General features: G+C 47.6%; 1 protein-coding gene across 1 annotated transcript; it reads left to right on the top strand.

Annotated features, from left to right (window-relative positions):
- The first annotated feature begins 22,976 nt into the window (after positions 1-22,976).
- Positions 22,977-53,008, top strand: RIMKLB (ribosomal modification protein rimK like family member B). Its single transcript, XM_066601225.1, has 7 exons — positions 22,977-23,237; positions 28,251-28,319; positions 40,445-40,667; positions 48,728-48,958; positions 49,041-49,127; positions 49,251-49,454; positions 52,497-53,008. The coding sequence occupies exons 3-7, from the start codon at positions 40,496-40,498 to the stop codon at positions 52,994-52,996; spliced, it is 1,194 nt and encodes a 397-aa protein (XP_066457322.1). The 5' UTR covers positions 22,977-23,237; positions 28,251-28,319; positions 40,445-40,495; the 3' UTR covers positions 52,997-53,008.
- Positions 53,009-72,089: the final 19,081 nt, after the last annotated feature.

Here is a 72,089-nt window from a genome sequence, read left to right as displayed (position 1 = left end):
CACCATTACTTGATGGGGCGGAGGGCGCAGAAGGACCACCATTACTTGATGGGGCGGGGGGCGCACCACCACTGGCATAGCTATAAAGGGATGCAGGGGATGTGGTTGCACCCGGGCACAGGAGCCTTAGGGGGCCCATAAAGCGTTTCTTCTCCATATAGGGAGCCCAGTACTATGAATAAAGCATTATGGTGGGGGCCCTGTTAGAGGTTTTGCATTGGGGCCCAGGAGCTTCAAGTTACGCCTCTGGGGACCACTACTACTGGAGGAGGTGGGAGCGTGCAGAGAGACCCCTATCATTGAAGGGCAGGGAGCACAGAAAGATCAAATTTTACTTGGGAGGGCAGTGGAGAAGGACCCCTATTGCTGGAAGGATAGGGAGCAGAGAGGGGGAACAGTATTACTTTGAGTCAGGGAATGCAAAGAGCAACTGGTATTTTGTGAGTCACTGTTAAGGCCCATTTACATGGAACGATGATCGCTCAAACGACAGTGTGGGTGGCAGCTTTGAGCGATCATTTTGCATAAACTATTAAGTAGCTACTCAGCTACTTAATAGCTTATTAGCGTGCAAATGAAGCCTTTAGCTGAATGCAGTGGGCTCTTATCTGTATTCAGCTCCTTTGTTCTCCGACGGGTTAAATAGCTGAAACAATGCTATCAGCACTACCCGCAGAGAACTCAGCATGTGGTCCTGATAAGACTGCAGTCTGATTTTTAGGCTGGCTTGAATTTAACGATCAACTAGCAATAGACAAAAAGTGCACGATGGCCGTGTGTTTAGACACAACGATCATCGCTCAAACGATCGCTTTTGAGCGATCATCGCTTCGCGTAAATCGGCCTTTACTTTGTTAGAAGCATAAGGGGTTAATTACTTTCATGATAGGCCCAAGCTAAATGTTTTTCAGCAGAGGCCATGAGTCGTTGGATATGCCCCTGGAGGCTGCCTTTATGAGACAATCTCTAACATATTGAAAGGTTAAACCTGGGCTTCCTTTGTGCCTACTGCTCCCTCTGCGCCTCAGTTTTCAATGTAGCTCTGCACTTCTATTGACCAACATGGTGGCTCAGGCTGAGCCGTACTATAGATCATTCCAGATAGGCGAGCACTGCGGTGCAGGAGGATTGAGTGTAATTGATAAAATGATGATCATCAGCCAGCGCTACTGCATCTGTCCCTACAGTCTATTGGGCTTTACGGCTTCAGCTTCGGTCACGCCATCTTCAGTTCACATTTCAAGCCTGTAATTGCAGACTCCGTTTGTTTCTGCATCAGAATATTCCCATCTTGCAATGTCAGCGGCCTGCCCCATGTGTGGCGGTGAATCCACCGTGAACCTTGCAAAGTCACCGTCTACATACATATAGCAGGAATACCCCCCCCCCCCCCATCATGTGACAGGTTACAAGAAATGCTGCAGTCTGTCCTCCGCTTCACTGGGTTGTGGTTTTGCAGATCCTCCTTTTAAAGTGAAATCACCGTGCGTCAGATAACCTGAATGGATTTATGTGGTTCAGAATTCTCCTAATTGCGGATGAGCATCTTGAACGTGTCCTTGTCTACATCTCCCAGCCATCGGCACTACGACGCTGTCCCAGCCCAGCCCGGACGTGTCATCTAGCGCAGCCCACGTCTACGTCGTGTTTTACTGAGCTCCGCGCTCTGCACCCAGGCAATTAAAGGATTACTGCAGCATCCAGCCTCGTAAAAGAAATTAAACGGGAGAATTATTATAATAAGGTCTGACCTCCATAGCGGCAGAGAAAGCATTAGGAGGGGAGAAAGCGAAGGAGGATGATAAGCAACGCGCTGATGCAATGTCTTACTGAACAGGGAGCTCTGGAGATATGATGGAGGATAGGACAAGGCTGGGGCTGGACATGGGCTGCTCCTCTCAGCCTTCATACCTAATGACCTAAATCTCCGTCTTCTCTGATCTTCACCCCCTCAGGCTGCGTGGTCTTTCCTCCCCAGCTGAAATTCATTAGCTCCCTCCTCCTCCTCCTCCGTGCAGCCTTTACTAATGCCTATAGAAGTTGCCAGACCCTCCGATATAAGAGCGGTTAGGTGTATTCGGAAGACGGGGAGGTTGAGCTGCTGCAAGAACTGTATTGAAAATCCGCTAGCAGCTTTACCACCATTGTCAGAGTTTTTGATCTTTTTTTTTTAGCAACCATATGGAGAACTGCAGCAAACTGCACATTTCAGTAGACTGAGGCTGTACGGACCCGGGCGACCTTACCGTGCGAGTCTTGTGAATTAGGAGATGCACACAAATAGGAGCCATTATTTGCAACGGGTCTATTTCCATTTTTCTCTCGCAGCGATGCTGCCGGATAGAACGGTTGCAGCATGTTTTATTTTTATGCAATTCCGAAGCAAACGGGCCCATTATTTCCATGGGGTAAAAAAAAAATAAATAAAAAATTTTATTTTTACCATTGAACTAATATGCAATGCTTTTTTTTCCCACAAATTTGCACGTTGGCAAACACGGGATCGGGCAAAGTTTGTCGGACCGATATTGTGCTTGGCCGTGTGAACACAACCTCAGGCCAAGTGCATCCGGCCATAACTGCAAGTAGCACCTGAGGAACGCGTGTGCGGCTCGCATCAGACAGCGTAGGGACACCAGTCCGATAGACACAGACGATGCACAGTCATGTCCTGCCACCGGCTCATGAAATGGACAGGAATAGGACATGCCATGAATTTTTTCACAAAGACCGTGGTTTGAAAAAACCATCCATATACAGAGCCTCACAGGCTGTAATGTGGCCGTGAGCACTCAAGTAAAGCTTACAGGCGGTCATTTACCTTTAAGCATGCTGCGCTATTTTGTCTGGGTAAATGCTAGTTGGAATACCGGAAGCTGGAAAGACCACATTTGGCACCAGTTGGGTCCATCATGTGCTGGATCCGGCGGTTCCGGTCATGTCCTGGGACCATCCACAACTACCGCTGCAGTAGCGGCTGCTACAGGCACCCCCCCCCAAGCCTCCAGTCTGTGAGGTGGCAGGGTGAAGCAGTCATGTGACCGCTGTGTCCGGAGGGCACCAGTTTAGACAACAAAGGAGGTGAATTATTATATATAATTATACAGCATAGCTGGGACCAGGGAAGTACTATTGCTGATGGGGACAACAAGGGGTAACAGCATTACTGGCAGAGGCAACAAGGGGGATATTATTAATGACGGTGCATTTTAGAAGGGGGAGCATTATTCCTGATGCATAAAAGGCGGTATTATCACTACTGGGACCACTGCGAGGGTGTGCTGTTACTGTGGGGCCCGTCTGGTAGGGAGCACTATTACTGTAGGGGCCACTGGAATAATGAAGGTAAAATCATAGGCTGTGATGAGCTACACCCTCTGACCACACACCTTTTTTGGGTAGGGGTGCACCAAGGCTAAAAAAGTTGTCAAACACTGCCTTAGGGCGAACCTCACTTGACACAACTGTTGACTAAACTTCACTTCATAGGAAAGAGCGATCCCCTCCCCCTCCGTTCCCCCTTACTCTCCCCCGCCCATAGCAGCCAATCAGAGCTTAGCTTTCATTGTACCAGATATCTAAAAAGCCGAGCTCGGATTGACTGCTACAGGCAACAAAGGACATTCTTACTAGAACACAGCTCCATAAATCTGCTCCAATATCACAGAGCAAGAAGGGGGACATAATCTACACTTGATCCTAAAAATACAGTCTTCTGAAAAGGACCTTTGGCTATATTCACACGGGGGAGGTTTGGGTGCAGTAAAAACTGCATCAGCAAAACCTCATATTTTGAGACCCCCAACTTTCTTACATCGTGACGCACCAGGTAGCATTGAGTCTTCTGTTCAAATACAGTCTGAGGCTTCTTTCCCACAAGTGTATATTGGCCGCTGTTTTCACGGTCGGACGACATACGTTGCTATCTGGCTGCCATGTCGTTGCCCCTTTCCCCTCCCTCCCCCTCGCAGGCTCACCTCTGCTCCCTTACAGCTCACTCTTTGCAATGGCTCGAGAGGGCGGGATGGGGAGGAGCTAAGTGTCGCCCCCATCTTCTCCCAGTGCTAGCTGCAGACAAGGGCCACCCCTTGTCCACAGCCAGCAATGGGAGGAGGCCAGGCGGGAAAGGACGGGGCGGCACTTAGCTTCGCCTCCACCCTGTCCCCTCCCATTGTGATCAGCCGGAGGGGAGGAGAGAAGAGGGAGGGAGTTTAACAGTCACACTGCTAAACTCCCCCCCCACCTCCCTTCTCCAGCTGCCGTCATTGGCTCCCATAGGAGCCCATTCAGCGGCCGACGTATTCCGTACCGAAAGATAGTTCCAGGACTATCTTTTGGGCCTGACTTAAAAACGCCTGGCGCTATATTGGCCTGGTCGGGTGCTTTTACGTCATGGGAATATGGCCATGTGATCTGATGCATTAGAATCCAATGTATCAGATAGTAGCATATATCGGCCGACCGTGAAAACGGCGGGCCAATATACGCTCGTGGAAAAGAAGACTGAATCATCTGTACTGTGGCAAATGTCACGTGCAAACACAATGACTAGATGAGCTTGTGAGATGTTCATCAAGACGGAGGAATCCTAAATTGCCAGAGGGGTGTTTTTTAAATTTTTTTTTTTTTAAGTTAAAGGGGTTGTCCCGCAGCAGCAAGTGGGTCTATACACTTCTGTATGGTCATAATAATGCACTTTGTAATGTACATTGTGCATTAATTATGAGCCATACAGAAGTTATAAAAAGTTTTTCCACTTACCTGCTCCGTTGCTAGCGTCCTCGTCTCCATGGTTGCCGACTAATTTTCGCCGTCTAATGGCCAAATTAGACGCGCTTGCGCAGTCCGGGTCTTCTTATCTTCTCAATGGGGCTCCGTGTAGCTCCGTGTAGCTCCGCCCTGTCACCCCTGTCACGTGCCGATTCCAGCCAATCAGGAGGCTGGAATCGGCAATGGACCGCACAGAAGAGCTGCGGTCCACGGAGGGAGAAGACCCCGGCGGCCATCTTCAACCGGTAAGTAAGAGGTCACCGGAGTGCGGGGATTCAGGTAAGCGCTGTGCTGTTTTTTTTAAAGTCCCTGCATCGGGGTTGTCTCGCGCCGAACGGGGGGGGGGGGGGGGGGGGGGGGGGGGGGAGGGGTTGAAAAAAAAAAAAAACCCATTTCGGCGCGGGACAACCCCTTTAAAAGGGATTTTCACCAAGGGAGAGGGTTTTTTTTGGAACAGAAAGATTCTTGGGGTATTTAATTTTTTTTTAATAGTTTTCAATAAAGTTTAAAGAGCTTTATGACGTTCCCCAATTATTTGTCCCAGTTCCGTCAGTTACAACATGCATTTGATGCTCAGGCTGGTTAGTATCAGAGCTTACAATCCAACACCCTTTGGTGAATTTCCCTATAACGGATGTAATATCTAATTTATATAGACAGATGCTTCCTTAAAATTTACAGCAATTCCCAATAAAGGTAAAAGAAAAAGATTTTGGCCATATTAGTGCAGATAACCGGGCCGCAGTGATGTGTAGGATTCCAGGGATATCTGTATCTGAAAGTCAGCGAGTATCACAATTGTATTTAGTGCACAGAGTTTATCGTACTCCATTCAAGTTGTTTAACACGTGTATTAGATTAAATCCAGGCTGTCTGAAATGTTACATTGATGGTGCAGATTTATTGCATCTAGAGATTTTTTATAACTATATATCTTCATCCAAGACCTTGTATGTTGGCATCGCTCACAGTGCTGCCAGCATGGAGACGGAGCGCCCGGGGAGCGTTCTTCACCTGCCCGCCTCCATTCACTGTAAGCATGCAGTCATTTAGTCACTGTATGAGTTTACAGGGGACGGTTATTGTTCAGATTTCCCGTGGGAGCGAAGGAATCTGAATGGTAATCATCCCGTGTAAAAGGGAAATTGGGAGACAATGATGTGATATAGGTATAGATACTTCATTTCGAGTGCTGGATGCATTGAGGTATTGTAGAAAAGTTTATGGGATTTAAAAAGGATGAAGGGGAGAGGGGAGAAGGTGGAGAACAGTGAGACAAAGGAAAATGACCAAACGTGATTTTTTTTTGTATGGAATAGGTAGATTATGATTAATTACACTGTTTGAGTGGCATAATGATTAGAGATGAGCGAGCATACTCGCTAAGGCAAACTACTCGAGCGAGTAGTGCCTTATTTGAGTACCTGCCCGCTCGTCTCTAAAGATTCGGCTGGCGGCGGGGAGGAGCAGGGAGGAACAGAGGGGAGATCTCACTCTCACCCCCCATTCCTCCCTGCTCACTCCCGCAACTCACCTGCGCCGGCAGCCGAATCTTTAGAGACGAGCGGGCAGGTACTCGAATAAGGCACTACTCGCTCGAGTAGTTTGCCTTAGCGAGTATGCTCGCTCTTCTCTAATAATGATGTGTTTTATGTATATTTTGCTTATGCGTGTATAAAAGAATACAATTACCCCTTAATTGCTCCACAAAGAGATAACTTCAATAAAAATGATCAGATTACAAAAAAAAAAAAGAAGATGGAACGAGACAAAGTAGCAAAAGAGAAATGACAGTAAGGCGGTTTGTCTTAAAGTTCAACTTCCCCCATTAGTTATTTTATTAGGGGACAATCACAGCGGTTCATTTATCATTTAGGTCAGGTAAAGACGGATTAAGAACTCTCATACATGCGCTCAAACATGCCGCTCGAAACCGGCGACGTCCCAAGCGCCCCGCTAGACACCGGCGACGTCCCAAGCGCCCCGCTAGACACCGGCGACGTCCCAAGCGCCCCGCTAGACACCGGCGACGTCCCAAGCGCCCCGCTAGACACCGGCGACGTCCCAAGCGCCCCGCTAGACACCGGCGACGTCCCAAGCGCCCCGCTAGACACCGGCGACGTCCCAAGCGCCCCGCTAGACACCGGCGACGTCCCAAGCGCCCCGCTAGACACCGGCGACGTCCCAAGCGCCCCGCTAGACACCGGCGACGTCCCAAGCGCCCCGCTAGACACCGGCGACGTCCCAAGCGCCCCGCTAGACACCGGCGACGTCCCAAGCGCCCCGCTAGACACCGGCGACGTCCCAAGCGCCCCGCTAGACACCGGCGACGTCCCAAGCGCCCCGCTAGACACCGGCGACGTCCCAAGCGCCCCGCTAGACACCGGCGACGTCCCAAGCGCCCCGCTAGACACCGGCGACGTCCCAAGCGCCCCGCTAGACACCGGCGACGTCCCAAGCGCCCCGCTAGACACCGGCGACGTCCCAAGCGCCCCGCTAGACACTGGCGACGTCCCAAGCGCCCCGCTAGACACTGGCGACGTCCCAAGCGCCCCGCTAGACACTGGCGACGTCCCAAGCGCCCCGCTAGACACTGGCGACGTCCCAAGCGCCCCGCTAGACACTGGCGACGTCCCAAGCGCCCCGCTAGACACTGGCGACGTCCCAAGCGCCCCGCTAGACACTGGCGATATTATAAGTATTCCATTAGATGTTATACATAATTTGCTAGACACAATGAATATTATAAGCATCACTAGATGAAGGGGGTAATACAAATAATTTACTAGAGACAAGTGATATTATAAGTACCCCACTAGACACGATTAGATGCAAGGAATTTCTTTAATTGTCCATGAGCCCAATTTGGCAATTTGTTATCTTATCTATAAATGACTACAACAGACTCTCAGCTGTGAGAAGTATTAAGTTTGATGCCAGGGTCCAAGTGGCCCCAAATGTGTAGCAGATGACAACACCATTTTAAGTTGTTTTGGGGCCAATTACCTGCTACAAGCAGAGATCTTAGTAATGGTAAGGAATTAAGTGTAAAGTATATTAGTAAGTTTTAGAACTTTTCATTATACTATTATTCTAATTTATTTGCCCAAGTCCGATACAAGACCTTACCCAACCAACAGCAGTAATATTGTTATTAAGCCAGGGATTTTACTACTTTCTCTCATTTGAATTACATTCTGGACACTCAACAGTTACAAAGTGGGACGCTGTTAAATGGAGTAATTGTGGCTGCATACAAAGTGATAATTATATTGCAATAAAACTGCAAAAACAACTACTGGTACCATTCAGGAAAAACCCGAATAAACAGCCAGCCAACCAATGAAAAAAGCATAACTAGGGCATTCAGAAAACCAGTAATATTGAACACTGGAAAAGGAGAAATTGTAGAAAAGGTAGACGTACAAATAGTGTAGGCAAGCAGAAGGGCAAAAGTATAATGGATGGGTTGTTTGTGGCGAGAAGTGTGAGGGGGGGGGGGATATTGTGAGGAACATGGGTGGGATAAACCAACCCTAATATCTGTGCGTGAGTATTTAAAAGGGTTGTTATTGATAGGTCATCAGTAGTTGATGGATGAGGGTTCGCCGCTGGGGATCTCAGCTGATCTATGCGCCTTCTGTCAGTGGGGACAGAGCTTTAAGAAGATCACACCATGAACACTACAACAGAGCAGGTTTGTAGCACAGCCACGGCTCCTATTGAATCCAGCTGATCAGCATGGACCCCGAGCTGCAGACCCCCACTCAGCTATTCATGACCTATCCTGAGGATAGATCATCAATAGTGAAAGTCCTCCCTCACATGGGCCACAAAGTTGGGGGATTTTAACGTGTTGCGACAATGCTGCAAGTCGTATGTATATGAAGCCCATGCTTTCCTTTGGGTTCCATTATGATGTTTTGCTGTGTGTGACTCTGCGAGTCAAAAACCTTGCAGGTTTCGCGATATGCATGCGACTCGCGAGGTTTTGTAGCCCATGTTTCCCTAGGAAGCCTTCCTCTGTTGCGTCGCATGAAAACACGATGAAGCTTTGACAATAGGAAATACTACTGTCAAAGCCCTAAACTAAGCCCTGGCTGAAGGGGAAAAAAAAGGAAGAATAGATTACCTTAGAAGCGCCTGAGTCTTCTTTCCACTCCCCGGTGCTGGTCATCATCTCTTCTGGACGGGGATTGAAAAATCCCTGCCTCCTGGAAGCGCTGCCTCTGATTGGGTGAGTTCTGTGATGCTTAGCCAATTAGAGCCAGTGCTCGATAATCCAATAACAGCCATTCATCGCATCACAGCACTCAGCCAATCAGAGGCAGCGCTTCCAGGAGGAGGGGATTTTCCAATCCCCAGCCAGAATAGATGCTGAATACCAGTGGCGGGGATTGGGAGGAAGATGCAACTGAGCCCGACAGCGCTTCTAAAGTGATGTATTCTTTTTTTCCTGCAGCTAGGGCTTATTTTCAGGGTAGGTCTTATATTTTTAAGCCCTTCTTCCCCCTCCCCAAATCCTCGCAACTGAGGCTTCAAAGTTGCGTGACTTTGTAGCGCCACAAAATCCTGGTATTTCTGCGAGAAAATGCAGCAATATGGCACGGACTACTAATGCGATATTGCGGCGATTTTCTCACTGTGATATCCTGTTGCCCGGGCTGAACTCTCTAGAAGACCAGCATCAAAGTATGCAAGGCAACATCCCCAAAGCCTCGGGCCCCCAGGGCGAGGCACCATCCCTAAAGCCTCAGGGCCCCCGGGCGAGGCCCCATCCTCAACCTGGTAAACACCATGCACATTATGCTAAACTCTCTAGAAGACCAGCATCGAAGTATGCGAGGCACCATCCCCAAAGCCTCGGACCGTCCCCGAAGCCTCAGGGCCCCCCGGGGCGAGGCACCGTCCCCGAAGCCTCAGGGCCCCCCGGGGCGAGGCACCGTCCCCGAAGCCTCAGGGCCCCCCGGGGCGAGGCACCGTCCCCGAAGCCTCAGGGCCCCCCGGGGCGAGGCACCGTCCCAAAAGCCTCAGGGCCCCCCGGGGCGAGGCACCGTCCCAAAAGCCTCAGGGCCCCCCGGGGCGAGGCACCGTCCCAAAAGCCTCAGGGCCCCCCGGGGCGAGGCACCGTCCCAAAAGCCTCAGGGCCCCCAGGGCGAGGCACCGTCCCAAAAGCCTCAGGGCCCCCTGGGCGAGGCCCCATCCTCAACCTGGTAAACACCATGAACATTATGCTAAACTCTCTAGAAGACCAGCATCAAAGTATGCGAGGCACCATCCCCAAAGCCTCGGGCCCCCCGAGGCGAGGCACCATCCCCAAAGCCTCGGGCCCCCCGGGGCGAGGCACCATCCCCAAAGCCTCGGGCCCCCCGGGGCAAGGCACCATCCCCAAAGCCTCGGGCCCCCCGGGGCAAGGCACCATCCCCAACCTGGTAAACACCATGAACATTATGCTGAACTCTCTAGAAGACCAGCATCAAAGTATGAACGGCTGCTATTTACACTGAACGCTCATCGTTCAGAATGTTAAGCTGCTTAAAATCCTGAACAATGAGCGGTGAGTATAAATATCAGCTGTTCAATACTGAACGGCTGCTATGTTAGGTGAATGGAGAGGGGCGGGGGAGAGGGAGGAGAGAAGTCTCCTGCAGCCGCCCCTCTGTAAAGCGACGATACGATACTCCTGTGCAAAAGCACGTTAGCGGGTACGACTGTCAAGCATAGTTTGCCCGACATTCGTCCCGTCTTAAAAAACAGGGCCACTATCCTAAACTCTTTAGATGCAACCTATAATAGAAAAGCCAAAGACTGTGCTCAACAGGAGAAGTAAATCAGATAATTAGATCAATCCTCTCGGATCCCAGAGATGCATTATGCCAAATTTTATTTAAAATGTCCATAGGGATGCATTTCAGAGCTGTAGCTCCTTCCTCAAGTCAGACATGTAACGTAGTATGTAAAAGCCAAAAAAGACATGTCCATGTAGCTCTTTAGACATATTGTATGTCATCGCTGAACCCTCTAGACACCAGGGATTTAATTGTCCTCACTCTCTGTATTTAAACGGATGTTTGCACCTGTATCCCTGTAGACCAGCGGTCTTGGTCTCCAACATGGTTCAGCTGTTCCAAAGCTACAAGTGTCAGCATACTCTGACCACCGAATTTTGCAATAGCTGGAGAGTCAACATGAGTCCTTACGGTGTGATGCAATTTGTCAACATTATAGTAATGAGGGCGTTTGTTGAATATCGCAGCTATTTGGTACCTTCTACAAGGGAAACTGATTACGGACACTGCGCTCACACAGTGGCTTTATGCAGGACAACTATTGCCCCCTCTTCCCCCTAAATAAAAATAAAATAAAAGGCCAAGACAAGCGATTTGTAGCTATAGTCATACTGTGTGCATTTGGACCCGACCAGTCGCCGAGGCAGGAAAATCACTCAGTCGCTTTGTTTCAGCTGAGTGAAACAAAGTAACTAATGAGCAACTTCTCACTAGGTGTAAACAGCCAGTCATTCGGTCATCATGTCCGCAGTGTACACAGGCGGGCAGCAGGAAGAGATGTCCGGCGCACTCCACCTTCATTCACTGAATGACTTTCGCTCCTGTGTGGAAGCGCAGAAGCTATAAGTCATTGGGACGCCGTGTAAAGCCACCCTTACATTTCATTAATATCTAGAACTTTGGAATAGATTTCATAGGAAAAATTCCAGATTTCTAAATTTCTGATAATTTGGCACCTTTGTACAAGCCTAGTGGATTCTGAACTGTTTATTGTACAGGACTTTCTGTACTGCTTGAAATCTTTTCCGGGAGAGATCTTACTGTTGCAGTATGACTACATTGTGTCTTCTTGCTGTGCTCAGTCTTGCCCTGGTGTATAACCTTTGACGTGACACTGTCTTCCACAACCTCACCATTGTAGTAGAGTTTGGCTGTTCCTCACTATCGGTTACTGCCTGTATTTCTACCTACATATGGAAATAATGATCATCACCCCCTATTTGGTAGAATTGGTTAAACATACCCGAATGTAATCCTACAAAATCCCTGACTGTATACAAGTGTACCTAGAAGAATTGATGCCGTTTTGAAGGTAAAGGGCGGTCACACCAAATATTGATTTGATTTAGTTTACTGTTTTGTTCATTCACTTTGTATTTTGCAAATTGACAAAAATAAAACTATTAAAACACTTTACTTTTAAAAGCATTCTTTCTTTGCAGCATTTTTCCCACACCTGCACATGGCAGAGCTAAATTCCACATACGGAATCCGACTCTGGCAGCAGGGGCGTCTGCGCGTACCTGCTCTGTCGCCGTCTTTTCTGTACTGCGGATGGACCCGGCGGCTCACCGTCGCACATGCGCAGTACAGATTCTCCCTTCACCCCCGACAACGCGGGATCCGCGACCTGTCTGCAATGTTCATTGCAGACGGGTGCAGGTCGGATGGCTTCCCTTGACTTCAATGGAAACAGTCCGCATGGAGCCCGCATGAAAACAGAGCATGCTGCGATTTTTCCTCCGTGAGCGGAAATCACAGTTGATTTTGGCTCGTGTGCAGGAAGCAGCAGATCTCCATAGGAAGTAATAGGCGGTATTTGCTGCGGATTTGTGGTACAGATGCCAACTGCAGATTCCGCAGCAAATATCCGTCCCGTGTAAGAGAGGCCTAAAACTTTTGCACAGTACTGTAAATATGTGAGTTCCTGTAAGATGGGTTTACCTTCAGGAGGTTCATGTTGTTTTTCTGACTTCAAGCCTCTGTTCTCCTTGGCAATATTAGTGAACGTCTCAGCAAAAACATTTCATTCCTGATAACAGCCGTTGGTAGTCACATTAATGGCTTATTTTGACTTCTGTCTGCACATGGAAAAGGCGGCATTTTTGGGTTCATGTTGGAGAAGCACATCTGTTTACACAAAGAATAAATGTTAATCACTAGAAAATGCCATTAATTTGGAATTTGACGGTCCTGAAAATCCAACAATCCAAATATAAATTCTATCACAGAAAGCTCTTCTATAACTGTCCACTGATACATAATATCTGATAGGTGCAGGAAAGAAGACGTTATAAAAGGTGTCTGTGTGCTTTGTATAGAAGTAGGCCAAATGGGGAAAAAGTAAGAAAACTTGTCACTTTTGTGAGGAGTCTGCAAGCGCCAGCAGGCTCCTCAGATATTCAGGTGTTGTAGAAGGACACCGATCTTGTTGGAGAGCGAGAACAACTCCGGGTTTGTTTATTCCATAAACTGAACAATGCAAACTCCACAAGGAATGCATACGACGCGTTTCGCAGGTCTTGTATCCCTTTACAAGCATATGGCATAGTAGGGCATGTTGAATGTATGAAAGGAAATTTTAAGTGAAAGGCCAGAAATGCAAGCATGTGTTCACACCAGCGGTCAAATGCACGCATTTTTACGTGCGTTTTTAATGCACTGCCGACTCATAGGCCGCTTTCATATTCACATCACAATCCACAGGGCTGACTGCGCATTTTGGTGCAGAATTGAAGCAGATTTAAGCCATTTTCATTCCAAATCAAATCCCGATCAGAGCCACGTGGAATTTACTGTGACTTGTGCTGCGGATAGCTCCGCCCGTGTGAAAGCGCCGTTAGGGACCTTTCACACGGATGCAATCTTTCTGCAACATGTAGTGGAGTTTGCCACAGAAATCCACACCAAAATCTGCATGAAGAAACTTTCAAAAACAATTAGTTGGACTTTGAGATTTTTGCAAGTTGCAGTGTGACAGCAGTGGCTTCCATTAGTTTGTGATCTTGCAGGGCTGTACTGTGATCTTTGGCTGCACCACTTGTATCGCAACCAAAGCCGCCGGTTTGCCTTAAGGCTGTTGGCACTTTGGCGGCTGTATTATGCAAACGGTATCTTCACCACACGGTGCGATTTATATCTAAATCCTAATTACATATGAAGCATCTGAAAACCACAAACCACACTGTCATATTAGCTGGTGGCTCCTGACTGATGATCGCCCGCAGCCGTTGGTAAATCCTCCATTCAGCATCTGGTAATCCATCTTGGCCCACCGATGCCAGATTCAATTTTTGGAAATGCCATTTTTTGAATGGGGATATACACATTAGCGCCGTTTTTTCCTACATGGCACCGCGATGCAGGAAACAAATTGCGGCATGGTCTATCTAGCATTGCACCGCCCACTATTTTCAATAGGCCCGGTGGCAGCAACAGCACCTGCCCCATCAAGCAATGAGAGAAAAGTGATGCAAGGCTGTTTTGTGATTTCACATGGATGGCGAGCGTGATATGGTGCAGGATTCACGGCCCCATATTGCGCTCGCCCTTGTGTGAAGTGAGCCGAAGGCTGCTTTCACACGGTTCAGCAACTCGCACAAGATTTGTGTTTTGTGACCCGCATGAATATGATCCCCACTCTTGAATGGAGACATATACAAATCGCGACATGTCCCATCTTTTCGCCTTCCTGGGAACACATCGCCCATTATTTCCAATGGGACAGTAAAACATTGCATGGCCGGCGATGTGCATGCAAGTGCGATGCAGGGTTTCCCATTAAAAACAATGGGTAACACTTGCCGATCCTCCAACGCAGACCGCTACTACACTGAAGTGATGGGAGGCCCCATATCGCGCTCACCCATGTGTAGATAGCCTAAAGGACCTTTCACACATAATGAAATTGTTCCGCAGGGCGCAGTGGAGGGCCACACCAAAATCTGCATGCCTAAATGTGGCCTTTGATGCAGAACTGCCAGCATAATTAAGGCAATTTTCAATTTCACATCAAAACACACCCATTTGACATGTGGACTTTTCCGTATGAAGGCAAATTCCACCCCTTGTGAAATGTCCCCAATCTTTCCTCTAGACTTCCCATTCCCCAGCTTCATTCACAGGGGCGTCTTGCGTGTATTCTTTTTTTTTTTTTTTAAACACATGTGTGCAGAATACGGAGTGCTGAGACCCTATTGATTTGCATTGGGGTATTCAGACATGCGTTTATGTGTATTAGGGCTCCCACACACTTGCGTTTTTTTAATGCTGCGCTTTTTTTTGTCAGTGGGACTATCTAATGTTAAAAACGCATCACAAGTTGGTACTTTGTGATTTTTGTACGATGTGTGTTTAACATTAAAAAAGTCCCATTGACAATCGCGTTAAAACACTGTAGCATTAAAAAAAACAACACACAAGTGGGTAGGAGCCCTTACAGGCCAAAATAGCCCATTAGAGTCAATGGGGTTGTGTAAATACGCACCGAATACACACGATACACGAAAACAATGGGGAAGTTATGCAGTTTAAATTTTGCACGTGAAAAACACTAAATATGCAAGCTTAAAAAAAAAAACAGCAGCATTTAAAAAAAATATATAATAAAATGTATGTAATTTTAACCACCCCTCAGTTGCCTCTTAAACCTCAGGCCGGTTTCACAGAACCGAGAAAATCGTGCGAGATTTGTGCGTTGAATGGGGTCATACGCATGAACGATGTTTTTCTGCATAGTGCCGCGATGCCGTGCGGGAAACACATCACAGCATCTCCTGTCTTTCTGCGGGATCGCTCATTGTTTTCAATGGGGCAGGTGGCAGCAGCGCCGGCCCATTGAACGCATTGGGAGAACTCCACATTCTTCACTGCCACAGCCGCAGCGGGGGATTCCCTTCAGCCCACAGTGATGCGCGGCAGTTTTCACGTGACCTCCCGTAGCTGACAGCATGGAGCTGTCATGTCAACAGCCCACGTGGCTTTAATCCCTAGAGCAAGCACTTTTTTACAGCCTTGGGGTTTAAAGCAGGATGTAAAAAGTCTATGGGGGGGGGGGGGGGGGGTCACTAAGCGGTTAACATATCTGCTTGCGTATTGTGCAAGCATTTACACCCCACCCACCCCCATTAACTTCTATGGCAATCTATGGTGCTAAAATACGCAAAAATGGAGCATGGTTTTTTTCGCACAACTGAAATGCAAGCGCCGAGTATGGAAAAGGGAACTATGCATTAGATCTGACATATTAAGAGACCAAAATAAAAGCTGTGTTTTGGTTGGTTGCTATGGACAATACAGATTTTCTTGAAAATCTCAATCCATGTTAAACCGGCTGCACACAACCGTGTCGGATTCCGCATGAGAGGAATCCGCAGCAGAATCCGACCCTGTGCCCGACCGGCGTCCCCACGATCCTGTCATTTCGGTCGCCCCTTCTATACTGCGGAAGGTCCACACGGCTCGCCGTCAGACATAGACAGTACACTTTTTTTTTTTTTTTAAACCCCTGCTTTTCCAGGGTTGGACACTGCGACCTGCGGAAGGGTCGAAGGTCAGATGGCTTCTATTGACTTCAATGAAATCAGTTCGTGCAGAATCCGCTCAAAATTGATGGTTGGGGGGGGGGGGGGGGGTCGCAATTGACTTCTGCTCATGAAAAAGTGCTTTTCCATAGCATGCTTCAGAAGGTATTTGCTGTGGAACCTGGTGGTGGATGCCCGCTCCGGATTACGCAACGCAAAGCCGGTCATGTGCAGCTGGCCTTAATGTGTCTTTCGCTCAAGTTTTAAAATGCCGAGCAACGCAGGGTATCCCTGCTAGCTTAATAATTGCATACATGCGGCAAAGTCATCTGCCCCTCTGTGTAGGCATAGCCTAGGATGTGCATCTCCTTCCCCTCAGCCTCACTGCACAGCTTCGGTGCGCCTGAACATCACCAAATAAATCTGTCTTGCCACACTCCCTAGAGAGCTCTATAAATGTTCTAGATAAAACGTAGCCGATGTCCTTCCTCCTCAAGATGCAAGCTATCTCCCTGCCAAGTTTCATCAAGATTACTTCTGCGGTTTAGCCGTGAAAAGGTAACAGACAGAGTTACTTTGGCATTTATATAAGTATGGATATGGATTTGGTATGTGTGGCTTTACTGAGATACATCCATCTATGTATCAGCAAAAGCCCTTACTGACTGACTCGACACTAATTCTCTAACTTCCCGATGTCGTACAAACATGAAATTTGTCAGGAGCATTTTTTAGGTCCTAAATCGGAAAAGTGCAGGGGTCACAGCTCGATTATTCAATGCTAAGTGCAAAAGTATTGACACCACTGTGTAACATACCAAATCTAATTCTCTAACTTCCCGCTGTCGTACAAACCTGAAATTTGGCGGGAGCATTCTTTTGGTCCGAAGTAGAGAAAGTAATAATAATCTTTATTTGTATAGTGCCAACATATTCTGCAGCGCTTACATAGATAGGGGAAATACAGAAAGACAAAAGTACAAAAATCTCGCAATTACGGTTACATAGTAATCAGTTAATGGAAACAATAGGGGTGAGGGTTCTGCTACAGCGAGTTTACATACTACAAGTAATGGGGTGATACAGAAGGTAAAAAAGCTGGAGAGGTGCACGGTATGGAGACGTGGAGAGTGAGGGATGCTATACACAAACAATGGTCAGACGTTCAGCCGTGTGACGGCAGGAGCGGTTGATGGTGGCTAGCAGGGATTGCAGCCAATAGGTCAGGCAGCATACAGAGGGGTTTGTTTAGGGAATACGGTATGCCTCCCTGAAGAGGAGCGTTTTTAGAGCACGCCTGAAGTTTTGCAACAATAATAATCTATTTGTATAGCGCCAACTTATTCCGCAGCACTTTCAGACATGGGATAAATGCAAACAATACAACAGTTACAATGTGACGTATATTCAGTTTGAAACAAATGGGGTGGAGGTGGTACAGGAGGTGCAAGGGGGAGGTTGGGGACGAGCGTGGCGTGGGAACACAGGCAATAAGGGATTTCATGTGGAGATCAGTTATTAGAAGGCAAACGGGATGGGGCGGTAAGGAGGTGCAGGGGTAGAGGTCGTATGCAATAGGCAGGGTGGATGGTGTGGGGAGCCATGGGAAGGGGCGGGGGACTAGGTCAGGAAATTTGGTACGCTTCTCTGAAGAGGTGCGTTTAAGGCACGTCTAAAATTTCGTACATTGGGAATTGTCCAGATGCCTTGGGGTAGAGCGTTCCAGAGGATAGGTGCCACTCTAGTAAAGTCCTGGAGGCGACCATGTGAGATTCGTATTACAGGGGTGTTTTGTCTGAGTGGTGTACTGAAAGGAGGAAGGTGATGTATGGTGGCGTGGTGCCATGCAGAGTTTTGTGGATGAGGTAGGAGGAGTTTAAAATTAGCTCTGCAGTGACTGGCATAGTGTAGAGGTGTCAGAGTAACGGCTTGATAGAAAAAGGAGCCTAGCTGCCGCATTTAGTATGGATTGGAGTGAGTCTGGTGCGGGAGAGGCCGATGAATAGAGAGTCGCAGTAGTCAAGTCGGGAGTGGATAAGGGCGATCACGAGTGTCTTTAGCGTGTCCGTGGTGAGGAACGGACGTATTTTAGCAATATTCCTGAGGTGCATGTGACATGTTCGAGCCAGAGATTGGATGTGGGAGGTAAAGAAGAGTTCAGAGTCCAGTGTGACCGCCAAGGCAGCGGGCATGCCGTCTGGGGGTTATGATGGTGCCAGATACTGGAATGGAGATGTGGAGGGAAGGTCGGTGGGAAGGCAGAAAGACGAGGAGTCCTGGATTGCCTTTGGAAGTGCACTCCAGAGGACTGGTGCTGCTCTGGAGAAGTCTTGGAGGTGGGAATGAGAGGTTTGAATTAAAGGGGAGCCCAGTCTGGTTTCATTAGGAGAGCGAAGAAGCCGGGTTGGGTGATGAATTGAGATGAGGGAGGCAATGTAGGGTGGCGCTGCGCTGTGGAGGGCTTTATGGATGACGGTATTCAATTTAAATTGAATTCTGTATTTAATGGGCAGCCAGTGCAGTGACCGGCACAGGGCAGAGATGTCAGAGTAGTGGCCAGACAAGAAGATGAGCCTGGCTGCCGCATTCAGGATGGCTTGGGGAGGGTAAAGTCTGGCGCGGCGGGGAAGGGGGGGGGGGCTGATCAGCAATGAGTTGCAATAATCGAGCCGAGAGTGGGTGAGGGCAACAGTGAGTAGTTTTAGTGTGTCCATGTTGAGAAAGCAGCAGATTCTTGCGATATTCTTGAGGTGCAGCTGACATGTTCGGGCCAGAGATTGGATTTAGGGGATAAATGATAGTTCAGACTTGAATATGACCCCAAAGCAGTGGGCATGCTGTCTGGGAGTTACGGTGGCACCTCACACTGAGATGGAGATATTAGGATGAGGTTGGTTAGTAGAGGGCGGAAACACGAGTAGGTCAGTTTTAGAGAACTTTAGTTTTAGGTAGAGAGGGGACATAGTGTTAGAGACAGTGGACAGACAGTTGGAGGAAAGGTGCAGAGCTGTCACTGGAAGAGGTGTATAACTGGGTGTCATTGGTTTGTCCAATAGGGGCTGTGTAGATGGAGAAAAGCAGGGGGCTGAGAACCGAGCCCTGGGGGACCCCAACAGCAAGGGGAAGAGGAGCGGAGGTAGAGCCAGCAAAGGAGACACTGAAAGAGCAGTCAGATAGGTAGGAGGAGAACCAGGAGAGAGCAGTGTCCTTTAGGCCGATGGAGCGAAGCATACTGAGGAGGAGTTTGTGGTCAACAGTGCAGAATGCTGTGGAGAGGTCGGAGAAGGATCAGTAGGGAGTAATCGCCCCTCGACTTGGCTGTCAGGTCGTTTGACACCCTTGTAAGGGCAGTTCCTGTCGAGTGTAGGGGTCGGAAGCCAGATTGTAGTGGTGGGGGTGGGGGTTGAAAAGAGAGTTCTCCAATAGGTAGCTTACAAGGCGGGAGTAAACCAGGCATTCTAGTAGTTTGGAGATGAAGAGGAGATTTGAGATGGGTCAGTAGTTGGCAGCATCAGTCACATCAAGAGTCGGCTTCTTTAGCAGTGGGGATATGATGGCGTGTTTGAAAGAAGAGGGAAAGATGCCCAAGGTCAGAGTAAAGGGGTCACAGCTTGATTATTCAATGCCACATGCAAAAATATTGGCACTTCTATGTAATGTAACTTCCCGGAGTCGTACAAATATGAAATTTGGCACGACCATTCTTTAGGTACTAAATAGGAAAAGCAAGGGTGCCACAACTCAATTATTCAATGCTAAGTGCAAAAGTATTGGCAGCCCCATGTAATGTACCTAATCTAATTCTCTAACTTTCCGGTGTCATACAAACCTGAAATTTGGCACGACCATTTTTTTTTAAGGTCCTAAATAGGAAAAGTAAGGGTGCCACAACTTGATTATTCAATGCTAAGTGCAACAGTATTGGCGCCCCTATGTAATGTACCTAATCTAATTCTCTAGCTTCCCGGTGTCGTACAGACATGAAATTTAGCACGACCATTCTTTAGGTCCTAAATGAGAAAAGTTAAGGGGTCACTACTCGATTATTCAATGGTAATTGCAAAAGTAAGTACACCCCTATGTAATGTAACTTCCCGGTGTCGTACAAGTGTGAAATTTGGCGCAAGGTCCTAAATAAGGAGAGTGGGAGGGGTGGCACATTCTGCAGAGGGACATCAGTACATGCAGCCTGAGGAGAATCCAACACTCCTCTATATGTATACATATTTTATTCCTTTGTTACTCTAAAGTAACCACCACTTCATAAAACTTTCTGTGCAAACAACACGTAAACACCTGTATCAAAATTAACTCGGGCGAAGCCAGGTATATAAGCTGTTTTTATTATATTATGGATTTGGTATGTGGCTTTATTGAGACATTATATTATGGATATGGACTTGGTATGCGGTATGTGTGGCTTTATGGAGATACATTATTCCTGTACGTATAAGGATCATGAATATGGCTGGAGGAATGAGGTCAATGCAGACTTATGTTTGCCAACCTCTCCCACCAAAACCTGTAGGTAAACCGCAACCAGTCACTTATGGCATGTGGTAAAACAAGAACACCCAATGGCTGAAGTTACATTTTTAACCCCTCAGTGTAGCTTTACACAGGACAACTGTCACCTGAATAAGTTCAATGGCCACCAAGGGCCAATTCATTCCCTAGTTGCTTCACTTCAGCTTGCCTGATAGTTGCTGCTTGATTCTAGTTTGTCTTTTAATGACTAAAAAGTGTGATCGCGTGAAAAAAAAAATTAAAAATACGCAGCATGATCTATCTTGGGGAGCATCTGAGCCCATAGAAATCAGTGGGTGTGCGTAAATGCACACGACACACGCAGAGAACCTGTACATTCGCTGGGCACATTGTGTGTGTGCCAAACACGTGGCCATTTTGTGTGACCGAAATGCGCTTACACGGGACGACTGTTTGCGCATAAGTGCCAACAGACACCCCAGAGACTATTGCTCCTCAGGAGGGATAGCCGTTATATGAAGGCAGAGGGCGCTGCTGATCTCCTCCAGCCTCCATTCAGAACAGGTAGTCATGTAACAGGTGTTTTTAGAGGAGCTGAAGACCAAGCAACTCCGACAAAGAGGGATTCTTCGCTCAGTGGTGAAAATCACCCCATGGTACCCATATCTTTTGGAGGGCACTGTCCGCTTCAGCAACAGTGACCATGAACAGTCATCGCTTGGTGTATAAGCACATATTTAGGCAGGCTTTACGCCAGAAAATGGTCGTAGAAAAATCTCAAAACTTGGTGCAAGAGCCGCTTATGGAAAAAAATGTACAACTTTTCAGCCCTGGCTTTGTCCCTTATGTGGAGAGTGGGTGGGGCTTATGGGGGTGGGTGTGGCTTATGAGGAGGGTGTGGCCACCCTGCACCGACGGATATATAATTACGCTAGAAACTGGTGTACATTTCTGCAAAGGCGCACAGTGCTGCCCCTAATACGCGAAGAGGTGTGCCGACGCCGTAAACGCCAGGCTTCGTGAACTTCCCTAAGTGTGGTAACTTAACAGCGTGCCCAGGGGCGTAACTAAAGGCTCAGGGGCCCTGATGCAAAACGTGAGCTGGGCCCCCCCCCCCCTCTATCTGTACCCGTACCCATACCCATACGACGAAGATCAACAAAAACCACCCTTCAGTTCTGCGTGACACGAAGACGATTGGCGGAAGTAATGCCAGTGTATTACGGCATCCTTTGATGCAAGCGGTACAGCGCAGTCGCCGGCACAACCGCCGAAGAGGAACAGGATCGGGCTGAGGGCGGGTTTACATGTAGTGGAAAATGTCCGACAGCAGAGAATTCCACATCTAAAACACGGTCGAAATCTGCGCCATTGATGCGGTTTTTGATTCGAAATCGGTTGATATCAGAAGATACGGCGCCCTCTTCACCTCCGGAGGCTTCGCGCTGTTAGCACCCTATATAACGAGCGCGGCGCCGCAGACCAGGTGATGCCACCTCCGTATCACCTGACCAGCGGCGCCGCGCTTCCTACAGGCCACCGGGAAGACTGACAGCGCAGAAACTTCGTAGGTGAAGGGAGCGCCGCATCGTCTGAAACCGACTGCAACGCCATTTTGGACACAGAAATGCTGCGTAAAATCCACCGTATTTGCGCTACACGTGAAAATAACGTGCAGGCCTTTCACACGGACGGAATGGGCTGCCGTGTAGAGAACGATCCACCAAATCCTTATGTCAGAACGTGCGGATTTTTGATGCACCGATGAAAACTGCGCGTTCCGACCACCAAATCCGCATTGTCATACTTTTTTTTTTTTTGCGGTTGCGACTTCTGCCGTGAAGTAATTCCATCCTGGGGACAGCGTCCCTTTATAACCAGTTTTTCGACACTCCCTGTGTAAGTGAGGCAGCAGCCATATTGGAAAACGGGGGGGGGGAAAAAGATCGTCCAGAGGTGTTTTTTTTGAGAGAAGCCGACGACTGAATGGCTGACTGTACAGTGGATTACCTGGCCGCTCACTACTAGTATTTCTAGTGACACGTTCCAGTCACGAGTCTTCGCTCTTCTCGCTCTGCTTTCCCGCCCACCGAGCTGCTTATATAGACTGGGCGGCCCCTGCTGACGTCATCGGAAACCCCTCGAGCTGTACGAAGAAGCTGCGGGACGTAGAGCGGCACGATGTGCTCTGGCCCCGCCCCTCCTCCGCGCCTGCCCCAATCAGCGCTCGCCCTGCTGCCGCACCCTCCGTCACTCATCCCTCCCGCTTCCCTGCCCTCGTCTTCTTTTCTCCTCCTTTCCCGCCATCAGATTCCAGCCAATGGGCGGCCCTTTATTCAGCCATCCACCAATAAGACGTCGGCGGCCGCTGTGGGTGGGCGTGGCGGAGAGCTGCAGCGTGTGCTTAGTGTGTCTCAGTCGGTGTGAGTGTGGCGTGAGGTGCGGACGTGTCTGTGTGGAGCTGCGTGTGTTCGGGGACTCCAGTCATCTCGTCCTAGCTGCTCCGGCGGCGCGGGGTATCCGCCCGTATCCCAGCCCGCCAAAGGGGGAGGCCCGTCCGGAGCTCGTCCGTCCTGCTCGTGGCTGAGCCGCTCCTTTGTGTTGCCGCATTGTGCTACATCCTCCCCTCGTCAGACATAACAAAGACGACGTCGTTTGGAAGGCGGCTGTGAGTATGAGGACGGAGCGGGGTGATGAGGCGGGTGGTCGTGGGAGGAAGGGGCGCCGGCAGGGCGGGAATGGGATGTGCGGGGAGAGCGAATGGGGGCGCTAAATGGTCGGAGTCGCGCGACTATCTCGGCCGATACGGCAGCGATGATTTGATGAAGAGCTGGTAGACCGATAATGGAGTGGAGGGGGCGGGTATTGGCATTTTTTGCTGTGCTGGGGGCGCGTTTAAAGGGAAACTAATGCAAAAAGGGTGAAATACAGCAGCAGATGGTATTTATGGGGCATCAGACTGGCATCAGGAGATGAAGGCATACAATAATGGGGGTGATGGCATGAACAAAGGGGGGCTTTGAAGGGAGCCTTGGTGCAAGCAGCTGGTATGATGGGGTGGGTGGCATCTTGGTACAGTGATGCTGATGTGGTGGCAGAGCTGATGGGCATCACCTAGTGGAGGTGGCACTGGGCAAAGCTGAAATGGGATTAGATGATGTGGAGGTGACTGGCATCTTATGGTAAAAGGGGACTGGTATGACTTTAGAGGGCACTGAGTTGGTGTAAAGGGGGTGAGTGAGGGCACTGGTATGTGATGTGTAGCTGGTTGGCATTGGGGCATCATGTAGTGTTTGGGAGGGGTGACAGCTGAGGAGATATAATGCAGTTGGGTACTTTGTGGGCAGAGTTGGTAATTAAAGTGTCAAGCACATGGTAGAGCTGTCTGGGCATATGAGGGAAATACTCAGTGGAGGGGGTGGCAGGAGAGGATGGCATGCAGTACTGAGGGTGATGGTGGCATGAACAAAGGGGGGTTGTAAAGGGAGGTGTGATGTAAGCAGCTGGTATCATGGGGTGGCTGGCATATTGGTACACTGCTGATGGCAGACTGGGCATCCCCCAATGGAGATGGCATTAGGAAGAGCTGAGAGAATTGGATTAGATGTGGAGGAGTAGGTGACTGGCATCTTATGGTGGGAGGGAGCTGGTATGCCTTGAGGGCATCAAGAATGGGCACAAAGGGAGTGGATGAGAGCACTGACTGGTATAGATGGTTGGCACGGTGGCATATAGTGTTTGGGAGGGCCGATTGGATGAGATATAATGGAGTTAGGTAATTTGGGCAGAGTTGGTATTAAGGTGGCATGCATATGGTAGAGCTGTGTGTTGGCATATAAGAAAACAAAGCTACATCCATTGGAGTGGGCATCTGGAGATGATGGCATGACATAATGGGGGTAACTGGCGTGAACAAAGGGGCTTTTAAGGGAGCTGGCATGATGGTAGGGATTGGCATCTTCACATGTGGGAGTGGTGCTGATGGGCATCAACTAGTGGCATGAGGAAAAGTTGAAAGTGTGACTAGATGTAGAGGAAGTGACTGGTATCTTATGTTGTAGGAGACTGGCATGACTTGGGTGCATCATGAATGGGCACAAAGGGGGCGGATGAGAGCATAGACTGGTATATGATGGCAGCAACTAAGTTGTGCCATCTAGTACAGATAGTTGGCATTGGGCTGGGGGATGAGATGTAATGGTTTTAGGATCTTTTGTGGGCATAGTTGGTATTAAGGTGGCATGCACATGTTGGATGGTAATGCTTATCTGCTTTAGTGGGCAGCAAATTTTTGTTGTTGAATTCATATGCCAGGGAGCCTTGTAGAGCCCTAATACGGCTGTGTGCCATGCGTGATGCCAGCCTTCCACTGGGTAATGATGATGGACATCAGGGCGTTACTATGACTTGGAAATGGATAAACTGATATGTAGTGGGGTTTGTGCCCATCCCTGGATGTGGATGATCATGGTAGGAGGCATACTGGTGGTGGTCTGGGCAAGGATGCCCATCTGGAGGAGAATAGATGTGATGTATGAGAGGAGACGTGGGTGGGGAGGTCACGTCGGGCACAGCATGAAGGGAGGGGCGCCCACATTTGCGAATAGCAAAGTGTATTGGTGCTGCTATGTTGGCAAGAAGCAGGGGTACAGTGGAGTAATGGTGGAGCTGTGAGAGGGAAGATGCCGCTATAAATGGGTATCCAGATGGTAAGCTTCTCGTCACCGGGGCACGACGGAGTGTGTACACAGTGCAGTCCCGGCTCGTGCCATCTGCAGGGCACATGTAACATGTTTGTCTCATAAGGTGCTTCAAAGCTGCTGATTAGTACTGTCACTTCTAGGCCCGGCTCTGCCCAGACCACGACCTGCCACCTGGTGCCCTCTACCTGGCATGTGGGTCAATTTATTGACAGGCGATCTTCGCCGTACGGGGTAGCGGCGAATATATTAGTTTCCTGTGTTACTGGAATTGGCTCTGATTGTTAATTCTGCACTTTTTTCCCCTCTCCTAATGGGCAGCCGCTAACGGGCACCATCTACAATTTCCACGGTGGCGATTCCTGCAACCGACGTGAAAGGAGAAAGTTACAGGGTAGAGTCAATAAAGCGTTCATCACCAACGTGTGGCGAGCTCTTCACCCCTAGAGATGCCAAGCCTTGAGAATCGAGGGGTTAAAAGGAAATATTGCGTATCCTTAAGAGTCAGGTTGCATAAGGGAAGCGGTGAGGCGGCCCGCTGTACCATGACGAGCGGAGCGGTGGATTATTTCCGTGTGTTTGCGTAGTTTCTGATAGTGGTCATCTGGGCAGCAGCTGGCACCCGATGCCATCGCTGCATCCAGAACGCTCCCCTAAACACGTTTCCTTCTGTACGGAGTAGCTTTAACCCCCTTCATTCTGGATTCATGGATGTTATGACAGATCCGAATGGTAGGGACGATGGCGCTGGGTGGTGCGCAGTAACTGCACCAATTGGCAGCTGGCGTCATGCCGTCCGTTGCCCATTTAGGACACGGAAAATGGCTGAAAGTTCGTACAAGCGAGCAGATTTTACTGTATTTGGATTCCTGTAAATGCTGTGGTAGATCCGCTGTCACCGCATGTGGATCACCGCCAACTGCCGGACCGGGGGCTCGCTCACATGCGTGTTGCGCAGTCCTAAAAGCCCATTGATCTACATTGGGCTGTTGCACATGTGCATAAAAGGAAAACCAGCATGTCCTATTTTGGCATGTATTACACCCATTATAGACTACGAGGGGTTAAAATGTGCATGTTACGTGTATTTAACTGTATACGGCGTATTATGTATGTAATATGCCACTCCCATATGATATGCCCGTGTAAGCGAGCCCTAAAGGTAAGTCCTTACAGCAGGACCGGCACAGTCTTCCTCTAACTCTGTGGCTAAAGCGCTAGTTTGTGCCCTGGATCCCCATGTGGCTCTAACCGTCAATGGGCAACAGCATAAGCGACGCTTCCAGCGCTATCCCACAAGGATCCGAGCTGCTGGTGCGTCGCCGTCGCTACTTAACGCCGATCCGCGTGGAATCGTGTCAAATGCCGCACGTGGACTTTGCCCGTTAATGACTAAATCCACATGACAAGCGTGCGGCGGGGCTGTGGACGGCTGCTGTGGAGGCACAATTCATACGGGAAAGGCCCATGGCGGATGCCGCCATGTTGGCATGCCCTTAGACTGCATTACTTCACAGGAAACGCAAACTCCCATCAGCGGCAAGTCGGTTGGCTGTCGTGGTGGGCGGGGTTTCACTCCCAAGCTTTCTTTTTTTTTTTTTTGCAGCGTGGAAATATAACCTTAGGCTGGTTTGACACAAGTTTAAGCACATTTTGTGTGTTTTTGCGCATCGGCGTATTTTACTGTGTTTTTGGCCCTGCGAGGCCCGTTCATTTTCACTCTGCAAGCAAACGCACCAATTGAAATCGCTGACGAGTTCCAGATGTGTTCTCTTTCCAGCAAAATTACACAGCGTGTTGCGCACGCTTTTTTTTGTTCGACCCATTGACTTCTATGGGGACCTCACCGAAAAATAGAACATGTTCTCCCTTTATTTTTTGCAGGATCACAGTGCATGCGCAAAATCTGTTAATGTGAACGAAACCAATGGATACTATTCACTGCATAGTGCGTGCGCAGATACGCCCGTGTGAAGCCGGCCTCAGAGGTTTTCTCCATTAAAGACAATTATCCAAAGGGGACAAATATCCGAACAATGGGGGACTCCGGCGATCCGCTCTCCCCAATGCCCCAGGTTGAGTGGAGGATACTGACGTGCACATTGACTTCTATGGGCAGGCGACAATCGTTGGGCTTGGCGTTGTCTGTCCCATAGCAGTGCACCACCTCTACATTCACCGCACCACCTCTACATTCACCTGGGGTAGTCAGATGTGCCCATCTCAGGATAACTGGGGGTCTCAGAAGTCTGATGGGGCATAAATGTCTTTAATGAGAGAACCTCTAAGGGCCCTTTTACACGGGTAATAATGGTTCAGCGTAAATGCGTGCAGCGGCTGAACGACAAGTGAGAACTCATTTACATATTCTTCAGTTTCTGCAGGCGTAAAAATTGACCTGTGATCGGCCCGTGTGAACAGGCCGTCCGTCTGAGAGACTGCCTGTTTACTGTGAATGGAGACGGGCGAACGGAGTAGTAAACCCAGAGAAGCTCCTATATTATCTGTGCTTCACCTGTGTGGCAAGACGAAGCATCGTATAGCTGTAGAACAGCGGCCTACGACCCGGGCCTCTCCAGCTGCTACAAAACTACAACTCCCAGGATGCTCGCAGAGTTAGCGGCCGCAGGAATATAGTGTACAGATGGAGCATCTTCAAGGCTGTCTGGAAGTGTAAATAAGGAAACGATCCGTGCCGTGTCCATGAGCGTAATCTTGGCGGTTTCAGGAGACACAATATGCGCCCTATGGATCTGTCCCGGAGCCAGGGACTTGTCTGGGGATAAGCGGAGGCAGATAAGAGCTGGCAGCGGCTCTGTGTTTAGGAACGGTTGGGGCAGGATCACGTTGCACAGCGCTTGTTCACAATGGGTTAATAATACGTTGTATCTTTTATGTGTTCTTCTGTATACAAATGTGTCCAGAGCCCCAATTACTGGTTACATGGTGACGGTGTAATGGAGCTGCTTCTTCTCCCATAGGTGGTGTTGCCTCGCTGGAAGATCTGCATTGAGATTCTGCAAACGACCCACCTGCTGCTGCCGCCGATAGTAAGTGATTCCATGAAAGCTACACTTCTCCTAAAGGCATCCTGTCATATCATATGTAAAGCAAATATGGAGCTCCTGCTCCCCCCCCCATCTCCTGGGAGGGCAGAAGGTACTCAGCTTATCGCTCCTTCCCAGGCCAGCAGCTGCCCAGAGTTTAGCATAAGTAATAGACCCTCCGCTGCCGGCCTCTTTAGTAGGGACAGATCTGTAGATCTGTTCATGTGAATGCCTGGCTGCAGATGACGAATCCTCAGCGGATTGTAACACCCGGCAGCAACAAACGTCCTCCTGCAGGTTGTCGCTGGGGATCGTTCATCTGAAATGGGGGCATCCGAGGAGAATAAGGCCGTACTTACACGGGCGAGAGCGATAATGTTCAGAGAAACTTGATATCAAAGTTAGATTTTGCACCTGATTGCTTTGCGTTTTTGTGAAGCAACCACACCGCATCGCTACACGTGCTGTTTTTTTCACACGTGAATCGCATGTTTCAGTAGTTAAAGTAGGGAAAACGCACGTAATCGCATGCATGAAAAACGCACGTGCAGATGTGATGCTTTTTACTTTTGCGCTCGCACTATCGGTGCAAGCAAAAAAATCGTGTATGTAAATTAACCCATTGATAATGAATTTTTTTTTTTTTTTTTAACGTGTGACTTCTGTGCATCTCGCAACGCTCAGAAGTCATGTGTGAAACTCGCCCGTATACATACACCCTAAGAAATATTTGCCAGGCATAAAGGCATGGATCACACAGCGATGCTTCCACGCAAGTTTCAGTACATAATCTGCGCCGACATCCACGTAACATCTTCCCACAAACTGCGACCTGTTGATTCCAGTAGGGAATTCAGAGTAGGTACCAGTGATTTCACACACAATCCTGGCCACACACGGATCAGCCACGATGAGTGGTATCAAATCTGCATGTGGGTCCATGACATGTCAAACTGTGGCAGAAATCTCAGGATCAGTATGTGCACAAGTGGTCTTGCATATCGGCAGTAAATCCACTGCCTGCGGTCTCGCTGGTTCTAATACTCTCCTACCAAAAGTAAGAATGAAAAGTAGTCTTTATTTCCATGTGTTAATTCTTAGTGGGGCTCCTTTAGCCCTAATGATATCATGACCCCCCCCCCCAAGATGCATGCTTTCTACTAATGTTTGAAACTCTTCAGATATTTTCAAATATTTCCCTCCATTCATCCTGCAAATGTCTGACAAGTTCTCTCAATGATGGACTTTGTTCACCTCCATGTTCATGATACTTGACACTACAACCAATGGACTGAGAGCATGCCACGTAAACCATCCCCAGAGCATGACGAACCCTCCACCGTACTATACTGTTGGCACAACACACTCGGGCAGAAGGTGTTCCGCTATACCAGGGTATACCAGCTGCTGTGTTTCAGACGTTAGAAGGTTGGCCGTGGAGAGCATCTGATATAGTTAGGGCCAAAGGAGCCCCACTAAGTATTAACATGTGGAAATGAATACTATTGGTTCTTGCTCCGGTGTCCAGTGACCTTTGGTAATATTGTATCTCATATGTACAATCTGTATAAAGGCTGGATGTAGACAGAACCTCAGACTCTACCGCCTTATAGTGGTTCCCCAAAGCACCCAGAACAGTCCTGGAAGTGACACATAAGTGGCTTAGTGAGATTGGGGTCATCTGACTGTCAGCCTCTGGCAGCTGTTGGGTGCAGCCTTCGGTTTGCGAAGTGAAGCTGTTAGGGTTTTCACATTGGTCGTATCTGGGAATGTTTAAGTCTTGGGTGAGACTTCTGCAAAGCAAGAAATGTATAAATCGCTTTTAGTTTTCTGAATTCACTTATTCAGCCCAGAAATGGAGCAGAGGTGACGAGGATGACTTGTGGCTGCTTATAGCCGGCCGATGGTGTAATTACCAATGACCAACGGGTTAGTCAGGAGCCATCGGCATCAGACCAGAGATGGACAGCAGCTGCTCTTTACTTCTTAGTCTTCCTCCACTTATAAATCAGCATGTTCTGCAGAACTCAATGGAGGTTCTCCCACCACAGGCTTGCTGACTCTCTCCAATAATTAGTAGAATTCTGAATATAGCTCTGGAGTATAATACAGGATGTAACTCAGGATCAGTACGGGATAAGTAATGTATGTAGACAGTGACTGCACCAGCAGAATAGCGAGTGCAGCTCTGGAGTATAATACAGGATGTAACTCAGGGGCAGTACAGGATAAGTAATGTATGTACACAGTGACTCCACCAGCAGAATAGTGAGTGCTGCTCTGGGGTATAATACAGGATGTAACTCGGGATCAGTACAGGATAAGTAATGTATGTACACAGTGACTCCACCAGCAGAATAGTGAGTGCTGCTCTGGGGTATAATACAGGATGTAACTCAGGATCTGTACAGGATAAGTAATGTATGTATACAGTGACTCCACCAGCAGAATAGTGAGTGCAGCTCTGGAGTATAATATAGGATGTAACTCAGGATCTGTACAGGATAAGTAATGTATGTACACAGTGACTCCACCAGCAGAATAGTGAGTGCAGCTCTGGGGTATAATACAGGATGTAACTCAGGGTCAGTACGGGATAAGTAATGTATGTACACAGTGACTCCACCAGCAGAATAGTGAGTGCAGCTCTGGAGTATAATACAAGAGCATAATACACTTAGTGGTGGTTTGATAAAATATACTTCTATACGCTATAAAATGGCCAGCCTCTTTAGCCCTTCATTACAACCATCATTAGATGCTTATAGCATTACTTTTTCACTGTCCCTTTTAATTAAATCCCACAGCCCCCATCGTACCGGGTGAGCGCCCGTTCCTATAGACAGTCTTCCTAATATCAACACCTTTTTGCTGATCGCATTGCGGTGGTGGTTGAAGTTCATGAACAGGAAGTCATGTGATGCGGCGTGCTCGCTGGAGATGTTGTAATGATCGGCATAGTAAGCGCTGGGTGTAATCCGGCTGGCTTGTAATTCAGGTTCATTGATGTGTACGACGCTTCATGTGCTTCTGTAACGTTTCCCAGCGGCCGGGCTCCCATGCGCCTCGGGCTCCGAGGTGTGTCAGGAACTTGTATAAACATCCAGAGCTGACACATAATAGTAAATGCCTCCTGACCACGAGCACATGAGCCCGGCTGTGTGCCACGAGGTATCGTCTAGGAGGTCCTTCCAAATAGTGTGGGGGGGCTTCACCGTACCATTTAAAGTCAACTGTCACCAGTTTGGAGCAGGTGAAGGCCGTGTCATCTGGAGGACACAAATGGGGAACGTCAGAACTTTTCTTGTTGCAGTCCGTAATGCCATCAGTCCTTGTAAAACTGACTTAATCCAGTCTGACTGGTCCAGTGGGCGGGCCCGAACGCTCCGCCGCTCGCAGTGTGCTCCAGTCCCCTGCCATTATGACTGACACAAATGACTATTACTCCTACGTAATCCACAGTCCCGTCCAATTCTTGCGTAACCACAGACTGACGCACGCCTTACTATGCCTGGAACTCACTGGCTTTTCTGCGCATGGATGGGGCTGTGGATAATAGTGGACATGTCCCTCATAGAGTAGCTGGGGATGAAGTGCACTGGGGGGGGGGGCAGAAATGGTTTGGTCCCGCCCACTGGACAGTTTAGACTCGATTTAACATACAGCATGGGATTTAAAGGGGTGTTCCAGAAAGCTAGTGGTTTTTCAGGTTTTCACCCATTTGCTGGATGGGTTGAAGAAAATTGATAAATCATTGGGCGTCTGATTGGTGGGGGCCTGCACTCAATTTCTCACTGCAGGGTCGCTTTTCACTATTGCTATACCGTAGCAGTAAATGGACTGCATGCACGGCTGTGGATCCATTCATGTCAATGCAGCTGACGGAGATAGCCATGGACTTTGTACTTTGCCATCCCATTGAAATGAATCAAGCTGTGCGTGTGCGGCCCGCAGTCCATCCACTGCAACGTTGTACCAATAGGGAGAAGCAACCCATCATTTTGAAGTAGGACGGGCATTGGTCCCACGTTCTTGGAATTAGTGTGTTTCCCAGTTGTCAGACCCCAACTCATTTATCACTGTCCATCCACCCATCCATCTGATAGGTGAAAAAGCTTAACTCCCAGCATGCTCCTCAGTCCTCAAGGTACAACTGCATTATATATATATGGTGGCAAACTCCTTTTGTTCTCTGGCCGCCATTGATTTACTCCAAACTGCTGACCGGTTCCCTTTTAAACTTCGTTAGTGCAGTTTATGCACTCTAGCGAACATCCATACCTATAGATCTGTTCATCCGGGGCATGAATATAATCTGAGAAAATGCAGTGTAGACTGACACACAGTAGTAGTGGATGAATGTAGTTCTGTATGGCAATGTAGGAAAGAAATCGTATAGACATCAATAGAAAAAAACAAAACCCTCCCATAAGGTTAGGAGCTGGTAGCAAATCCCTAGCCACATTGGCTATTTTGGCTCCTGGATTCTTGTTCTAGATGCCATCTTGGCACGGTTGTTTGTTCTGTCCTCCATCGTTAATGACTCTACCTGCCGTCTGAGGAGTTCTAGGAAGTCGTTACGTATGCGGCTATCATACGGCTTGCGGTGCGGGCCCGGGGTGGAGGGGGGATACGTTCCATCGCTGCCTTAAGTGGGGGAGGGGCGGCTGTATGTGGTTATATCCACATCACGGCGCTGGCGGCTCTGCTGATTTGACTTCTATTTCCTGCTGACTCGCACATGTTTTTCGGATTTGATGCTAAACTTAGGCAGTCGGCGCCTGTCACTTCATATTCCATTAGCGAGCGGCGTCCTGTTCCTCTTATCGCTCTCCGTTGCTCGAGCGTCTCTCTGCCTCCGTGAGGTCAGCAGATCGGTGGAAGCGCCATTCTCTTCGTGGACACCGACAGCTGGGGCCACAACAGGGAAACCGAGAACTCCTCCAGAGCTGCAGCGTGTCCTCGGATTACCTACTAGCGATGGGGGATTTAAAGGGAACCCATCAGCAGTTTAGGGGAGCAAGACACTGGAGCGCATTCCAAAACTTGTGGCGGTACAGCGCCTAATGCCAATGTAGCAACCCGCCGGTCCTGGGCGAATAAAGATGGCCGCACTGCGTTTCACTACTTGATGTTCGTTATGCATTAGTATGCAGAATTAAAGGCACAACGCCTGCCCTGATTCTCCAGTTTTGGCCACGTGAGCCGCATGTAGTGTCTTATACTCTGCATTGGTAGTCAGAAGCAATCTGGCCACCTTTTGTTTATCCGAAAGGGTCACTTTAAAGAGGATTTCCAGGGAGAATACTACGAATGACCTATCCTTAGGGTGGGTCATCAATAGTTGATCGTCTGAGATCCATTGCTGGGGACCCTGACTAATCGGCACCGCAAATACAGAGGCCTGAGCTGAAGCAGCGAAAGTCTCTGCGCCGACCTCTGTGTAGTGGCCAGCGCTTGTAACTGCAGGCATGGCTTGCGTTGATTTCAATGATTTCTCTCCATCTTAAAATGGCTGATAACAGAATGCAATAGCTTCAGTTCTAAAGGAGCGCTAGACGCATAAAATACATGGATGCCGCAGCGTTTCCTCCCTCTTTACCGCGATCCGATTTTTGTTTCGCTCTGCAATTAACTGACTGGTTTAGAGAAATCTTTGTCCCCCCCCTCGGTGTCTGGCGGCAGCCTCCCCTTCTGCTATGTCTGTTAGTACTTGGAACCCCAACCCTCTGCTAGTCCTCCTGGAAGAGATCCGCAGATTAACCCCATGCATGAATTCTGCTGGACTGTTTGCCAGTCCAGCAGATGGGGGTGAGAGGTCCTCCTGGTTTTGGTGATGGGGTCCTGTAATGTGAGGTTCCTTCCTGCTTGTGAGCGGTGTGGTTGAATTTGTCCTGCATGTAGCTCTGTAGTCATTAATGAAGAGAGCGTCCTACCCCGGCATTCAGGGCACAGCTTAGTTCACCAATTAAATCGTAGTGATGACAAATGTTAAAGGGTTACCTGGGCCGCCCCCCCCTTCCTGCCCCCACATGGAAATCAATTGTAATGTTTTCTACTCGTGGGGGAAAACAATCGCAGCATGCTCCATTCCTAGACGGATTCTGCACGGACTGCTTCGATTGAAGTCAATGGAGACCACCTGACCCGTGGCCCTTCCACAATCATCATTGCGGAAAGGTCGCAGGATCTGCGTCATCGCCTAGCGACAGCCCGGCACCATCTGTACGGCGCGTGTGCTGGCCGTCACACTCGCAACACAGATAAGACTGTGGATAGGTATGTGGGGGTACCGGGCACAGGGTCGGATCCCGCAGGCGTCCTAAAGGTTTTCCACTGAAAGAAATGGGAAACACTTGGCGATCCTCCGATGCGCGTTAAACAAGCGCAGGGGGATCAGGAAAAAAAAAACAAACCTCACATCCGCGGGTATAACGCACGATATCGGGCCGGGTTTATCTGCATGATATCAGGCTTGCTCTTTTTAAAATAGCCAAAGATGGAGAGATCCATCTATTTAATGTCCTGGAAAACCTCTATGGGTGCGTTCACATGTACTAGATTTAATGCAATTTACCGCAGCAGGAAAAAAACTGTCAAAATCTGCTCCGCTAGATGTGGATCTGCAGCAGATTTCATCCATTCAATTTAAATTCAACAGATCTTGGTTGAAGTCTGCATCACATGTGCTGTGGGGAATCCGCGGCGTGTGACTGCGCACTAAGGGTACAATCGCATGTAGCAGATCTTGGTGCAGATCCGTACCAAAAATCTGGCCCGTTTGGTGCAGACTTTGCCGTGGATTTCACCCTTTCAGTTGAAGGGGTGAAGTCTGTTTCGGATCTGCACCAACGCTGCTGTGGGTTTTCAGAGGAGCTTACAATCTAAATCCGGCCCGCTGGGGAGGAGGGTTACATGGTCTGTTGGTAATACCACCACATGGCACTTATAGGGTTAACCTTCAGAGGGTTTATGGCTGGGATTGGGTGTTCAGGCTGCAGATTGTATTTCATCATGCCCAATCCAGTGTTCCCACGGAGATGAGCGCCGGCTGCGGCTTATTGCTGCTTTCGCTATTGGAGATAACGCGCACGCTTGGCCGAGCCAGACGCACATGTCAGGGAGCTGGGAGGAATGGCTGCTGTGTTAGTAGCTTTATTAGGGCAGAGATTACAGCCTGCTGGATGAAGTGCCTTACACGGACAATGGGGCGGGGTTTATTAAGAGTTGTGCAAAACGGTCAGATTATGATGCATGCCAAAAATGCGCAATAGTTGCGTGCGCATCGTTTCCAGCGCAGTTTAGGTTAAAGCCATTTCCAGGATGAGCTATTGATGATCTAACCTCAGGGTGGGTCATCGGGTGGTCGGTGGGGGTCCACAACTCAGGATCGCTGGCGATCAGCTGCTCACCTGGGCGCTGTCCGTTCGTGAACCTGCAGGGGGGTCTTCTGAGACCACTCCTATTGTCTATGGGGTCTCCTTGCCTGGAGGATGACATGTTATTGCACCGGTCTCCTGCATCTGGGTTGTCAGGCCTGTTAATGCCGTCTGATGCCACGTTAAAGGAATTTTCTTGTAATTGCAGAGGAGAGAGCGGCTCTTCCCTTATTGTTCGCCGGCCGCTGAGTCGCCGTGGAAAAGTTATCCTTAATTAGAGATGATCTGATTTCTCCTGGAAACCGCCTAGTCTGTACAAAGATGACATAAGGATGCTCCGATGACGAGAGCCGGCGAAACCGTGGACCTACATGTGACTGCTAGACTTTAACCCCTTGAGGACTGCCCCCACTTTTTTCCCTCTTTTTTGTTTTTCCCAACTTTTAAAAATGTATAACTTTTTTTTAATTTATCCACCAACATGGATGTCTGATGGCTTGTTGTTTGTTGCGGGGCGGGTTGTGGTTTTCAATGGTACTATATAATGTGCTGAGAAACTTGTAATAAATTCTGAATGGAATAAAACTACGTAACTTGATTCTATGGATCAGTACGATTACGATGATGCCAAATTTTAAGTAGTGTTTTTTTTTGCATTTTGGTCTCCTTCTGACATCGTTTACTGGTTAGGCCACCTAGGGGACGAGAACTTGCGTTGGTTTGATCGCTCCTGTAGAATGATGTGATACCATAGCATTACACTGGCTGTAAGATCGCGCTATTCTCTATCAAGACGCCATAGGCATGGCTTCAAAGACAATCTGTAATGGTAGCCCTGAACCCCCAGTTACCATAGCAACAGAACGGAACCTTGGGATCCCCCAGATTCCAATCAGGGCATTTAAATGTCACTGTCAGAATTGTGGGCGCATGTCAGCTATAAGAAACAGCCAGTACCCGCATTGTATGAAGTGCGATCAACCCCGATCCCCTGCATACAAACACCCAACCTCCATGATGTAACTGTATCATAGAGCATAAAGGGGTGTCCTATCTTGACACCCCTGGTAACTGCATATGGCTCTTCGTAGATGAGCCCCCTGATATATACCAGAGCGGTGAGCAACTAACAAGCAGCAGCGGCACACCTGATTAACACGTTCCCTAGGCCGCATGTAATACTACATTTCCCCTGTAGGGGGAATATAGGGCCAAATACTTCCTTTCCTGGCCAAATGGGCTGTCTGACCAATGTCATGGGAACCTCGTTTTTAAAGGAGTTGTCTAAGATGATCCCTTTAACTCTATATATGTACATCTATGAAGTGTGAGCCGCAATCAACGGTGTCCTGCGTGGCGGGCCCCCACCAATCTGAAATCCGGGGGATAACCTGGTCCTTTTACACCAGTTATCGCGCCCAAACGGTTCTCCGAACAGCCTTGAATAAGGCTACTATAACATGAGCGCCGTTTAATGCTCGTGTAACAGCACTAATTGCCGGGCTTCACTTGCAGGTTCAGCCCAGCAATTGTCAGAAAAATGTCAGCACGGGTCTATTCAGTTTGAAATTTCCTTAATTTTCACGGACCAAACTTGTGCGTATTTCCTGCTTATTGTATTTCACACGTGGGGAAAAAAAGTGTAAGAAGGTTCCATTGACTTCATGCGTAAATAGTGAATACGTATGCATCATGCGTGCTCACATGATCCCATTGATTTAGGGTATTTCTGTCCCTAATGTTAGACTAAAATAGGACCTACTGCTTTTTTTTTTTTTTGCTTTTTTTTAATCGTGTAAACGCCCCAATGCAAATCCCAGTTTTATGCTTAAATGCGTGCGTAATACAGAGCGCAAATACGCTTCCGTGAATGAGGCCTGGCGCACTCTTCAGACATGGCGGAAATGCTGTGGAATGTTCACCGCTGACATCGACATAACGTACCGTCCACCACTTGGCGATTTATAGAACGTCCTTCGCTGCGGAACCTTTCTGCAACAAATACGCAACATGCATGCAAAGAGCTGGATTCTAAATCCGCAACGCGTCTGCTTGCCGCGGGGCTACACCCTTGTAATACAGGGGTTAAAATCTACTGGGGTTCCGTAAGTAAACGCGCTGCCTAATGCGCACGCTTTACAGATTTGCGGCTTTTATCATGAACACCGTGTCAAAGAGAAACTACTTCTGATCTACACGCCTGTCGATTGGCCCTTGTTACATTGGGCTGAGAATTGGGTATACGTAAAAGTCCCAAACCCCCTTTAACAACACGCATTGTCAATAAGATGTGCGGTGACTGTCATAGAGCGGGCGCACACAACCCTGGGAGTGGACGCTGTGGACGCGCGGCCCTTTAAACGCAGTCTTCCTTATTTACATTGATGGCACTTGCATCCTTTACATATTCTCATAGCGCAGCAGTCCGTACGCTGCGTTCGCCGGTCATACGGGCAGTTCCGTTCGCGGCACACCCTGTCTGCAGAGCCCAACGCTGCAAATAAAACCTCCTTTGGCTGGTTGTAGCATGCGGCTGATGCCGCCCCGTTTCTGTATCGGCATGTGTCATATCCGACCTTTTAATTACATCCAAACGCAGGCAGCGAATCCTGCCCCGATCCGACGTGTCCCGTTAGAATCCACCATCCGTGCCAATCTGCACAGGGAATGGTTCAGAGCGAACATATGGTGGGAGCTGCTTGGCATGGAAGTGGTTAAAATGAAGTATCCGGTTGGCGGGCGAGACACGCTGGTACAGACAACATGGCCGATTGTTACAGGGTTTTTTTTTCCTTTCCGAATCGGAGCGAGCATCTAGCCCCTGCGTGCGTTAACCCTCTCATGGCTGTATACCAGTGCTGAGTCAGGAAGAGGGCCGCCCGCACCTTCTCCTCCTTTTGTACGCGAGGCACAAGGGCTTCGTTGGGGAAGTGTGGTGGCAGCATCAGTGCCGAATGCCTGTATGGGGAGGGGGCACAGTATGATTATTGGTGCACCCTGTGCCCAGGGGGTCCGTGAGAGCAGGGTCTTGCAGCGGGGTGGAGTATATAGGCAGGGGGGGTTGGATCCAGCTTTTTCTCCCCTGCATCCCTTTTGTGCAGCTCTCCAGGTTGCAGGATGGATGGGGGGAGGGGCGGCATGTGGCCGCCGTCTAACATTACACTGAGTCTATTGTCTGCCGGCTGCGTCTCTGCAGCTGGTGGGGGGATTGTGGAGCTGCGTCAGCACTGCGTCGCCAGGAGGGTGGTGCTGAGAGAGTGCCATGCAAAGTTAATAACCGTCCCTTCCACCTAGTAAGAGGGACACTCGGCGGCTTTTGTGCCGTGATGATTAACACATTAGCCGCCTGGATCACATGACTCGGCAGGCCGTATTGTGTTCCTGCGTACCATATGGACGACTCAGGATTTGTCATGCCGCTGGCAGATTTGTTTTCCCTTTGGCATGATTTCGCAGCGTAACACAGTACAGACCACCGTATAAATCGGGAGGGGTGCAGTCGGCCATCTTTTAATGTGCTGCAGATACAGATGTAGTGCTGGTGAGAGAAAGTCGTACAGATAACTTTTAGGGGCTCGTGTGCTAGTCGGCGGGGGTCCGCAGCACTGGGTGGATATATATGGGAATAGTTATCCCTTCACTATGGGCTATTCAGCATCTAATCCACGGTGCCTGGTCCAGTGCCCTTCATCGCTTTAACGGGCATCTGTTGATTGGTCACTCTTCTGGGATGGGGGGGATGGGGGGGGGGGGGGCGGCTTTCATTTTGGTTTACACTTTTTTTTCTTTTCTAAATCTTCCCACCCCACTGTAAACTTCATTCATCCTAAATCTCTGAAAAGCATTTAACCCCTTCCGGCACACACAGCTATATACTTCCTATGCTGTTGGGGCGTATATAGACCTCCAAGGCATATGCTGTGTACGCAAAGAGCACAGGCGCTGAGCCCACTCGTACACATCAGGTATTGCCTGTCTTTGACAGCTGACCTCCTTCTGCAGGGCCGCAGCAAGCGGGTAGAACGCAGATGGTGGGTGTTAACCCTTTATGTCTCACTGACAATTCAGTGTTCCAATATATTGAAATTCAAATGTCCCAAAAGGTCCTGGTGCAAAAAGATTGCAGTGGTGCCGGCCGGGGCCCCCAGCAGCCTGAGGCCTTCTCACGGCTGCCATGATTGTCTGCCTATTAAGATGTTCCTATGGCTGGATAGGAAACCTGATAAAAATACAGTATAATGTAGCGCTATAGTATATACTGCCTCAGTGAGCAAAGAATCGTACGTGTCTCCTGTGGCGGCTAAAGGAAAAAAGTAACTTAATTTAAAAGTTTTGTTTAAAACACTTCAATGTGACCTGCACACGGTACAATTAGTTGCTCTAGGTCATGAAAGGGTTAAGGAACACCGCAGTCTGTCTGATAACAGGAAGCAATAGACTGTGTGCTGCATATAATGGAAAGAGTGACTGCTAATTTAGTACCCCTTAGTAAGACACACAAGCATTTAGAGTAAGGAGCCAAAACCTTGATTTGGGCAAAAGTTGAGATTGAGAGCCGCAGGCCGCCATCCAGTTATCAAAGTACACGCAAGTCCTGACCCGCCGTACTGCACTCAGGAGGCCTGTTCAGCGTAATTACTTTTTGAGCCTGTAGGGGAGAGCGAGGCCTTGGATAATGGGGCGGGGTGCACATATTTCTTTGTATACAATGTGTTGTAAATGAATGCATCTCCCGCTTTTGTTTTCCAGACCACTCACTCAGGGAGCGCACCCATCTCTACCCCCTTCAGGCCTGTGAAAATGTGCAGCTCCAATGGCCGCCTTTGGTTTCTGACAGACAGAAGGATAAAGGATGACTACCCCCAGCAGGAGATCCTCCGCGCGCTCAAGGCAAAATGTTGCGAAGAAGACCTCGAGTTCCGGTATCTGCTCATGGATCAGGTGGTGCTGACCATCGAGCAAGGAAACTTGGGTAAGCCAAAGCTTAGAACCACAAATGTTCTCCTCTCTAATCCCAGGGTGAGAAAGCGGAGCATGGAGGGTGTTTGACCTGTTCTGCCTGACCTCAGGCACTCGGTTGGGAACTCTGGATGGGCTGTCTTCAGCACAATCGCATTGCGATGCGGGAATGGTCAAAAAAGGAAGACCGAAGGAAAGCGGGCCCTGCGCTTGTTCCAATAGAGCACGGCTTTATTCCAACTGCTATATAAACTCGCATGCAAGATGTCAGACCAGTTTGGAGCAACTAGTTTTCCTAATCTCAGCTAAAATTATGAGTGTGCAATTAAGGTACTTTTTTTACAGGGAGCAATTATCACCCAAATCACTTGAAACGCAATTTTTAGCAATGGTGGTGCCGTTCACAAAGAACGAGAAATCGCTCCCTATAGTCGCTTCGGTTCACCTTGCTCAAATGAAGCGACTAGACAACAGGAGGTGTTCAATGTGAATGGAGCCAGGCGGCCGGAGGAGATCCCCCAACACGTTCCAACTCCATTCACTGAATGACTGTCGCTCCTGTGTGAAAGCATAGGAACAATAGTCACTGGGAAGAACGTGAGGCTCTTTTGCCCCTGACAGTCATCCTGTATAAGGGTACCTATAGACCAAAAAATAAGCAGTCAAAATGGAGGAGGGGAACAGTGAGTTAACCCCATAAGGGATGAAAATCCAACAATAGATGGTTTACATATACAGTGCTACCTCAGCGGTGCGTCAGCAAATGAAAGCTGAGTTAACCAATCAGAGCGTTAGCCTGCTGAAGGCGGGGCATTCAATTCCCGCATCCAGAAAGCAATGCTCTGTTGGCGTGGAGGAGGACGCGACAGCCTGCAGCACCGCCATAGATCATCACGGAACGCCGGCGGTAGGTGAGTAATGATTTTATTTTTTTACTTTCTTGTAGTTAGCTTCCCCATTGAAATAAATTGAAACACCATTAATGCGGAACACATTAAGGGTATTTCAATTCATTTCAATGGGGAAAAGTGCTTTGACATACGCGTTTTTTGGCTTAAGAGCTCCGTCTCGAAACGGATTAAACTCGTATGTCAAGACACTACTGTATGTAAGCTACGGGAAGGAAAAAGTGTATACAAATGAGGAAGGACAGAAGGGGAAAAAGCTGCATCAAAAACTTCTTTGGATGGTTTGTGTAGTTGTGTGTTTGATTGCAGCCTTTTCTGTTTTCTCATTCTTGTCTTTTTGTATAATTTTTTTCCCCCTTCCGGTATCCTGCCTATGCGTAAACTGAACTTTTAAGTACTTGTGGAGTTAAAGGGGTTGTCCCGCGCCGAAACGGGTTTTTTTTTTTTTTTCAAACCCCCCCCCCCTTCCCCCCCCGTTCGGCGCGAGACAACCCCGATGCAGGGACGTACAGAAAGCTCACCGGAGCGCTTACCTTAATCCCCGCGCTCCGGTGACTTCTATACTTACCTGTGAAGATGGCCGCCGGGATCCTCTGCTTCCGTGGACCGCAGCTCTTCTGTGCGGTCCATTGCCGATTCCAGCCTCCTGATTGGCTGGAATCGGCACGTGACGGGGCGGAGCTACACGGAGCCCCATAGAGAACAGGAGAAGACCTGGACTGCGCAAGCGCGGCTAATTTGGCCATCGGAGGGCGAAAATTAGTCGGCACCATGGAGACGAGGACGCCAGCAACGGAGCAGGTAAGTATAAAACTTTTTATAACTTCTGTATGGCTCATAATTAATGCACAATGTATATTACAAAGTGCATTAATATGGCCATACAGAAGTGTATAACCCCACTTGCTGCCGCGGGACAACCCCTTTAAGGTACTTTTACGCTGTGCGATTATCACTGGGAACTACGAATTTGGGCGATAATTGTCCCGTGTACAAGTGACGACACTAACCGAGAAATCACTCACGTTTTGGTGTTGCTCCATCTTTGAGTGACTGCCTGATCGATCTCCGGCGTACCATCTCCATTCTGTGGACAACGATTGCTCCTGTGTCAAGTACAGGAGCGATGGTCGCTGGGCTGGCTGTTGGGTTCTTATGTGCCTGACAGTCATCCTGCGTAAAGGGATTTTTTACTATTGATGGTCATCAATAGTTGATTGGCAGAGGTCCGCTGGTCGGGATCCCTGCTGATCAGCTGATGCCCAGGATCACTATCAATGCAGGCAGTGCTGAGAGCAGATTTGGTTATCTGTATTGTAGGCGGCCCGGTTTTATATTTCAGGCACAGGTCGTATGAAGTTCAATGCAATACCAACCCAGGCCACTGCAATGTTGACAGCGCTGTCCACACTGAAAGCAAAGCTGTTGTGGACTCCTGCCAACTCTTAACTGTTGATGATCTCTCCTCGGGATAGGTCATCAATGATTAAAGTCCTGAACAACCTCATTAACGTACTGATTCCTTACCCTCGACCCCCTTTGATCCTCTAATTTGACTGGTTATCTTCCCGTCCTTCCTGGTCCCAGGATAGTACTTTGTCCCGGGATGGATGGGTCTATTGGAGCGCTAGTTGTTGGAAACTTATCGGATATCTTTTCCTGCGGGTTTACATTCGAATGGCGCTCCTGGGTAGCGGAGCGAGCGCAGCGCTGGGTTTCTTCCGTCTTCTATGTTGTAATACATTTTATTTTCAGGCCTCGCCGGCTATAAGGAGGGTCTGGATGAGTCTGGTCTTCACAGTCTGCCGCACTGTCTTGAGTTGACGTTGTTTTCATAACCGCAGGGGGGGTTGGTCCTTTGCCGGAGGTTTATTATGGTATCCTTGTGGTGTTTTTCCCACTTGGCAGCGTACGCATTCGTCATTTGTACAGCGAAGTGGAAAATGTGGGGGGGGGGGGGGGGGAGCGTCACGAGACAGAAGCGTGCAGCGGCCCCTCCTGTAAACTTCCCACAACTGATCTATGGCAGAGGGTTGACGGAGGAGCGTTCTCCGCATCTCCCCGCAGTCTGACGTGTTTGCGGTGGTATGCGAGGTCGGCACTGTTTGTAGTTCACACATTGCAGTCGCTTACCAATTAACTGAGCATAGAAGGCGGTTTGTATGAAACAGACACATCGGAGGGGAAACTCGAGGATAAACCGGATTTTCCGGTTGTAATCAAAGCTTCCCCAATCGTGATAATTTTTTTTTTTCCAGCTACCTTTTTATTTGCTAAGCCGGCAACAAGAGACGCAAATGCGTGACCAACCGCGCTGATCTGTGCGCCCGTCGACCTTTAGCTCGGAGGTGCTGGTAGTGCGTTCTCTTGGAACGTTGTTTTGTGCTGCCGCTACAATATGCCGTGACGGAACTCGTTGATCCGAATAATATAGGGTGTCAGACTGTAACGTGGCATCTTGGGCCGGGCTCACATGACTGTATCCGTAAAACGCTGCGTGCGTTTTACCGCAGTGAGCGGCCTGACGTCGTGTAGGGCAGCAATTTTCTACTGCACGTGACAGCATATCTCGCGCACGCTGTCATGCGCTGTCTTACCGCTTACTTTGTCAGTGGTGCAACACGACAGCTGCAGAAAATACAAGCCGCTTGGGTTTTGGTCACAAGTTGCATGCAGCTCTTCCACCATAGACGTCACCATGCCATCTGCCTGCAATTTGCAACATGCTGCAGGGCATCAATGCAGCCCCTTCTAATCTTTCCTTGCACTGCAGTTCCCAGACCCCCAGTTGTGCTGGGAACTGCAGCCCACCCCAATCATGTGAATGAGGCTGTATTGCAACTTCTTGCACTGCTGTGCAGGGAAAACAATTACCCTCTCTGCACTTGGTGGGGTCCCAGAGGTTACGTCCCAACTGGTCAAGCTAACCTCCATTCACGTGATGCAGGGGATAACTTGCTGACTGGTTGGAGTCTCATTGCTGAGACCCCTACCATTCTCAAACGGGGGTCCCGGGTCCACCTGATTGCACCCCCATCAGTGAGGAGGAGACTGATTGGAGTGCTGATCGCACCAGCGCTCCATCCACTTTCAATGGGACTGTGGAGATATTAAGGCGCACTCATTCAGGTATTTTGGTCAGCGGCATCGAAAGAAATGTTCTGCTGACGACACATACCCGGCCAGAGCTCCGTACACAAGTGACCGGCTCAATGGTAGGCGAGCGAGATACTGTAAGGAGACCCCTGTTGATCAGCAGCTTTTCCTCTATTATGGGGATAGCTTGCAATTGTGGTACAGCCCCATAAGTTAAAGTGGCGTATATTGATCATTTTAAAGGGATTTTCCTTTATCAGAAATGGCGCTCGAGTGAGTCCTGCAGCCACCATGCACAGCGCCGCACACATCATAGCGGAGGTATCCAGTATAGCAGCGGCATCGCTTGAATGGGACCGAGCTGCTGCTGTGGCCGGTGAACAAGACCTCATAGGCCTGATAAGAGCCGGGCTCACCCCAGCTGATAATGAACGCTCATGAACCTTACCAATTTGATGTCGGCCTATCGCGAGGACAGGTCATCAATATTTTAGTCTTAGAAGCCGCCTTTAAGACGGAAGTCTTGCTGTACTGTAGGAGGAATCCTCCCGTTCAGCAGCGTCAGCGCTTCATTTCCATTTACTTTTTTTTTTCTCGACCACTGAAGAATTTCCTCTGCTTGTAGAAACTCGATTCCCCATCAGCATTCCCAGCGTTTCCTGTCGGCTCCCCCGGCTCCCGTCCGTCCAGCTCCTGCAATGCGGCAGCTATAAATGTGTCTCTTCACGCTGTCACCGGCTGCAGTCTCCCCCGTTATCAAGAGGCTATAATGCATTTATTAAACGCTCCTCCCCGGCTTGCAGCGGGTGACATGGGCGCAGCGTGGGAGGCGCGTGTTGTGCTACAATAGGAGAGGTCAACGAGCAACAATGGCCGGCTTAGCCCGGACGGGGCCTGAGGTGCTTTGTGGCGGAGCTGTTTGCACGGTTGTGCGTGAAGAGGCTTACGGACGGTGTTCTTTCTATTATGAAGGGTTGACATAGTTGTTCCTGTTGCCTCGCTGACCAAGCAGTCGCTTTCTTACTGAATTTCCCATGCATGAGATAATATATCATGAGTCTTGTGTGTGTTTGCAGAGGACTATTAGTCACATGTCGGACCCCCGGGGGGCCGTGGATTGTACTGCTCATCTCGGGGAAAGCTGCTTTTGCATAAAGTCTCATTAGAGAACTCTGTGGCCTGCGTGTGGAGCTATACAAACGTACTTGGGAGAAAAAAAGACGTATGTCTCGTCTCGGTCCGATTTCCTCAGATGCCCATCAAGTTAATCATTTTGCAAAAAAGGATGCAATCTGTGTGCGCAATTTTTCACTTAGCAGTGCTAGGAAAAGAATAGGTCTGCTTTTTGATGATGGGTTGCGGGATACAGAAGACATATGAAAGTAAAAATACGCAATACAGACACACAGATTTGAAATTGGTCGGTTTTTCATAAAAATTTGATCTGCTCCTTTAACCCCTTGAGTGGCGGGTGTCCTACCACCCTGTCGTGCCCACCAGGGCAGGTTTTTTAAAATGGTCTAATCATTGAATTTCAACTAATTTTGCAGTTGCGTCTCAAGAGCCATAACTTTTTCAGTTTTCCATTGACACAGCCATATAAGGGCTTGTTTTTTGCGGGACAAGTTGTGATTTTTTTTAAACGGGGGGGGGGAGGAAAAAAGAAATGGGGAAAAAAGAAAAAAAGGGGCCATGTCATTAAGGGGTTAAATAATGTATTAACTTCCTTCTCTGGGTCATTACGACGCATGGATACCACATGTGTGATTTTTTTTTTTTTTTGATTTTTTTACAAAGTAAAGGGAGACAAGTGTTTTTTGTTTTTTTTTTTTATAATTTTTTTTTTTTGTCCCTTTAGGGGACTTCCACAGGGACCCATCAGGACCCCTGACCACATTCCGGGGGTCCGATGGTGACAGCCCTTTACATGCTGCAGTCACATAGACTGCAGCATGTAAAGGGTTAACACAGCAGAGATCGGAGGTTTTCTCTGATCTCTGCTGTAAGAGCTGGTACCTAGCTGTCCTCTGACAGCTAACAACCAGCTCTCCCTGCCACAGAGACCATCGGCTTGCTTCTGACAAGCCGATGGTCTCTATGGCAACCTGTAAACAATGCATGAGATTGCTGGCATATCTGCAATATCTTCTGCTGGTTTTTCAAAGCCCTTGCTTTGTTCTCTGTGGGACTGCGCAGGCAGAGCACACTGTCACAGCTTGTGGCATTGTGCTCTGCAGCTCCCATAGTGATACATAGCCCGGAAATCTTCCGGGCTATGTCACTATGAGCTGTGGAGCTCGTCCCGGAACATTTCCGGGCGTGCCACTCAAGGGGTTAAATGATCTCAAACGCTGAGTCCTCGTGTAAAGACCTGCTTGCCGATGGACAGGTACATGCTTTAATCACTTTAATATGTTCACCCCATGGAATTTCCAGCTATAGCCCGCCTCTAATAACCGCATCAAGAGCCGCAGTTTTTGGCGATGGAATTTGCCTGGTCAATGGAGGGAATCAATGTGCTGAATTCCAACACCAAACATGGCATTTCTGCGTCGGGGTAACCCGTCACTACTTGATGCAGAAGCTCTAAAAACAATGGCAAAATCCGCATCTTATTGGAGTGGAATCTGCAGCGGTTTTTAGAGGGGGGCTGCGCACTGAACATTCCGTGGGGAGTTCCGCGCTGTGAACTTGGTCTAATGGGGTGGAGGTTTTCCACTGTGGATATTCTGCACCAGATCCGCTCCATGTGAACACAGCCTTAAAGGGTTTTTCCCTCACGATATGGTCATGTGATCAAGCCTATACTTCCTCCTTTCCCCTTTGACACGCACAACCATCACGTCTCGGATCTTCACAGAATCACTCGCCTAATGTGTAAGGATTGACTGGGCTGGGTTAGCTGCAGGATAGAAGGGCGAGCGGGAGTTGTTGAACCTACCTGCCTCGGGCGATGAAGCAAAACTGCACCGCGGCCTCCGGGTCGAGGGATCTGTTTGTGGCAAATAAACACAACTTGCTGGATCTACTGTGATTGGTAGAAGTTTAAGCTGGCAGTGCATGGTGATTTTGGGGAACTAACCCGTTATCTAATGTGTGTATGAGGTGTCCCACTTTAGCCAGCAATAGTCCATGTTTGATTTCAACATGTAGTAGTGACTTGTTCCCTCTCCCCATTGACAAGGCCTTCATGCCCGGCTGAGCCCTGCGTACATGTATACGGGGGAGTCGGGAGGGATAGCGGATCGCACACAAGTGTAATATAGGTATATTTGGACGGCTACAAGTCTTGGCCCTTCTGTGGATCAGATGTCCTATGGATTGGTGACAAGCGATCTGTGGTATAGCCCTTCTAAGGGTCCCTTTTGGGATCAGTCGGCTTTTTGGAGGACTATTTATTGTATCGGGTACCACGTCATGCCATTTTTCTCTGGGGTGGCAATGCCCGCCCAGCTTCTCCACGTGATACTGAGGTGCCAACAGCCGGGCGCTATCAGCAGTCTACATTTGCAATGTGTGCTGCAAAAGCTCCCGGCACGCGTCTGATTTACTCGTAGGCCATCATTCACGCGTATACAGCAGCACTGCATTGTACCATACGGGCGCATGTAGTACATGGATCTTTGTTTACTATCGTCACTTCCCTCCATACAAACGACTGTCTGTAAAGCCCAACGTTACGTGAATCCACTCTGGTTTTCACGTGCGTCATGCCTTCCTGTCATCACTTTCTTCCTTGTTCTTGCATTGTAGCTTCAGACACATGTGATGACTTCCTGAGCCGGAGAGGTTTGTGGTGGTTGAGCAATGCGTCCCCACCAGCATCTCGCAGCGGTAGGAGGTGGTTGTGTAGCCTCCTCTATCGGCCAATGGGCTTCAAGGCTTTCCTGCTTTATTGTCATATTGCTTCCACTTAAATGAGCGATTGCCGTAATCGATGGGTGTTTGGAAAGAGTTATGTATGCAATTCCTCAATGTACAAGCATCAACATGTGTTCCCCAGAACGGCCTGATCTGAACATTAATTAGTTGCATAAGGAGGTTTGACACTCGTACCATGTTATTTCAGGTCTCCGTGTGAATGGCGAGTTCATCACTTCGTACCCCCAGGTAGTTGTCGTCCGCGTGCCCACCCCCTGGGTGCAAAGTGACAGCGATATCACCGTCCTCAGGCACTTGGAGAAGATGGGTTGTCGACTGATGAACAGACCGCAGGCCATTCTCAACTGCGTCAACAAGTTCTGGACGTTCCAGGAGCTGGCGGGTCACGGGGTGCCGCTGCCGGATACATTTTCTTACGGTGAGTCCTTTATCTCGTTTGTTGGGCCTTGGAGGGAAGCTGATTGCTTGAGTCTGCCATTCACATGATTTGTTTGTCACAGGCGGTCACGAAAACTTCTCAAAAATGATCGATGAGGCCGAAGTCCTGGAATTTCCCATGGTGGTGAAGAACACCCGAGGGCATAGAGGTGAGTCGCGTACCGCTGACCATATCAGCAGGGCTTGTGTCTGGTTCAGTAATCCATTGCACATGGCTCTACAGCTGTCAGAGCGTACGTGAGCACCACTAATGTTCTCTTTACACTTCCTAGGTAAAGCTGTGTTTTTGGCCCGGGACAAGCACCACTTGGCTGACCTGAGTCATCTCATCCGGCATGAAGCCCCCTATCTGTTCCAGAAATACGTGGAGGAGTCTCATGGACGGGATGTGAGAGTCATTGTAGTCGGCGGCCGTGTGATCGGCACCATGCTGAGGTGCTCCACAGACGGCAGAATGCAAAGCAACTGCTCACTAGGTATACATACAAACGTGTTATAGCCTGCCTATCGCTTTATGGGTACGATCAGACGGAACCAAGCGCTGAATGTAATCTATAATCCACCTCTTAAATACTAGTGACCTGTCCTCAGAATATGTCATCAATAGTTGGATGGTGGTCCACTGGTTGGTAGATGTCCTGAGCAGCGGACCCCCACAACTATTGATGTCCCATCCTGAGGACAACACTTTTTAGATATATTATGGGGTAGATAACCATTGCAACAGTAGAAGAGGGGGTTGTAGTTTTTTTCATGAAACCACATCCTGTGATAAGAGGGGGAACTTGAGGCCCATTTAGACATCACAATCATCGCTCAAAAGCTGTCGCTCAGGTGACTTTTGAGTGATAATCATTGTGTCATTTACAGTGCAAGATGAACGCTCAAGATGAGCAATCACCTTGCGCTCAGAGCGGAGGGTGCAGAAGACAAGCGGGATGTCCCCGCTTGTCTTCTGCATGCAGCTGTTTTCTGCATGGAGCGCCCGGCTGTTATACAGCAGAGCGCTCCGTGCCGGGTATGGAGAACAGAGCTGGACCGCTGTGTTCTTCATACCCAGCCTGTCATCAGGGAGCGGGATACAGCTGAAACAATAGTATCAGCTGTATCCCGCTGTGACTCCCTAATGAGACTCGTCAGCACGCTGAAAGACAACGATGAGCAACGGCTTAACGAAAACTGTACGATGTCAGTGCCGTTACACACGACGATTATCGCTCAAAAGACGGCTGTAGTCGGGCTCACGCAAGCATGCAGTAAAACGCTGGGTGTATAATGCAGCATCTTACTGCTGTGGGAGCCAGCTTATTGCCGCGTATGGCAGCATTTTTTTTTTCTTCACTGTGCGTGACTGTATTTCACGCATGCAGTCATGGGCAGTATGACTTTTTTTTGTTTTTTTCTTTTCCACACTAATTTTGTATTAATTTAAAGGGGTTGTCCCGCGCCGAAACGGTTTTTTTTTTTTTTTTTCAACCCCCCCCCCCCCCCTTCCCGTTCGGCGCGAGACAACCCCGATGCAGGGACCTAAAGAAAGCTTACCGGAGCGCTTACCTGAATCCCCGCGCTCCGGTGACTTCTATACTTACCGGTGAAGATGGCCGCCGGGATCCTCTTCCTCCGTGGACCGCAGCTCTTCTGTGCGGTCCATTGCCGATTCCAGCCTCCTGATTGGCTGGAATCGGCACGTGACGGGGTTCTGTATGGCTCATAATTAATGCACAATGTATATTACAAAGTGCATTAATATGGCCATACAGAAGTGTATAGACCCACTTGCTGCCGCGGGACAACCCCTTTAACTTATAAATGCTACATATATGCATTTGGCATGTACAGTGTTGCGCGCCCATAGAGGACAATGGATCTCCATTGCGCGTAATACGCATATTACACGTAAGTGTGACTGGATTGATGAAAATGTATTTTCAGTGACTCCATTCACCATGTATTACGCAGGTGTAATGGGCTATAAAACTGCACTCGTGAGCCCGGCCTTATTCAGACAGGTGAATTCTCGTCCATGTGTAACTGACTGCACACAGACCCATACAGTTAAAGGGAACCTGTCCTCTCTATTCAGCTGAGCTCTGTGCCATATAGCCGTATTGTAGACCAATGGATGGCTTGCCTATATGTGGCCGCTGAGCTGCATAATCCCCTCTGGTACTTTTCCCCACCATGTATGCAAATAAAGGAGTCCCTTTTTACTGAAGAGTCCCTGTGTGTTATGCCTAATCCACGCCCCCGGTAGTTTGAGTGACGGGCAGCCTGCTCCGATCAGAAATCCCGCACTTGCGCGGTGTGTTTTGTGCACGGTCATGGACTCCTTCATCGGGGGAAGACTTCAGCCCTGCGGTACGAATGTGTAGTGGGCAGTATGTGTCGTTTGTTTTGGGTTTTTTCGTGTTTTTTTTGTCGTTTTTTTTTTCTCGGGTAAGCCCTCTGAAAATACAGATATCTACTAAGATGTACAAATCAGGAGCCCTGACGGATCTCTTCAGTTATGTTCACACGGGGTGCATTTGCCACAGAAAATCTGCAGCTTTTCCGTTGGTTTGATTTGTGTTTATGGTTGCTGATTTTGTGTATTTTTTGTATGAATGTGCAGCTATAGAAATCTCTCCCATCTACTGCAGATTGCAGTGCGGATTTCAGTCTTCATTGAAGTCCGGGACAGAAAGCCACAAGTTTTCTACACCGAATCCGCTGCTAAAATTTACATGCTGCGACTTTAAATTCATTTTCGGACAGATTTTTTTTTTTCCCTCTTTTAACCGCGTATGGAAACCATTTTAAACATTTCATCCACGTTGCTGCCTCTCTAAATACTTCAGATTTCTTGTGGCACGTCCACTGCTTTTAGTGCCAGTTTGCAAATTGTAACATTCTTGTTTTGGCTGTTTTGATACATAAGTGAATGTCAGTGAATAGGATCCACCCCTGCCATGATTGAGGGGGCAGCCGAACCAACCTCTTTGGTTGTAAGTCATTTGAAGTAGCAACAAAAGAGGCCACATACTGTAAGGGCGCCTGCACACGGGCGGAAATCCCACGGCGGGATTTCCACCACTGAAAGCCTGCATAGGATTGCGTTAACAAACGCAATCCTATGCAGACGGCCGCGGTTTGGCTGCGCGAAATCTCGTTCAGCAAGCAAACCGCGGCATGTCCTATTTCTGTGCCCGCACAGAAACGTCACTCACCTGGCTGCCGGCTCCGGTCTGCGCTGGCAGCCGGCACATGAAAGAGCTGGGGCCGCCAGGCGCGGGTGAGTACGCGCTCGTCCCTGCAGGCGCTCGGGTCGGGTCCCGCGGCGAGAATCCTCGCCGCCGGATCCGACCCGCTCGTTTTGCAGGCGGCCTAAAAAGGCTGTGAGTTAAGGGCTATATAATATACATTTTTAATGCCTCTGACACTGAAACCTTTCACCACTTGCTACGAAGTTCTGTTCGACCTTTTTTCTGACCGTCTTTATCCCCTTAATTCTAATCAGATATCCCTGTTTTGTTCTGCAGGAGGCATCGGGATGATGTGCACGCTGAGCGAACAAGGCAAGCAACTCGCCATTCAAGTCTCCAACATCTTGGGAATGGATGTGTGCGGCATTGATTTGCTCACCAAAGAAGACGGCTCTTATTGCGTCTGCGAAGCGAACGCCAACGTGGGCTTTATCGCCTTCGACAAAGCTTGCAACATGGATGTAGCCTCCATGGTGGCTGACTACGCCATTTCACTTCTGCCAAGTCGACTGACCAGACGAATGTCCCTCCTTTCTGTCGTGTCCAGCGCAAGCGAGACAAGCGAGCCCGAGCTGCCTGGCGTAACTTCCAGTACAGGTGTTGACGTGCCTGCTCCTCTCCTCCATCACCATGAAGCTGGAGACAGCATGAGTGCCAGCTCCAGCTCTGTGGACAGTGATCCTGACACTGCCACGGAGAGGGAGCTCCTCACCAAGAGCGCCATCTTTAACATGAACCAGCTTCTTGCCAGCGAAATCAAGCTTTTGGTGGAATAGAAGAAGTGGAAACGGGGGGGGGGGGGTGGGGGTTGTGAAAAGTGGGTGGGAGGGGTGTGGGGAGGGGGTTATGTCAAGGGGGGGAGGGGGGATGTAGCACGTGTAAATATTGTAGGGGCCATTACTGCTGGTGTTTGGATTTGGGAGGGTCCGGGTGGGTAAACGCAGAATCCCTGTTGTAAATGAGGCTGCACCACTGAGTGGGGAAGGTAGTAGCTAGGAGATTTCTTCCATATTACATTGGACATATTTAAAGGAGAAGTATAAGGAAGCCTTGTAATGTTTCTTTGCTCAATTCTTGCCGACCGCTGCCGTTATTTAATACATTTTTTTTTTACAATTGCATAGTTCATATTGCATCCCTCTCCCCTTTCTTAAAGGATATCACGTAAGTCTGAAATGCGTCTTCTGGTGCAAAGTTTGAGCAAAGTTTTTTTGTTTTTTTTCATTTGCATATCTTACTGTCTTAAGCTTTTCTCTTGCCAGTGAGCTAAGTAATGCTTTTCACTACAGGATTAATATTAAGACATCCTGTCAGCGGATCTTCGGCTACTAAACCTGTAGTGTGGCAAGAATGCTGACAGACGGATGTGCTTCCTCATCGCCCGGCCTGTAGCTGTGACCCTAAACTCTGCATTTGGTCCTGCTTTGCGCCATATGTAAACTAGGTGAGAACCATCTGATGGGCAGTTCCTTACTAGCGAGTGGTCCTGGGCTGTCGCTCCTTCCTGGTTCTTGATTGACAGGTCAGATATGACGCTGGTGCCCAATCAAGAGATATGAGGAGGGGTTGAAGATCCCTTAATGAAGAAAGCCCAGGACCTCTTGCTAGTTCTAGACCGCTCATTAGATTGTTCTAACCAATGGTGGGCATAAGATGACTATTACGGCGTCGCTGCTACCTGCTGAGCGGTGAGTGAGATGTTTAGCACGTCCTCCTTGTCGGCGGTCTTGCGGTTCTACTAAAGATACTGACATCTTACGAGTCTCTTGATGCAACCGTTGGAGTGGGCAGCTGCTTTGATATCACAACCCTTGCTCGCCCCTCCGAATTTACAACTGTTGGTTTTCTGGGACTTTTTAGGTCCTCAATGTCAGATCGGTGGCCCTCTGGTTGCAGGAGCCGCTGTGCAATGGAGTTGAGCCTTCTGTGCTGTCACTCGGAGTGGGACTGTAAGCTCTTGTCTCATTCGCTTGAGTGGGACTGAGCTTGCCGTACTGTTCCTGGCCGCTACACATGCATGGACGGTTCAAGTGTGATGCCGGCACCCGGTCAGCCCCTTCCACTGCCTCTTGAGCATCGCATAATGGAGAAGGCCCGGGAGCACTTGCTATGGTGTTGCTTTGGTAAACAGCATGCCTGTTACTAAGTCATCAATAAAGTCCCAGAAAACCACTTGACATGCAAATATCCTAATCCCGAGGCTCTAGTTGTCGAACTCCGTGGCGCAAGGTGTGTTATAGATGGCAAACCTAATTCTATACTTCACCTTTAAATGGCAGAGGTGCGAGAGCGCACGGTCGGTTTGTGAGCTCATTGTCTGGATTGAGGTGTTCCTTAATGTCACCACTAGTAGCAGTTATTGGGAACACTCCTCCTAAATACTTATCTTGGGTTGATCGGAGTCCACAACAGCTTGACCATGTTTTACTCGCATCAGCGGAGTTGTTCTTTGCAATATGGAAGAGTGAAGGGGACTTCTTCTAAAGGAAACCGTCAGCATTTGGGCATCTTGGACCTGGTGACGCAGATGGTGACGTGTTTGGAGGATCTCTTCCCGTTCCTCCGCCATATCATCCTGCTGACCCAGAGTCGCACAGAGCGGGGGTGACGTATATATCGATCCTGTATCTTCTGCAGATTGCATGTGCATGAACAGGTACTCCCTACATTTCCCTTCCAGCAACGTATGGGGCACATGAAAGCTAATGGTGTCAGTGATTCCACCACTTTTTTAATGTAAGGTCTTAAGAAAAAAAAACTTAAATACCCTCCAAGCTATCTGTATTTTTCTCCTGTGGAGCTCCAGCTATGATGGAAGGACACAGGGTATCACCGTGGTGGCCACTGAGACGGCCGGCTTTCTCTTCCATTGTGCCTCATAACCTGCCAGGCCTTTATTTATATCTACTTGTGGGCGCCCGATGTCCGCAGCCAATACACGGCCCAGTCCAACATTCACTCGAAGGACGCCGATCTCATCTGAATGTTGATGGAAGCCGCTTGGTAGTGGCTGCTGCCGCAGTGGGCGCCCTATAGAGTTTCTCAAACTTCACTTTTTCCTGCTGTACACCCCTGAATGTCCCCCATACTGTTCATTTTAGCACACTGTCTGAATGCCCACCCCCCCCCCCTTGTAAGATCTCCTATATATAATAAATGTGTGTGTATATAATATATAGATTTATATTATGTATGCACAAGACTATATGGTTTACTGTTCTGCAACCCCTTTACTACTGGAATATTCTTGCAATGCATTGGATCATGTAAAAAGCAGCAGTGCCTCTGGCAGTTAAGGGGTTCTGCTCCTTCCCCACTTTCATTCGTTAACCCTGAGACTGCTGTGCAGCAGCAGTGGGGTTAATAGCAGTGTTATGATACTGTTTTTTTTGTTTTTTTTTATTATTGCATTTGAAAAAAAATTGTATTTTTTTTTTTTTCCCTTTCATATTTTTTTTTTCTCCTTTTTTAAAACCCAGGTTGCTGCTTTCATTTTTTTTTCCTTGCACTGGATGAAGGGCTTCAGCGGGATTAAGGAGCGTTAATAGAATTTATTTTTTTTGTAAGGCTTTTGTTACCCTTTCATATTTTTGTCTGCCTCTGGCTGCAGGGTTTTAATGATTAATGAGTTTGCAACCCCTCTCCTCCTCCCGATTAGCTTTCATTTTTTTTGTAGATTTCCCTCGTTGGCCTTTGCATTCAAATGCCCACCGTGTGGTTGTGTTAGGGCCCCCCATACACCTGTTGGCTCAACGATTGTTTGACAGCGGTTTCCCCCGACTCCTCCGGACATGTGAAGGCTTGTTGCGTCCAATTTATACCATATACTAAGTCACGGTGCTTATAGGACAGAGTATGGAGTCTGAGGGTGCATTACTTACCTGGCTAGCTGTTCCTTTGCGGTCGTTGAAGAAAGGAGTCCTGCCCACAGACCAAGCGCCAACTCCAGGTGGCAGGGCACAGCATAGAAACGGGTAAGTAATACTCCCCTGTACTCCACAATGCCTATCTTACTAGAGCCATAACTTAGTTCATGGTGCTTAGAAGACTGTGACGGGGGCTTATCTCCTGGGGAATAATGGCAGCGGGTGCTGAAATTCAGCATTCCTGATCTTCCTCTCCTGACGTTATCTGGAAAGTTGAGCCGCCCTGGTATACCTCAAAGTCCTCCAACCCCAATGTAATTCTAATGCGCATGGGAGGCCTTCGCACATTGCCAACCGTGGGCTCCTTGTCGGACGCGGCTCCTCCTATTTTGCTAAACATTCCTTTCTTTGGATGAAGTTGGTTATTTTTTACAGTTTTTTTGCAAACCTCACTAACATTCCCTCCGGTTTGGCCGCACTTGTCTTAGACCTTCGGCTGTTCACCGTCATAGTTGGGTCTTGTCCTCTCCCGAACGGTCCACAACTCCTGCATTGCCATCTCGTCCGTTCCCCCCTCACCCCCTCCACCTCATTTTAAGATGGTTGTAGATCTTCGGCGGCCGCCACATTAGCATGCAGGTTTGGTGCCGTTGATATGCATATCAATGTCTTTGCAGGGATGGGGTGAGCAGCTGCCAGACACTTTCATTGCAGCTTTTCTTGAAGGGGGGGGGGGGGGGGAGGACAATAGAAATCAGCCGATCTTGCGCCTATATGTGAAGCTTTTATTTCTAGTCTATCGAGCCCGAGCGAGGATTCATATTGTCTTAAGGGGTGGGAGGAAGGGGAGGCCTGCAGCTCGTTTCTCACATTCCTACCTCCTTCCCTGTCCCTTTTTGTGGTCAGTAATTTCTTTAGCCCTTTAAACAGACCCCACCAGCCAGACACTACAGAGGGCAGCGGCGGGGGCCGCTCCTCGTCCCGCTCCTTCATCTCAGTGCACGGTTTTTTGTTCTTTTTATATTTCTTATTTAAGCCAACAGCCAAAAACATAAAAAAATATGAAATAAAAAGCTGGAATGTAATAAATTGTCAACTATGAAACTGAATCTTGCCTTTTTGTCCTGTGCAGTTAGGCTGTGGCTTTGTGTTCTCCAATATTGATCAATCCGAGGAGAAATCTTACAAGGATATATTTTGCTTCTGTGAGACAAATCCCCCCGGAGTAAAACCCGTTAATATAAAAGCCAGAAGAGAACGGCTTGGATCGGACGGATGAAGACCACCACCTGCTACTGTTAGGGGTTACATACTGCTTTTGTATTGCCAAGTGCTATAAAGCTACATTTGTATATTGGGGTGCATTATAACTGTATAAGTATCCTTACATCGGTCCATCTGTGTAGTAGAAGGTGCGGAAAAGGAAATGTCCGTGTCTTAAGTAGCCTCATATGTGGCCTTTGGTCCTCTCAAGGAAGATGCAACTTTTGGCTAAGGGCTCCTTCACACTAATCAGGCTTTAGTTCCGTTTTTTGGTTGCGACCAGACGGTTCCAACTAGAACCTATTGATGATTAATGGACTCTGCCTGGCTGCCATTATGCATTCTGGTAGAGCCATTTCCGCTAGATCTCAACGAAAATTTGCAACGCAGATGTGAATGAAGCCGAATAAGGCAGCTGTAACTTCTCATTGGTTGCGGTGCAATCATCTGGATTAACTTGAGTCTCTTGTAGACCCTAATAACGTTTCTGCTGCATGCTAGTTTGTGTAACCCTGTTTAGCAGCCATGCCAGGGTCGGCCGGCAGACGCTCTCTGCAGTCCAAGTAAATTGAATTCGGGTCAGCGTAAAGGGCTACAATTGAGTTTTTTGCCCCATTGGTCAGTGCAGGATTTGTGATATGGATTCTAGAACTTGCTCATCCCTCGTGAATTAACTTTCTGGGTGAGAAGACTTTTAGAAGGTCACTTTCAAAGGACTGCCTTTTTTTAGGGCTCCTGTCCACGGGCGATGATTCGCCGGCGAATTGCGCTGTCTGAAGCTTTCCATAGCGTTGCCACGGAAAGTGCAGGATCGGCGTCCACGAGCGGAGAATCATAGCGGGATCTAAATCGTGGCTTGCCGCAATTCTCTGCGGTGAGCCTATCTCTCAGATAGGCTCAGCGCGAAAAGCTGTCAGCTCTCACCTCCCGAGCGGCGATCTGTTGCGGGATATAGCTACATCTGTGGACAGGCAGCCTAAATCTGCTTTCAAGACCAAAATGCTCAGCTATCTGATATCTATGAAGCTGTTTTAGAAATCTTCATTGCTGTGTTTTAAGAACTTAACATGCACTGCTTTTACAGAAAATACTCCCGTCATAGTCTACAGAAAGCGATTTAAGAATACCGGTGCATTTCATAAATATTTGATTTTTATTCGCCCCGTATTTGCCTTTAAAACTGATCCGGTAAATACTAGCGAGACCGGTATCTGCATTCAATGATGGATGTGTTCCGATACTCGTCTGCAACTGGCCTAAAAGTAATCGCATAATCCTGCCTACACGAATGCCTAAACCCACTGGTTTTTTACATGTCATTTCTGGTTTTGATTTTGAGGCAGACAGACATGGCTATAAGGTACCGACACAGAACATTGCTTGCTGTAATTGTAGAAATGTAGAGCACTGCCGTTCCGTGGCGTTCTTCGCCCGCTCGCGCACAGCTAATAATCCCCTGTTGGCAGGCGCTCTGACTCATTTGTGTCATCAGCCTACTTCTAGACGTCTGCTCGATGCTGCAGTCTAGGGCTGTTTTCTAGTTCACAGCGGAACAAATGGGTAATGCAAAAATTAAAACCGCAAGTTGAGAGATCAGCGACTTGGCCTAATGTGTTTGCAAGTCGAATCCATTAATGCAAAAAGGACATCTTTTAGAAGTGATGTCTTACCTAAGCAATGGAAGCTCCTGAGAGATGTACTCTGTCCTTGAGAAGCCAAAGACAACATTCGAGGCTGTGACCGTAGGGTTTAAAGGTTTGCAATCGCATTTTGATATTTTCCTCCTCTCCATGTTTGGTTGCAGAGATGGTTCCTTCTAAGGATTTGCAGAATTTTACGTAAACTCGCCCATTAGGGATGACTCGTCGTCTTTACTCCAGGTGTAACCGCGCTTCGACAGTCTCTTACACTTTGTTTAATTTCTTAAGACCGAACGATAGGGAATTAAATTCTGTACAGAAGACACTTCTTGGTTCATTTTTCTAAATTTTAGCTTCTTTCTTGTGACTTTGTAGTTTCCTCCCACCAATGCTCGTGGAAGATGGCGTTGCTGGTTCCGGTCTCTGAAATACTCAACCAATGGAAAAACTCCACGACGTAGCATTGTGTACAGAATCGCATTGTGTGGGTCTTGTCACATGGGAGCCGCAGAGGTTGCAATTTTGACCGGAGGATGAGGAACCAGAAAGGCGTGAAACGTTAGGAGCTATAAGAGGGGGTCTCGACAGATGTCGGACGGCTGGAAACGGGAGCCTGAAGCGAGGAAGGCGTGCTTGGAAACTCGCTGGATGAAAAAAAACGAGAGGAAATGCCTGCGTGAGATGAGCAGGAAGTGTGTGTGTATATATAGACGTGACTAGATGAGTGACCTGTAATTATCCCTGCATGAGGTACCAGAAAGAGGTGGCGCTCTTCTACATGTGTGATTTGTAGTTGGTGCAAAACAAATTATCACAAATCCTCTGAGAACCGGACCGGAACCTAATCATAGTCCCGGTTCGACGTGGAAAGTCATGTCTGATCTCAGTGACATTATAGGGTGTTTTTAGAATTCTTTACATGTATGTACCGTGTATCACAGAAGGCATCCTGTGCTAGGCTTTAAAGCAAATCTGCACCTTTTGTGCAAATTTCCAATATTTTTTTTTTTTCCCCGACCTTTTACAATGTAAAGAGTGCTTTATTCACAACCAATAGACAACGCATTTTGAGGCATGAACCTCTGTCTGGGTAGACCACAGTTTACCTTTCTGCCAACTAATGCTTTAGCATAAGTTGAGATTGTTGGTCTTTGATTATTTCAAATGGCAGTCAAACACAATCCAGCTGTCTGATGAAGAGGCACATGCCTCGAAACGCGTTTCATACTGGTTCCAAAGAGTGTTCTATTTTACCATACCACCAACATCTCTGCCTTCTTTACCTCTGCACCTTTTGGGTTGCACCAAAGCCCCTAGCCGCCTGCAGCAGTTTGCATCATGATTTGATGCTCAATTGACTGTTCTAGTCTGTCAGCATTCCTAGGTCGGCAGCATCCATCTGTGACCTATCTAGAAGGGCGTGACACCAGTGCCCATGTATCACTCCCAAGGGGCTCTAACTATTTTCTTCCTCTAATCTTGCAGACAATGGCAGCAGATGAAATCGTTGGTGGAAAACAGACTCCTTCCAGTCTCTTCATATGAGAAATGGAAGGCGTTCTAGAAACTGATGGGGGTCTCTGTACCTGAACCCCCACCAAAGTGAGATCTTTGCACAAAATTGCATGTTTTCTTTAAAGATGGCCTAATTCTGAAATACTGTTGCAGCCACTCAAGGAGCTATGAGAGAGCCCTGGGATTTAACTTAAACGTTTTTATTTTAATACTGGCACAAACTTGGGGGTGGGGGGGAAAATGTTTTTCTTATGGCTGCATGATCAATAACGTGGCTGAGACTATGAACACCCCGTCACCACTGAAGCCGGTGGTTGGTAACTGCGTCATAGTTTAATGTGGTTTTTTTCCCTCTTCTCTCCATTTGTGCCTGTATTAAATTTTGCCTGCCTCTTTCTGGTACCCATTAACTTCTGCCCTCTTGGGTTTCAATTGACTTGAACCAGAATTTTAAGTAACAAGATAAGTGTCTGAAACAAATTGGCAAGATTGGTTCTTGTGTGGCCAGCATTTGTGAATACTCCTAGACCTTCATACCAGATTCTCAATCCCAGATATTATGTTACAAGTAGAGATGAGCGAGTATACTCGCTAAGGCACATTACTCGAGCGAGTGGTGCCTTAGCCGAGTATCTCCCCGCTTGTCTCTAAGGATTCGGGCGCCGGTAACAGGTGAGTTGTGGAGGAGAGAGAGAGAGAGAGATCTCCCCGCCGGCCCGGCCCCCGAATCTTTAGAGACGAGCGGGGAGATACTCTGCTAAGGCACTACTCACTCGAGTAATGTGCCTTAGCGAGTATACTCGCTCATCTCTAGTTACAAGCCCCTTTTAGACAGTCAACTTGCAATAAACTTCCTTTTTTTTTTTTTTTTTTAAATTGGCCCCTTTCAATCCTGGGATGAAACTTGTTAATAAATGGGAGGGGGAACATTTATATTACCTAGTGCCATGCTTTCTCTCCATTCTGCAGCTGATCTTTGACAGTTTCCGGGGGTCCCTCTTCATTCTTCCAATATAGCCGTGGTGATTCTTAACTCCCTGAACAATGGTCATCTATTGATGGTCTAAGATATTCCATACTGCCTATATTGGCCTGCACTGGTCAATTGGAAAGCTGCATGCAATGATGTCATCAAGTAGATGCAGGAGCACAACGGTTATCTTGGAAGATTGAAGAGGGTTCCCGGTAATGGCGTCATCCTCTCTCCCCTTTCTATAGCCAATCCGTCTAAGTGGCCCTGGGACAAGAGGGTTGCTTGTGTTTCCCATTCAGAAAGCAGTTCCTGGGAGACTTTTCAGCTGTAAAAAGTTGCAAACTGCCAACATTTGAACTGATGGGACTTTTGATGGCCTCAGGTTCCACCTGTGATCCGGTTTCCAATAGGCAAATATTAAGGTTGAGTGGTTGTAATCAACTATCAAATATTGCCATGTAGTCCTTGCTTGGACCTCTATTAACAGTCTATTCTGATCATAGAGCAGCTGTACAGCCTTCACCCTAGCGTTAACGGCAGCTGAAAACCTCCAAATAGTATGAGGCCTTTCCTGCGCAGATAATGTTATAACCCAGTAAGACATCACCACACAACGTTGTCAACTTAAGCTTGACCTAATAGGGCTGGTAATGCATCTGTAATATGTATCCTGCCTTGACTGCGGTTATTCTGACCCAAACGCTGAGCATTATGTCAATCTATGATGCTCGGGAGTTCGGCGCTGGAGACCCACGGTCAGGCCGGTGGACATGTCTATAGTATGCATGTATAAATGCCTTCAGTCTACATTGATGTGACACCGGCCTTAGTCATAAGTCTGCGCCGCGGAGGTCTGGCTGTCATCTTGTTAACATGAGAAAAATTCGGACGAGTTTTCCCAAACCGGTCCACTTTCTGTGAAAGAACTGGAATCTACTAGAATTTGAGGCCGGAATCTATAGCTTTTGATATTACTAAAGATTGCAAGTACCAGGGTTAAACTGGATAGGTACCATGGCATCCACAGTTTCTCTGCCCATTCGAGTCGTTCTGCCTAATAGATGGAGCTTGTATAGGGAAAGTGCTTCCATCAACTCCTATGTCTTCCATAATCCTTTTCTGACATTTAGACACAGTCCTTCAGGATGGGTAATTGCATTTAGAAAAAAAAAAAGAAAATGACCTTTACTCACCCTCTTGAGTTGGCTCTGGACCAACCCCACCATCCTGGTACCTGCAGATACAGGAAGCCATGATGTTTTCATTGGTCATTTGTCTCGGTGGTCATTTGTGTATGAACGACAAGTGACTGCAGCGACACGTGAGTGGATGTGATGTCATCGCTTCCTTTTCAGCAGGGACTGGGTTGGTGGTGTTTGGACGGGAGGCAACAAGAGGATAAGTAATGGCTTGTTTATGCCTTTATCTACCCTGGGGCACTTTTCTCTGGATGTTGGACAACCCCTTTTAGGTTCCTTCTACTGGTCCTGTCCTTCATTCTTCGTCTTATCCTATAAGAGACCATCTACTTTACAAAGTGCCCAGGGTGCTCTACATGCCCATGTCTGACCTCTTGTTCTGCAACATCGCTCTTCTCCAAATGTGCTCTTCATGAATTGCAAAGTAAAAGGGACAATGCCATCCCACCTAAGCTGGCCCCACAACAGCTGATATTTGCCAATTTGTGTTCAGTCACTGGAAGTCTTGTTCAGATTAGCATCCGACAAATCCATTTTGAGAGGTCAAAACCCGCGTTGGGCACTAGTGTGAACAAGCCCTTGGAATACAACTGTCTCAGTCCCTTTATTACTGTACTGCTGTTCCCTATACCCTCCCAGCAAAATTAAAAAGGTCACATCCTGGTTCAGCTTTTGGCCAGTCCCATGGGGCACTAAATCTCCCCTAAGCTTTACTTTTACCAGAATGCCATTTACCCACCATCCCACTTGTTTGCTGTGGCTGAAGCCTGTGCTGGCTGTGCCAACAGTGCCGTTGGCAGTCATAGGGAATTCTAAAGCTGCCAGCTGTAGCTATTGGCAATTGTAGAATGTTCCATGCTGCCTGCCAGGTGGCATATACTAGCGCTGGTCAATTGCCATGGCCAGCACTGGTTTTGGCTGCGGCATGCTAGATCTGGGAATGTTGCAGTTATGTCATTCGGGCAAGTAAATCTTTTGGGAGATGGTGCTTGGCAGCTCACATTTTTCAGATGGACATTATGAGATTCATAGATATCTATATTGTAGCTTTGATTCTGCAATTGCCCCGTACTTATACTGTTAGTATGCACCAGGCTTGAGAGCATCCGAGTAGCAGAGATCTTGTTTTAATAGGGAGAACATGGTTGCAAAGCCACATGAGGGCCGGAATTGCTTATAACAATATGGTTAACAGGAATGTTATATTTTAAAAGTCCACTGAAATACTTTTTTCATAAAGTTTAAACCTTTTCTTGCAATTCTCTCCCATTACTCAGACTACTGCAGTAATGTTAATATTGTTGAATGCTCTGGGGTTGTCAGATACAAAAACTCATAGGAGTGTAGATCAAATAGTCGGATGTCCACACAGTTGACGGACTGGAGTTTAACTTGCATGATCCGGATCATACAGGGCTGCCTGGACAGCTATAGGGCAGGTTACACAATGGTCTCCGTTCCCATTGCTGTTTCAGAATTGGGCAGGCAGCGAGTGACTCAACCAGCTGTGCCCGTCTGCTCCATTCACTTAGTCTTGTTACAGGTGTCTGCACATTCTTGGAGTGCTATCATGAGTATTAGTGACTGTGGGTATTGCTCATGATTTACTGTTAACTTCCAGGTTGCATATGGATTTGGCATTGTTTCACGTTGCAAATCCAGGTGCAGCCCGACAATTAGTTGTAAATTTGTGAGCCTTGCTTGTGGCTGTTAACGCTCATGTAATAGCACCCTTAGGCTGGTGATGCACCAGCATATTCCAGCCGCATTTATGTATCTGTAATTCGGATGGGTGCTCCGGCCTAACTGCAGGTCTCGTTACCCAAACTCCGAACGTCATAGACTTGTTATGCAAGTCGGAATTTAGGGCAGGTGACTCGTGGTTAGGCCGGGACATGCGTCAATATTACAGACCTATAAATTCAGCAGGAGTACGGCGGTTTGACCAGCCTTAGCCTAGTGGCAGTGTGAAAGTCACAGGAAGATAATGAAAGTGATTCTACCAGACAGGAGCCTTAACCCATTTAGGACCAAGCACAGTAAACTTATGGAGCTTGGTACTGGACTTTAAACCCGGCTTGATAGTAAAAATATGGCGGAGGTTTAAAGCCTCTGCTTCTGCAATCAATCAGAAGCATGTCGGGTTGTCAGCTGTTAGTCACAGCTGATAACCCTGAGGATAAGGCAGGAGGGGTTTTAACCCTTTCTGCCTTCTCCTTTCTCTAGTACACAGCACTCAATGAGCGCTATGTGCTAAAGAGTGAAAGTGAAAATCGTTCTTCCACTACTACACGAGCCGGCTGCCAGGATTCCCTGTCACAGCAGAACTACAGGGTCCTGGCAGACCCTGATCAGCTCTGCCAGTGACTATAGTAAACTACAGGGGATGTTTTCCCTGTAACTGAGGCTCCTATGGATGCCTCGACTGCAATGGAAAAGTGTCAAATTAAAAAAATAAAATAATAAAATTTGAATGTCCCCCTTAGGTCTTATATGATGTCATGGGGGACATAGATCTTAAAAAAAATAATTACACACATCAGTAAGACAAAATTACAGAATAAAATAAAAATATATACATAAATAAAATAAGCCAACGCCAACCAAAACTGTCGCCGTATGCGCCCTGTAAACCCAAACCATACATATTATAGATCAAAATGTCCGCAACTTAATGTAGCGTAAATATACTAATTTTTAAAAAAGTTTTAAATCTTTTTTTTTTTTTTTTTTTTTTTTTTATAAGCTTTGTACCCCCAATAAAACTAAAATACAGAAAAGTCAGTGAAAGATATTTGAAAAAATAGCCCCATGTGTCATGGGGTAAAAAAAACACAGCAAAAATATTTTTGGTAGCTGAAGGAAAAAAAATGGGGCATTAAAACCACCACATGGGTAAAATCCCTAAAAAGTATCTGGTTCTTAGGGTACAAAACAGCCTGGTCCTTAAGGAGTTAAGGAGAACCTTTCTCTTTTTCATAGATGCTCCTGCTGGCTCTTCTTTTTAGACTATGTTCCTGGCACAGTAAATGTGTCAAATGGGCAGTCTCCACTGCTAACAATCAAGTTTGGTTTCACCCATTGATAATGAGTGATGAGGACTGCCCACTTGACACATTTATAACAGCAGGAGACTAATCTAAGGAATGCAGTACAGGGTGAATATGAACAAAAGCCAGAGATAGTTTGCTTTACCATCTCCGCTGACTTGACCATTTACTGGCTTCAGCAATCTTGTGAATATGCTTGATAAAGACTATTACCATTCCAGTCAAAATGCTGCATAAGGGAGGAGTGACAGTTGTTCGCTTTTTTTTTTAATTGCACTTGAGCTGCCATCTTGTACTGTACGTGCACAGGAACAATTCGTCAACAGAGATGGAAGCAGCGGGGAGTTAACAGGTAGTGTGAAAAATTTCGCTCATTTCCTGCTCTTGGCTTTAAAAGGCCCTCTGGTCCTGGGCAGTTGTTCTTCTCGGCTATTCCTCCTTTCCACCAGTTCCAGGTTCCATTCCAAGATGACCGATGCAATCTTCAGACTAACACTACCAAAACCCTGGGGGAATTAGGTAGACTACCAATGTTCTGTACCTGCTGTCTAAATGGCCATTGCTGCTCATTTGATCAGCACTGGCCATTCAGAGAGCAGGGCACAGTGTGTATTAGGTCCATTTTGGATGACCAAAAACTTGGCCCAGAACTGTCAGATTGGAGAGGTGGCAGGGAAGAACTGCAAGGGAAATATACTGCCCTCTCCCTGCAGTCCTGGGACAATCTTGTCCCAAAAGTGGAGGGTCACTTTATACTAATAGGATATTGCCCAGGAGTTTAATTTCCTAAACACTGTAGCCAGAATCTTGAGAAGACTGGGTTCTATTTAAATAAAGCTTTTTATTAAAATTCCTCAGAGATGGCGGCAGCATTTACATTACTGCAGCAGTATCCCTATAAAAACAAAAATCCTCGAACTTTGTTTTCAATTCCTAAAGTAAAAAAGTATCTATTACCCCCTTTTTTTTTTTTCGAGCAAAGATTTTACTTAAAGAACCCCTGTGCACTCTTCAAATGCAATTTAAGAAAACCTTCCCTTGGATTAGGGGGGGTCGATGACCATAAAGTATACAAAAGCTAGCGTGTTCCTATTGAATTGATTGTAAACATACAGTAGTATTAATAGTAGTAGAACATTAATTTTTGTAAGTCTTACTACTGGCGTATTACCTCCAATTGTATCCAAAATGATTTGTAATGCCCTTTAGGCCCACGGCCTTCTACAATTTTATATTAAACCACGTCCTGTTAAATGCAATGTACCTACAAATAAACAACTAAAACCGGGCAACGCTGTTTGGTTTTTACTTTATATGCATTCAAGCGGCACACTGAGCAATAAACCATTCCTACGGCGGAAGATGGAATTGTACTAATGCAAAGGGTGGGCCGAGCAGAGAACGAGGGAAAACTCAAAGACGACAAGTCTGGTGGAAGAGACTTCAAGAGCTTTCGATATGCCATGAACGGGAGTCTTAGGCTGAAAATACAAAAGACTCGAATAGTTTGACTTCTCCATTTATAAGTGTGAAGTAAGTGTGGTGGTTCTATGAAGGCTGACATTTGGAAGCACAACCTTAAAAGGACAATTGACTGACCAATCTGTTACGGCCCATATCTGCTGTTTAGCCATGGATGACTTTCCAGCTCCTGATAATGACATAAATGCCCTAATGTGGCAGATCAACTTTTGCACTGATGATCCGCCTTTGGGTGGTACCTGTCACACTCCTTCACGAAAATGCAACACCCTATGGCTAAAAATTATCTGAATTGGCCTTTTGGTCACCTAGTCTTATTGTACTTTTGTCTATCAGCACGGTCATGTGATGGTTAAGGAATATGCAGGCTGGAACATGGGATCAACAGAGGATGTCCATTGGTGATGTTTAGTCCAGACAGATCTGAACCATCAAGGTCAAAGTGGTTTCAGGGTGGGGGTGGGGGGTTAGTAGATCTGGAAGGTGGACAGAAGAAGCATTTGATAACTTCACTTTTTGTGTTGGAAGACTTTTGAGAGTGAGAAGGGAGGGCGGAAAAAAAAGCATTGGTTGCGGAATAAGTTGGCGCTATACAAATAAAGATTATTATTAGATGAAGGAAAGCAAATATGCAGTTCTTCGACCAGCGGAGACACCAACCTTTTAATGTGCACCACAAATGACCAGACTGAAGCCTCCTCCTACCTTACCGCTGGAGAGAACGCGAGTCACTGGAAAATACAAGGAGTTGCGGAAAAGTTGAAGGGAATGAGAGCTAGCTGTATTCAGGCGGCACACAGCTGAGAAGCCTAAGGACCCAAATAGTAGTTGGAGCATTCTGGATCCCGTCACGGTTGATGGAAGACTATTTTTAAATCTACGATGTATACAGAAGAAGGAAAAAAATAACTTGGTCTGTGTCTTTTTACTTTGTTTTTATGTTCCTGCTTTTGCTAAATTCCAAAACTGACATCCAGCTGGCTCCCAAGGAGAGTAATGGAAAATTCTTCTTTCGGAAGCACTTGTCTGAAACGGTGTTTACGGATGGTGCTTGATCTATTTGTCGAGCAATTCTAGTGACCTTTATTTGTATGCGTGTCTAGTTCTTACTGAGTTATAGGTTTGCTGACGTCACAGCCTGGAACTGGAAAACGTATATTGGAAAGTTGGGAGAAACTTTTTGATTTAAAGTGCAATTTTTAGTTGAGGTCTAAAATATGTTACATTTAATCTGATGTTTACCCGTTACTTCAGTGTGGGAATTGTGATGAACACTTCTCTTTTGATGGACTACAGTATGTGTGGCTGCACGGTATCCCGGAATCAGTGGTTTATTGGAAGCTTGGCCCTTGTGCCTCTGCTTTCTCAGATTGACTTCAGTTTCGAAGCATGAGCTTACCAGAAATTCTGATTTCCCTTACAAAGTAATCACACAGGAATAAACAATCGGTACACATCCTGAAGAGGGATTGGGCCTCGACAAAACAGGTCAACCCTCCATTCTGCTTTAAGTTTCTAACGTGCATGGACAGACTGTTTACATAAGGAAGCGATCCATTACCGTACCATATGGTAAACATAGGGTTACATGCGGACAGAACATTCTGCTGTGCTTGCTCTTCAGACGTGACAAACATTGCATCCACTTCCTGCTCCTTTCTACTGGATCCTGCTTAAAAAAATATCTACATAATCTTTTTGTGGTACGAGGACTTTTTAGGTTTGTGGTTCAGCATCTGTGTGAGTAGAAGTTAAGGGTTATGTCTCTTTTTGGATGTGAGAACTAGGGCATGGGTCATGTAAAAAATATTTTTTCCTTTTCTTTAAATCAAGGTGACCGGATTAATTAATTAATTTTTTAACTGTTTAGGAACGCTAGTGCCTGTAGTTCCTGCTCAATTATGACAAGAACAGATGCAATGATCCCTGGAATCAGGCATGACTGTAAAGGAAAGCTTATTAAAAAAAAAAATTTTGGTTAAAGTTTTTATGGCCGATGTGAAAACTGGAAATACTTGATTTAAATAACGTCATTTGCTGATAACATCCATTAAAAAAAAAAAAGCAAATTGCTTGCCTAATCTGTATCTCCTCCTGCTGCTGCCAAAACGGCACTGACCTGTTGAGGGATGAATTTCACAAGACCTCTGATGTCCTGTGCGATCTGGCACCAAGATGATGATAGTTCCTTTTTAAGTACTGCAGGGTGTGAGGTGGGGCCTACTTGGATTGGACTTTTTTCCCAGTATATTGCACAGATGCTTGATTTGATTGAGATCTGTGGAATTTGGAGGCCAAGTTGTCACCTTGTACTCTTTGCCATATTCCTTTGAACCATTCCTGAACAATCTTAGAAGTGCCCTCTTTCAGCACTATAATGGCCCCAGCCACACTGCAATTAGAGAAGTCTGCCATAAAGGGGAGGATTTGTGTCTGGATAATGTTAGGTAGGTTGCATGTGTTGCATCCACATGAATGCCAGGACTCAAGTAACCATCAGAACATTGCCTGGACCATCATGCTGGCTGTGTTGGATTGTCTCTTGCTCGTAGGGCACCCTGGTGCCATCTCTTTACCAGGTAGGTAATGCACATGAACCCAGACACGTGGTAATAAAGAAAAAGTGATTCATCAGACCAGGCTACCACCTTCCATTGCTCTGTAGTCCGAATATGATGGTCTGTTGTAGCCTCTATTAGCGGTGCACAGGAGTAGACACGGGTGCTTTGATTGATCTGCGACTACGCGGGTCTATAAAGGGCAAGTTATGATGCTCTGTAATCGAACACATTTCTATTAACATTCCTACTGCTGATATCAGTAATGTGTCCTACAGTTGCTGTTCTGTGGAATTGGGCAGCCTTCACCCATCACACATCAATGAACCTTAGACACCCAGGACCCTGTTCCTGGTTCACCACTGTCCTTCCATAGCCCACTTTTTGTAGGTCCCAGCCACTACATACTGGAAATGCCCCACAAGACCAGCCTTTCTGGAGATGCTCTGATCCAATTGTCTTCACATCACAATCTTGGCCTTGTCCTAATCGCTCCGATCATTACATTTGCCCAGTTTTTCTGTTTCCAACAGATTAACTTAAACGTACAGTTCACTCCCTGCCTAATATATTCCTGCTCACCACCAGGTGCCATTGTCAATACAACATCAGTAGTGGTCAATTCACCTGTCCCTGTTTCAATATTGACTAATCGGTGTACATAATGCTTGAAAGATGGCTCTGTATTAAGTGCAATGCCTTTTTTACTATGCGGGAAATCCCTTGAGGAACCTCTACTTAACAAAGTTCTCTGGCTGTTGTTTTTTTTTTTGTACAACCAGGTTCTAAGGAACACCTCAATTCTGGTTAGGATACACTAATCTAGCATTGTGTATTAAGTATATATTCTCACTGCTGTTCCATTAGGTGTCCTGATGTAACTTCAGCAACTTTTGTAGAAGGTCTATACAAGCAGAAAATTGGGATGCCACTCTCAGACAGACAATGCATCAAAATGGTTCAGGGGAGGCTATTCGTTTGAATAGAGCAATAGGCTTGACTGTCTTTCTGTTTAGACACCAGCTAGCTGCAGTCTTATAGCTAGACAGACCAGGCCCACTTCTTATGTCAGTTGGTGGAGGTTCTCGCTTTTGGGCACTTGCCAATCTATCAATTATTACCTATCCATTGGATGAGTGTTAGGTGTTTCTGTCTGGTTTTCCTGTTGAACTGACCCAAGTTCTAGACGTGATCGCTCAAAAAAACATGCCTAGGTCTGGGATGTAGCTATAGGTGGTGCAGAAGTAGTTGCCTAACCTGCCCCTGCTCCATTTACCATAGAAGAAGACACCAGCTTTCTAAGTGGCACGGGATTGGTGAGAGGACCTTCTTACCAGTTTTGTGTTGTGTGAACCAGGAGCTTTATGTTACGCCTCTGGTCTGCGTATTGCAGGCATAAATCACTGTATAGCATTCATGTCCTGCTCGGAATTCATGTGATATCCACTAAAAAAATATATTGTCATGACTGAGAACTAGAAAACCATACATTTCATGATCAAGGCACCCGTAATTACTTGTTGAGAGACCTCATGTAACGAGTCTCATTAGATATCTTATAGATGATATTTTGTGGACACGGATCTTCAGGATCACACTGCAACGATCTAGACATACAGTCTTTAGGAAGTGATACACAGCTGCCGTCCGGTTATCTCCACATAGTAATCTGCTCTGATCTAATCGGATCACAGTTAATCTTCTTTCAGGCAAACGCCTTCTTGACTAGCACCAAATATGAAGAATCAGCCGCCTCTCACTGATTCGTCAAGTAACCCTAATGTCTGTCCTGTATTTTCAGGATCATCAGAAAGGGACAGGTCTTAAGGTAGGGTTTAGATGGGCAGCAGGTTATGATGGGACTTGTAGTCTGATAACCACTGAGAAGGCCAAAGGCTAATCCCAACACTACTGCCGAACAATCTCGGCACAATGCTGCCATCACAATGCTTTCCATGACACAAGTGTGTGTAAGTAACCAATACTTGTTTTAGTTACTTCATCTGAAAGCCAGTTTTATGTTATTACCTGGACAGATTGTCTGCCACAGAGACCGCTATAATCTGTATTGGATAGTGGAATTGTAAAGATAAACTGTAAATATTACTATTATGTAAATCTAGATAAAACAAAAATACTGCTTGAATGTGCAAGTATAGAACTACTATAATAATGCCCCCTGTGCACATGAATAGAACTACTATAATACTGCCCCCTATATACAAGTATAGAACTACTATAATACTAGCCCCTGTGTACATGAATAGAACGGCTATAATACTGCCTCCTATGTAGAAGGATATAACTACTATAATACTGCCCC

Source organism: Eleutherodactylus coqui, chromosome 4 (assembly GCF_035609145.1).
Source record: "Eleutherodactylus coqui strain aEleCoq1 chromosome 4, aEleCoq1.hap1, whole genome shotgun sequence".
NCBI classification, from domain to species: Eukaryota; Metazoa; Chordata; class Amphibia; order Anura; family Eleutherodactylidae; genus Eleutherodactylus; species Eleutherodactylus coqui.
Note: the sequence above shows the minus strand (reverse complement) of the source record. Positions and strands in the feature narration are given on the sequence as shown.

Excerpts from the sequence above, each read along its gene's own strand:
- RIMKLB (XM_066601225.1), top strand. The coding sequence starts at position 40,496 with ATGTGCAGCTCCAATGGCCGCCTTTGGTTTCTGACAGACAGAAGGATA. Across the intron at positions 40,668-48,727 it reads CATCGAGCAAGGAAACTTGG|GTCTCCGTGTGAATGGCGAG; the intron begins GTAAGCCAAAGC and ends ATGTTATTTCAG. Across the intron at positions 49,455-52,496 it reads GCAAAGCAACTGCTCACTAG|GAGGCATCGGGATGATGTGC; the intron begins GTATACATACAA and ends TTTGTTCTGCAG.